Source organism: Ursus maritimus, unplaced genomic scaffold (assembly GCF_017311325.1).
Source record: "Ursus maritimus isolate PB19 unplaced genomic scaffold, ASM1731132v1 scaffold_3, whole genome shotgun sequence".
Taxonomy (NCBI): Eukaryota; Metazoa; Chordata; class Mammalia; order Carnivora; family Ursidae; genus Ursus; species Ursus maritimus.
In genome coordinates, this window is record NW_024425563.1 from 93,578,666 (window position 1) to 93,650,075 (window position 71,410).

General features: G+C 43.7%; 2 protein-coding genes across 6 annotated transcripts in view; one reads left to right on the top strand and one right to left on the bottom strand.

Moving 5' to 3' along the window:
* Positions 1-3,177: 3,177 nt before the first annotated feature.
* Positions 3,178-45,631, top strand: STK17A (serine/threonine kinase 17a). The gene is made up of 7 exons (XM_040644430.1): positions 3,178-3,543; positions 14,943-15,155; positions 28,564-28,708; positions 39,775-39,901; positions 42,888-42,936; positions 43,024-43,203; positions 43,999-45,631. The coding sequence occupies exons 1-7, from the start codon at positions 3,338-3,340 to the stop codon at positions 44,321-44,323; spliced, it is 1,245 nt and encodes a 414-aa protein (XP_040500364.1). The 5' UTR covers positions 3,178-3,337; the 3' UTR covers positions 44,324-45,631.
* A 15,124-nt stretch (positions 45,632-60,755) lies between these two features.
* Positions 60,756-71,410, bottom strand: part of LOC103674581 (cytochrome c oxidase assembly factor 1 homolog) — an 84,310-nt gene continuing 73,655 nt past the window's right edge. For 2 of the 5 annotated variants that reach the window (XM_008703495.2, XM_040644432.1), the window contains 4 exons: positions 68,358-68,457; positions 66,141-66,289; positions 62,047-62,123; positions 60,756-61,119 (listed from right to left, as the gene is read on the bottom strand). In XM_008703495.2, the coding sequence (XP_008701717.1) occupies positions 61,020-61,119; positions 62,047-62,123; positions 66,141-66,289; positions 68,358-68,442 (411 nt within the window). In that variant the 5' untranslated portion in view covers positions 68,443-68,457 and the 3' untranslated portion in view covers positions 60,756-61,019. Of the gene's footprint in view, positions 61,120-62,046; positions 62,124-66,140; positions 66,290-68,357; positions 68,831-70,561; positions 70,614-71,410 lie in introns of those variants that run through there. The other 3 variants (XM_008703496.2, XM_008703493.2, XM_040644431.1) reach the window with 3 other exon arrangements.

Sequence of the window (71,410 nt, forward strand, 5' to 3'; positions counted from 1 at the left end):
CAATCCCATCACCATGTCCCTAGTCTGAGCCACAGTAATTGCATGTCTGTGTGATTGTCACAGTCTCCTAGCCAGCCTTCCTATATCCAGTTCACAACGCTACAGTCTATGCTCGATGATGCAACCAAATAATCATAAAACACGTGTTAAATCATGTCACTCTTCAGTTTAAATCCTTCCATGGTTTCCCGTCAGTTTTTTTTTAAGATTTTATTTATTTATTTATTTATTTATTTATTTATTTATTTATTTAACAGAGAGAGAGAGCATGAGTGGGGGAAGGAGCAAAGGGAGAGGGACAAGCAGACCCTGTGCTGAGCGTGGAGCCAGATGTGGGGTTTGATCTCGGGGGCTTCATCTCATGACCCTGAGAATATGCCCTGAGCTGAAACCAAGAGTCAGATGCTCAACCGACTGTGCCCCAACCTAGAAATAAATTTAACCAATGAAGTGAAAGATCTATATGCTGAAAATTATGAGACATTGATGAAAGAAATTGAAGATAACACAAATAAATGAAAAGACATACCATACTCATAGGCTGGAAGAATTAGTATTATTTAAATGCTGATACTACTCAAAGCAATCTACAGATGCAATGCAATCCCTACCAAAATACCAATAGTATTTTTCACAGAACTCGAACAAATAATCTTAACATTTGTGTGGAACTGCCAAAGACCTAGAATAGCAAAGCAATCTTGACAAAGAACAAAGTCGGAGGTATCATGCTTCCAGATAAAACTACACCACAAAGCTACAGTAATCAATACAGCATGTTACTTGCACAAAAATAGACACATAGATCAATAGAACAGAATAGGGAGTCCAGAAATAAACCCATGCTTATATGGCCAATTTATAACAAAGGAGGCAAGAACATACAATGTGGAAAAGATAGTATCTTTAAAAAGTGATTTGGGAGGGGCACCTGGGTGGCTCCTCTGGTTAAGTAATTGCCTCTGGCTCAGGTCATGAGCCCAGGGTCCTGGAATCAAGCCCCACATTAAGCTCTCTGCTCAGTGGGGAGCCTGCTTCTCCCTCTCCCTCTGCCTGTCACTCTGCCTGCTTGTTCTCTCTCTCTCTCTCTCTCTGTCAAATAAATAAATTAAATCTTTAAAAAAATAAAATAAAAGTGGTTTGGGAAAACTGGGCAGCTACATGCAAAAGAATGAAACTGGACCGCATTCTTATACCATATTCAAAAATCAACTCAAAGAGGATTAAAAACTTAAATGTAAACCTGAAACCATAAAAATCCTAAAAGAAAACACAGGCAGTAAGCTCTTTATAACTCTCAATATTTTTTGGATATGCCTCCTCAGGCAAGGGCAAAAAAATCCAAAAGAAACAAATGGGTCTACTTCAAACTAAAAAATTTTTACATAGTGAAGGAAATCATCAATAAAACAAAATTTAACCTATCAAATGGGAGAAGATACTTGCAAATTATATACCTGATAAGGGGTTGACATCCAAAATATATAAAGAACTCATACAACTCAATAACAAAAAACAAACAACCCAATTAAAAAAAAATACGGGCAGATGACCTGAATAGACATTTTTCCAAACAAAACACAGATGGTCAACAGACATATGAAAAGGTGCTCAACATCACTAACCAGCAGTGAAATGCAAGTCAAAACAATAATGAGATACCCACCCCACACATGTTAGAATGGCTATTACCAAAAAGACAAGAAATAACAAGTGTTGGTGAGGGTGTGCACTGTGGGTGGGAATGTAAATTCATGCAGCCACTGTGGAAAACAGTATGCGAGTTCCTCAAAAAATTAAAAACAGAACTACCATATGCTCTGGAAATTCCACTTCTGCATACTTATCTGAAGAAAACAAAAACGCTAATTCAAAAAGATATATGTAGCCCTAAGTTTGTAGTGGCATTATTTATAATACCCAAGATATGAAAGCAACCTAAGTGTCCACTGATAGATGATAGATGCATGGATAAAGAAGGTTCAGTGTATGTATATGGAATATTAGTCAGCCCTAAAAAAGAATGAAATCTAGCCATTTTCAATAACATGGATGGATCTAGAGGTTATTATGTTAAGTGAAATAGGTCAGAGAAAGACAAATACCATATAATTTCACTTATATATGGAATCTCAAAAAAACCCCCACATAAATAGCCTTATAGATACAGAGAACAAACAGGTGGTTACAGAGGGGAGGCACGTAGGGGAAGGGCAAAATAGGTGTAGTGGATTAAGAGGCACTAAGTTCTAGTTATAAAATAAATAAGTCATGAGGATGTAATGCACAACATAGGGAATATAGTGAATTGTACTGTAATAACTTTGGATAGTGATAGATGGCAACCAGACCTATGGCGCTGATCATTTCATGATGTATAAAAATATCTTACTATCTTGTACACCTGAAACTAATACAATACTGTGTATCAATTATAATTCAATTTTAAAAAGACCAGATGAGGGGGTGGAGGGAGAAGGTATGTGAGAAATCTCTGTACCTTTCACGTAGTTTTGCTGTAAACCTAAAAATTCTCTAAAATAAAAGTCTATTTTTTAAAAAACAATCTAATATTTAAAAAAAAAAACCAGACCAGACGAGAGCACCGTGTTAAATAGGGAGAAGACTACAGACGTATAATACTGCCTATTGCATAGGGCTAGAGTGAGGGGTTAATAGTTACCCAACTTCTGCTTCCACAGTTCCTCCCAGTGCGCGAAGGAACCAGGTGCCCTGGTCAGCTTCCTCGTGGTGTACAGCCGCTGGGATCAGAGTCTCACCGCCCCCTCCCCGCACACCCAACGTAAAGCTCCAGCTGGCAACTCTTGCGCCTTTCACTGACGGAGGGATCAAGTTTTGGAGCACTCAGACGCTCAACAGGTGTGCAACTGGTCGAGGTCGGGAGCCCTCCCATCTGAAGGGTAGTGCTGCTTCCCCCCAGGCCGGGGCGTCCCCCCAGGCTGCACTCTCTCTCTCTCGACTGCAGAGGGAGCGCGTGAGGTACCCTGCACTCCCGACGCCAAGCGAGCCCGCGAGGGGGCGAGACTAGGGGCGGGGCGGGGTTCTGCCAGGGGGCGGGGCGGGACGTGGGGCGGGACGTGGGGCGGGACGTGGGGCGGGACGTGGGGCGGGACGTGGGGCGGGACGTGGGGCGGGACGTGGGGCGGGACGTGGGGCGGGACTCCGGGAGTCAGCGAGCCGCAGTTTAAGCGCGCCGAGGGGGAGAGCGGGTTCCTGGAGGCTCGCGGACCCGTGCGGGGCAGCTGCAGGTGGGACCGTTACCCGCCGGCAGCTGGGAGCGAGCGGGGCGGCCGGAAAGGAAGCGTGCCCGTCCACCATGATTCCCCTGGAGAAGCCTGGCAGCCGCGGCTCCCCTTCGGCCGCCGCCTCAGGGTCGGGCCGGGCCGGCAGGAGTCTGGGCGCGCCGCGCCGTCCGCCGCCCGCACCCCAGGCCCTCGGGCTGCTGACGGAGATCCGCACCGCCGTGCGCACCGAGCCCTTCCAGGACGGCTACAGCCTGAGCCCAGGCCGAGAGCTGGGCAGGTGAGTGGGGCGGGGACCGGAGGCGGCTAAGTGGAGGAGGCGGGCGGGAGCGGTGGGGGTGGTGGTGCCGGGGCCGATAGCGCGCTGTGACTTGGCACAAACTTGGGTGCGGGCGGCGATCGGGGCGGTCGAGTCGCACCAGCCAGCCGTCCGCGCGCCAAGGCTTGTCCCCAGAGCCGGGGAGGCGCTCCCCGGCGTGTGGCTTTCACTTGGAAGCGGGTGTGAGAAAGTCTCCAGCCGCGGGTTCCCGAGACCAGCAGCCCTACCTCTACGCAGGCCCTTTCAGCATCTGAGGTGTTCCACACGGCAGGGTAAAGGGGGCGTGTGAGCCACGGGGCTTGTATTTCCCCGAACTAGTGAGTCGGAAGGAAACCCCGGAGCTGTAGAGTCAGCTGTGGTTTTGCCCTTCAACTCGTGTGTGTTCTCTGTCTCCTTATGTGGCTGTAAGAAAGGCTAACATCAGGCGTGACAGCTTCCTTTGCACCAGTGCTCTGTGAGCTTCTCCGCCTTGGGCCGACGTCATTTCGGTTTCTCGGTTTTGTGCGATTTTAGTTCTAAAATACTGTGGTCTCTGTGGCTTAAGTTCGGACTGGTTTTATTCATAGGCACTTGGCCCTTGCCTCGCGCTTTCTACTCCGCTCTAAGCTGGCCCTTGTCTTCTCCTCCCCACGCCACTCTTCATTTGGTATCTTTGTAAAATTGTAAAAAGCAAAGGCTGTTTGGATACTTTACACTTTGTATGTTGAAGAGGGGTGATATAGAGTGATAGGGTTTGGGGACTGACTCCCTTTTTCCTTACAGTTTGGAGAAGTTGTCAAAAGCACCCGTTTTGGAGTAAGACCTGAGCTCCTATCGCCGGCCTGCTTGCTATGTGTGCCTTCGAGTGGGTGACTTAGACGCCCCAGCCTCATGTTTCTCACGCATAAAATCAGAATGATGACAGTACCTACCTACCTCATGGGGGTGTTGTGCAGATGACAGGCATCTCTGTAAAGCACATGCTACAGGTCCTGGCACATAGCATTCAGTAAACGTTAGCTGTTGTTGCAGACATTTGTTATCGTTGCAAAATCGCACCATGTTGTAATGGGGAAAGGGCCTGACAACCATAACCGCCTTCATCTGGGGTCTTGGAAAAGGAGGGCCTTGTAACAATTGGTTACAAACAATATTAAAAATGCTCTATTTTACATATATTAAGCTGGCTTTTAGAAATAGGGGTTGGTTTTTTGTTGTGGTTGTTGATTTTTTGGAGGGGAATCTACCTTAAACATGTCATATTTATTCCAAATGTTAACAGAAGGAAAAATACCTTTCAGAACAAGATAGACTTCACTATGGTGGGCACTAATTAACTGCATCTGTACACACTTTATATCTGACAAAGGAGGCCTAGAGAGCTACTAACTCAGCTAGGTATTCTAGTTCATCGAAATTCCAGACATTCTGAAGTAGCCCTGATCCCCTGAAAAGGGAAAACTTAGACTTTCTCTTATTTGGTTGTCTGGCTTCATTCCACAAAAGGAAAACTGGTATTACAAAGCCGAAATATCTTCAGGTGGCAAGCACTGTCCTGTATCGTTTATATTTTATAATAAATGATTTAATCTGAAAAAATTGATTTGCACCCTACCAGGTGTTGTTACTAATTCCTCCAGGAATGTTCTTTTCAATTCTTGCTTTAATCTGTATTATAAAATTCATTTGCCTGTAAGTATTTTTCTCTTTTACATATATACTACATATATTTATATGCTTACATAAATTTTACAAAAATAATAACTCCTGAAGGAGCAGAACAATGCAGTTAGATAGCTACTTGATATAAGAGCCTAAAACTGATAAAAAAAATTAATGTATTTGTTTCTTTTTGGTTCTTTTTTTTTTTTTTTGTCACGAGAAGTTTAATGCAGTAGTGAAGAACATGGGCTTTGGAGTCAGACAGTCTGTGGTTGAATCTTAGCTCGTTACTTACTAGTTCTGTGTACTTAAGTAACTTACCTAACCATTTATTGCCCCACAGTTGTGGAGAGAATTAAATAGAGCACATCTATAGCATTATTAAGGCTGTGCCTCTTCTTGGGGGGGAGCACTCAATACATGTAATTCATTGTGTAACAATAAATGTTCTTTTACATGTAACCAGAAAGCAAAAATAAGAAAACCTGCACAACCTTATGCTTCTGTCTGTGGCAAAAGTGATGAAATCTCATTGCAAAACACACAGGAACTGTTTAGAACTGTCAGGAAGCAAAAGTTCTATTTTGTGTTATTAGCAGTCTTTGTTTAAGGTTTATAAATTTTGCCGTATATAATGGTTCTGGCATAATTGTTTATTCATAATCTTTTCTGTAATAAGAAAGTTGTCTTTTTTTCCAACTATGAACTGTGGTTGCATTTCTGATATAACTAATCGATCTCATTCTGATACAGAAATTACAAAATTACCTGTTACATTTTAATGTAGTAGGAAAAACAGAAGATCTATTTGTTATATTCTAAGGCCTTTCATTTAGTCAAAAATGTTGAAGAGGTGTGAAGAGCTAACTGTTCAAACAAAAAAAACTGTGTTCTTTAAAAAGTTACCATTATTTTAGCTTACAGAAAATTAAAGCTTTCAGTGAAATGGTTGAAGAGAATTTTTGAAGCGGTCAATTTTGGTTCTCTAGTAACGACAGGATGTGATGTTGATTATTTTTTAGAAATGTCGTGTCATAGTCTTTCATGTCTCCAGCAGAGTCTATAACAACCTAAATGTGGTAAATATATGACATAAAATTTTCTTTGGTTGCATGAAGCTTGACTTATTATTCGTAAAGGTTGTTACCTTTCTTTAAGTCAGGATATGTGCCAGTGTAAACCACATTAATGATTAAAGGTACAGGAGACATGACCTTGGGTTCTGAGAATTTTTTCATAATGTTGATTTCCCTTGAATTTGAAAGTACAGGAACAAAAACACGTTTCTAGAAATTTAAAGTAATACAGTTTCACATTGAATGATTTTCCTTACATGTGTTTTCATTATCTAGTCCTCCACTTTAACATTTTTTTGCTGCATTTATAAATTTTATCTTAAGAAAAAAAAGGATTTTTAAAGCCAGAAGAATATCTTTTGTTTACTAAATTATTACATGCTGATAGTTGAATTTCCCTATGAGACAAAAAATATGAATTCTGTGCTGAATGAGTATTTCATAAATACCTTACAGTTATACAGGTGCTTTCACATGTATTATCTTATTTAATTCTCCTTACATGTGTGTTTGGGAAGTCCCATTTTCTTTTTTTCTTTTTTTTTTTTTTTTTTTTTTTTTTTTTTAATATTTTATTTATGTACTGAGAGAAAGAGCATAAGCAGGGGGAGCTGCAGAGGGAGAGGGAGAAGCAGGCTCCCTGCCAATCAGGGGGCCGGACATGAGGCACAATCCCAGGAATCTGGGATCCTGACCTGAGCCTAAGGCAGATGCTTAACTGACTGAGCCCCCCAGGTGCCCCCAGAAAGCCCCATTTTCAATGAGAAAACCAAGGCAGAGGTTGATTGAGTCTTACGAAAGACTGCTGAGCTGGAACTCTTTGAAATCCCTTCTATTATATAAGTCAGATGTTTCTCAAAGAATAATCTGCAGTCTGGCTTGTAGGTGAAGCAATTTCTCATAGTTTTTACGAGAGGACATGAGTTCTATGTTGGGACAAACCCTACGAAGCCTCTGTGTCATAGTTCCCTCTTCAGTTGCGCCTCATGGTACACAGGGATGTTGTGTCGCTTTCCCTCCAGAGCAGTTGAGAGTAACAGAAACAAGGAAGGAAGGATTTTTATCAGAACACAAGAGAGTGTTCAAGCTGAAGGAGGGCAGGTGTATTTCAGAACCGTGTGTTCTTTACCTAGATTCAAGGCTGTAGATAATGGCTTTAGGTTTTTGTACTTTACAACTACTTGAGCGTGTGTCATGAATCGTAATTCATAATTTCTTTAGAAATTAAGACCCTTCTGGGGCATGTGGCTGTCTTAGTCAGTTGAGCTGTTGACTCTTGATTTCTGTTCAGGTCATGATCTCAGGGTCCTGGGGTCCAGCCCTGCATAGGGCGCCATGCTCAGTGGGGAGTCGCTTGAGGATTCTCTCTCCCTCTGTCTACCTCCCTACCCCCCCCACCCTCTCTCTCTTTTTTTTCTCAAATAAATAAACCTAAAAAAAAAATAGAAATTAAGACCCTTGGTAAGTAATATTGTCCATGTAGAAATTGCCTTGTTTTAGGATGGGTATTATTTAAGACTTCTTGGCCACTAGTGATTAGTTTGAAGAGTATTTACCAACAGTTGTGTGTAATCTGATATTTTTGGATGGATTAGAAAAAAATTGGCTATGTTTGTGGTTCAGCAACAGGGTTAGTTAGGAAGTTCTAAGGCAGATTACTTCATTGAGTCAACTGTTTTGATTTTGAAAAGTTGGGACTTAATGTTAAAATTAAAATCTTAATTTAAAATATACATAAACTTGGTGTGTCTGGATGGCTCATTCAGTTAAGTGTCTGCCTTGGGCCCAAGTCACAATCCCAGGGTCCTGGGATGGAGCCCTACATCAGGCTCTCCACTCAACGGGGAGTCTGCGTCACCCTCTGCCCCTCCCCCCATTTGTGCGCGCACACACACATACGCACACACTCTCGAAATAAATCTTTAAAAAAATAAAATACAGGGGTGCCTGGGTGGCACAGCAGTTAAGCGTCTGCCTTCAGCTCAGGGCGTGATCCCGGCGTGATGGGATCGAGCCCCACAACAGGCTTCTCCGCTGGGAGCCTGCTTCTTCCTCTCCCACTCCCCCTGCTTGTGTTCCCTCTCTCGCTGGCTGTCTCTATCTCTGTCGAATAAATAAATAAAATCTTTAAAAAAAAATAAAATACAATCGCTTCTCCACCTTTTGGCTAAGATCAAGTATAAAAAATAAAATACATAAACTTAAGGATTTAATGAATTTCAGCCTCTTTATAAAGCTTTATGTAACAAAAATTTATAAAATCGGATTATGGAAGCAAGTGCATTAGAAAGCTAAGTAGCTATAGTTACTGATTCACCTGTTCTGGTAAAGAAGAAAGAACTACATTTATTGAGGGAAATTTTGCATCAAGTAGAGAATTCAAGTTAGACCACCTTCAAAACCCCTCTGTTCTCGGATTCTTTTTTTGCAAATTACTATCATTATCGTAGATCTAAAGTTCGTGCCCCAAACGATAAAAATAGCTACTGACTACTGATTATTTGCTGAATGCTCTACACTGCAGAGATGTAATTTTGTTTAGCCTTTACTATCTTCTTGCAGAGTTAAGTGCCATCAACCTAATCTTACAGATGAGGAATTCAGGCTCAGAAAGGTTGGGTAAATTGCCTAAGATTATCCAGTTACTAGCCAGAATTTAAAATAGTCTGTCTTTTAAAGCCCTGCCTGTTCTTGCCACTCATGCTGATAACTGATCTGATGGACTCACTGATTTTCATACTTAGGGTCAGCAGATATTTTGGGTTTTGCTGTTTTCCTTTCAGAGGTAAGGAAGACAGGTAGAGTCTGTTCTAGGTCTTTCTTGAATGGAGCTTCTTACATTTAATAGTACTCTAGTGCTATTAAAATAGGTAAATGTGGGGCGCCTGGGTGGCACAGCAGTTAAGCGTCTGCCTTCGGCTCAGGGCGTGATCCCAGCGTTGTGGGATCGAGCCCCACATCAGGCTCCTCCGCTATGAGCTTGCTTCTTCCTCTCCCACTCCCCCTGCTTGTGTTCCCTCTCTCGCTGGCTGTCTCTCTCTCTGTCAAATAAATAAATAAAATCTTTAAAAAAAAATAGGTAAATGTTATATATTAAGCACATAAGGCACTTTGCTAGGATCTGGCATTTATTGTCAGATGTAACAAATCAGTTACTACTCCCTTTATCAACAAGGTGACATGTCACATGGGAAAATTTTATGGGGAAAATAACATTTGAGCTGAGCCTTAAGGAATGGGTGGAATTTCAGTAGTAGTGATGAAAGATACTCCTCCAGCCTTGGCAATAAAACAAATAAGCACAGTGGCAGAAAAATTCAGTGAAAGAGGGAATAGCAAGTAGTCCGATGTGGTTAAAATATTAAACTTCATGAGATTAAGTTGCCATAGAACTTTTATTTAATAAAATAACAGGAACAGTTGTATACACTCAGGGTGCTTATCTGATATCCTGTTTGAGCACCTGCCGTGTGCAGGGCACTATGGAGATACAAAGATGAAGGATAAGTGAGGTCTAGCTGGGAGCTCATAGCCTAGCTAGGGAGACAGGCACAGTACAACAAATTGTACTATGTCAGACCAATTTAAATAACATGATACATGTATAAGCCCATCCAAACCTGTTACCATTCTTAAATCAGTCTGTCAGTTGATGGTAAATGTGGATTTATCCAGTACTCGGGTAGAAATCTACAAGTCATCCTCTGCTTCCACTTTTCCCTTTTCCCCTCATCTCTGCCTGCAATTCCATCTGCCTAGGAATGCTAATGAAACTTGGCTCTCTTTTATTTTGTTTTTAATTTTTTTTCTTTTAAGATTTACTTATTTGTCAGAGAGAGTGCGCAGGAGAGAGCAAAAGCAGGGGGAGAGGCAGGCAGAGGGAGCAGGCTCCCCACTGAGCCTGATGCGGGACTCAATCCCAGGACTCCGACTCAATCCCAGCACTGTGGGATCATGACCTGACCTGAAGGCAGACGCTTAAAGTTCTGAACCACCCAGGCGGCCCGAACCTTGACCCTCTTTTAAATGCATTGTCTTTTCCTAGCCTCTACGCTGCTGTTTTAGCTGAGACCCACTACCTTGAATTATTTTATTGTTTTCCCTAGTTTCTAGTTGACATTTTGCAATATACTCTTCATAACACTATCAGAATTATCTTTTAAAAGCAATGATTTAAAAAATTCTAACAAGTAGCCATTTTTACCCTGAGAAAGCCCAAACTCCTTAGCATACTTCTTAAAGATGCTCACCACACCTTCCTAAGCTTTACCAGTTAGGCCTTGGCAACGCGAAGATGACTAAAACCTAGTCTTTGTTGTTGGGAGGCTTAGACTGGTGGGTCTAAGTCCTTCCTCTTATTACTTGTTGATGGATCTTTACTTTCCCACCACTCTGCAATGTATTATCATTGAGTAGTTCTGAAATATATTGATTTTTTATATCCCCCCCCAAAACTGTTTAAGACAAACCTGAGTTGTCAGTTTAGTGTGTAATAGTAATAGTAAACCATAGATTTTTGTCAGATGGATGAAGAACTCAGAAAATTATAGTAACTGTAGTCTAGGAAGAATTTTGGCTAAATCAATAAAGAAAGTAGAAGTGAAACAAACATTTTATGCTCTTCAAACCTCAGCAGCCTCAAATCTGTATATTAACTGTGGCCACTAGTGTCAGAAGAAACCTTTATTTTATGCTTTTGCCTAAGTAACCTAAAATTCAGGGTTTCGGTACAATCATGATTTTTACCATGAAGCTGTGGCAAAACAAGCATGTTGGAATCCTTGTGGGATGTGGAATTTAGACACCGTGATGGTGTAATTCTTCATGTGTTCACTAGGACTCACGCCGAATCTCACATTTCTGTGTACTGGGTCGCTCTACAGAAAGAACAGTTTCAGAAATATCTTTTTATCTCCTTTGGACTCTTCCTTGAGTCACGTCAAGGGTACCCCTCCCATCACACCAGTCATGTAGAGATGAAGACAACACAGGTTTCCTCAAAACCAGCATGATCTGCTGTGCTTGCTGTCAGTCTCAGGATCAGAATGACGGGAGAGTTTCTTCAGTGTGGGATGATGCAGGGGTGGGCAAACTGCTGCTGGCCGCCTATTCTTGTCAGGCTTATGGGCTGTATAGAATGATTTTTACATTTTTAAATGGTTGAAATAATCAGAAGAGTCATGTTTAATAACATGGAAATTATATGAAACTCACATTTCAGTGTCCATAAAGTTGTTTTTTGTTTTTTTTTTTAAAAACCATTCTTTTACCTTTTGTCTGTGCTTTCGTTTTACGATAGCAGACTTGCTTAATGGCAACAGAGACCAGCAAGACCAAAAATATTTGCTATCTGCCCCTCTACAGAAAAGTTTGCTGGCTCCCAACATAACGCGTGACACGGTGGAAAGAAAAGAATAAACCTGAAATTGTGAGGAGTGCTTCCACAAAAACAAAGGCTGTGTCAGGAGTAGTCACAGGTGTGGGTGGAGAGCCATGGGAGCTGTGCTGGTGACCCTAAGAAATGGTTGTATGGCCCCAGATGCTGGATTAAGTGTGGGTCTCTTTCCTGTACTTGCCCCTGGTTCCTGAATTTAGCAGTAGCTTTTCTGTAACAAAGGCTCCCAGAGTTTGTAGGTTTGCAATGTATATGAGTCCCTTTTCCCTTTTGAGTCATCTGTCTCCCCATCTGTGCAAAAATACGCATTCAGGCCAGATATTAAGTAGTATTTTACTTACTGCAGAGTACCATATTGCCTGGAATGTTAAGTGTGTGAACAGTAAATGTTTGTGTGTTTGATGGGGGAATATTTTGAAAGCAGTTCAACGGAGTCATTTCTGATTTACCAGGAACATGCTTGCTGTCAATTATATATGTTGGTTATTTTTTCATAAATGAAACTTTCTCTTTTTTTTCTCTTCTTTTGAAACTTCTGACATATTAATGATTTGATTCTTTTATATCTTTTTTAAAGATTTTATTTATTTGGGAGAGAGAGAGCAAGCACGAGTGGGGGGCAGAAGGAGAGGAAACAGCAGACTCCCCACTGAGCAGGGAGCCCAATGTGGGGCTTGATCCCAAGACCTTGAGATCATGACCTGAGCTGAAGGCAGATGCTTAACCGACTGAGCCCCCCAGTCGCCCCTGATTCTTTTAATATCTATGAGTTTTTTTCTCAAAAGAACCCAATGGTCCTTAGGAACCTTTTAAAACTTGATGGAGATGTTAGTGTAACGATTTTGTGGGGTAAAATAAAAGACGTTAATCTGTGATGAATAGGTTTATGATTTAATCCCTTAAGAATCTATAGAAGTCGTTCACATTTTGTAAACAAAACTTTGATCTGAACAAGGATGCAGTTAGGTAGATTGCTACTTATGTGAGCAACTGTGTTCACCGATATGCCTGAGGATATATCCTTTAACATTTTTATTAGTGGTGGTTACAAAAGTATAGAGCGCATGAAAAATATATTTGTGGTTAACAGTAGTTAGGAAGGAAGAATTAGTACTCAAAATTACATCAGTAGTCTAGAAAGCTGGGTCTGAACCTAGAAATTAGAATTTACATGAAAGCCTTGACTTTAATTTTTTTAAACATTTTAAAAATTGGGGCACCTGGGTGACTCAGTTGGTTAAGCGTGCAACTCTTGGTTTCCACTCAGGTCGTGGTCTCAGGATGGTGGGATTGAACACCAAGTAGCGCTCCACGCTCTGTGTGGAGCCTGCTTAGGATTCTCTCTCTCTCTCTCCCTCTGCCCTTTCCCTGCACACTCACTCTCTCTCTCTCTCTCTCTCTCTCAAGTAAGTCTTTAAACAAAAAACCATGTTTTAAAAATATACTATGAGGACACTGGCTTGAAAAAATTCAAAAGGAAAAAGATCTAGGTGGTTTATTTACCAGCTCGATATGAAATATGAAAAACCGGTCAGGTGTTGTTTTTTTTTTTAAAGCAAATATTAGGTTGTATTGTACCAACATCAACAGAATAATCATGATGTAACCCTTCGACTTGAGCATACTTGGGGGAGTTGCGGCAGATTTGGTTGGCACATTTTATCCGCAGTCCTGATGAGCCATAATAATGAGAAAGTCTTAAAAACCTTCATGGGGGTGAGGAATGATTCAAAATTGGAAAAAGGAGGGGCGCCTGGGTGGCTCAGTCGGTTAAGCCTCTGCCTTTGGCTCAGGCCATGATCCCAGGGTCCTGGGATTGAGCTCCCTGCTCAGAGGGGTGTCTGCTTCTCCCTCCGCCCGCTTGTACTCTTTCTCTCCCCCTCTTGCTCTCAAATAAATAAAATCTTAAAAAAAAAAAGATTGGAAAAGGGAGTGGCATTTAACAGATCTTTAGAATCTGTCACTACCCGATAGATCGGTATTTGGAAGAGAAAGCTCTTTCTGTACTGCTGCTCATAAAGGCCAGACTTAACAGCCCTTCACTTCAGGCTTGGAATGAAAATCTTATTAAAATAATATGCACCCAGGAGTGGAAGAGACTACCTCACAGTTTGAAAGAAGACACTGACATTGGCATTTGGCATTAGGTAGAGGGGAAAAAAAAACTGATTTCTAAGCTGCCTTCCAACTTAAAGATTGGCTATTTTTGGGTGATGACTATCACAAATTAATGATTTGTTTGATTAATAGTATTTTATTTAGCACTTATTATGTGGCAAGTCCCATGTTAAGCAATTGATCTGTATTATACACTTGAGTTCTCACACAACCCTGTGAAGTGGATTCTGGTGTGTCCTCTTTTACAGTAAGGAAGATGAGATTTAAAAAGGTTAAATGAATTGCCCAAGGAGGCGCAGAACTATTTGTGGGATTCAAACCCACATCTGATTCCAGAGCTCATAGCCTTAATTTTCTTAGTTTGTTATACCGATTCCCCTGTGACTTGCTTATTAGTTTAGTAACAAGTGATAATGTAATGTATCAAAATAATGCTTGTTGTATCTGTCTTTATAGGAAAACTAGACATTTCCAGCTAATGCTGTAGTTGAAATACATAAATGAGATCCCTAACTTTTATAGTTTTTTTTTTTTTTTTTTAAGATTTTATTTATTGGACAGAGAGAGAGACACAGCTAGAGAGGGAACACAAGCAGGGGGAGTAGGAGAAGGAGAAGCAGGCTTCCTGCTGAGCAGGGAGCCCGATGCGGGGCTCGATCCCAGGACCCTGGCATCATGACCTGAGCCGAAGGCAGACACTTAACGACTGAGCCACCCAGGCGCCCCCCTAACCTTTATAGTCTTAAAAGGTGATACAGTATTAGAGTCAATTCAATTCTTTTAGGAATTCTGATAACCAGTTTCTGTTAATAAGTCAAATGCCTTTTTTCAAGATTTGAATCATTCTTATGTATAAATGTGTAAAAAAAAAATTCTTTATGTATAACTGCAAAAAATACTGACTTTAATATTTGGTTATTCTCTGTTTAGAAGGAATTTTGCAGGTTTGCCAGTTAAATTTTATTTGATTACAGATGTACCTATTAAATTCCTAAGTGGTAGTGCTGCATTTGTGATTGAATGTGGTCTAAATTTGAATATCCACTGATGAATATTTGGAAATTTTATTAAAATTTACCATTTCTAGAAAGTTGTCAAGTTTAACAGTGAGTGTTTTTGTTTAATTCTAGGGGGAAATTTGCAGTGGTGAGGAAATGTATAAAGAAAGATTCTGGAAAAGAATTTGCAGCAAAGTTCATGAGAAAAAGAAGAAAAGGTCAAGATTGTCGGATGGAAATAATTCATGAGATTGCAGTTCTCGAACTAGCACAAGACAATCCTTGGGTCATTAATTTACATGAAGTCTATGAAACTCCATCAGAAATGATCTTGGTTCTGGAATAGTAAGTATTGTTTTCCTTAGATAGAGTTTGTGTGACAGTCCACACTTTGTAGGCTGCTAGTCATCTGTGATATGCGTTGCAGCCTGGCTCTGGAAATCTGACGATTTTCCAGAACTTTTTCATGTGTTTCTCTTGTTAATTTGGAAAATACCAAATTAATAAGGATTTGCATGTATATTAGATTTTTTATTTTCATTCTTTAATGAAATTCTTCTGATGGTAAAGTTCTCTTATGTTCTTATTAGAGGCATTCTACAGAAAGTAAATAATACCAAGGTAATATTAAAATAAGAGACATTTTACAATCCCTTCCCTGTTCATATAGTCTGAGTTAACAACCTCCTTTCTCTCAGAGACAATTGTTTTGATTCATACCATGTTTTCATTTGAGTAAGTAGGGACTGTATAGGAGACAGCTTTGGAAAATGAACATTTTTTTCTTCTTAAGAAATCCTGTTTTCCTCTCTGCTTCTCTGACCAAAGGAAATGATTGGTAGATTGGAATACATTGGAAGTCTTCACTACAACAAGAAACACAAAATGAAAAGACAAGCTCAGGGAGAATAGTTTTATCTGTTCACCCAAAATGCTTAAAATTTCTTTACTATGTAAGTAGATATTACAAATTACACAAAAACATGAATCTCCCAGTTTAGAAACAATGGACAAAGAATATGTTAAACAGGGACGCCTGGGTGGCACAGCGGTTAGGCGCCTGCCTTCGGCTCAGGGCGTGATCCCCGCGTTACGGGATCGAGCCCCACATCAGTCTCCTCCGCTATGAGCCTGCTTCTTCCTCTCCCGCTCCCCCTGCTTGTGTTCCCTCTCTCGCTGGCTGTCTCTATCTCTGTCAAATAAATAAATAAAATCTTTAAAAAAAAAAAAAAGAATATGTTAAACAAAATTTCAACCAAGTGAAGTTGAAGATCTAATCAGCTTTATTAAGTGATTCTAGCAAGCGGAGGGCAGCTCCCAGGGGTTGTACAAAATGGACAGTTTTTCTAGGAAGGAGGGTGTGGCAAGAAGTTATTAGCAAAAGAAAAGAAAGGATTGTTTCAGGCAAGATCACCTTCCCTTATGGGACGGGCAGGGGGTCTTATTAGGTGGATTAGCTCATCTTCTTTGGGGAGGACAGATAGGGCCCATGCGAGATTCCTCACTGATGCTGGTCAGATATTTTCTGACTGACTGGTTAAGACTTACACTTCTGGAGAAGGTTGAAACTGCAATTAGATTAGGTATTAAGCCCCAGTTTGGTGATTTGGTTTAAGTGACACCATTTTGGGCCTGTGCTTTTCTTTTTAACAGATATGAAGAGAAATTCCACATAGACATACATATATATAAATGCCCTGTATGTACACGAAAAATATATGATTTTCATAATGTAAATTTAAAAATAAGTTTTCAATTTCCCCTTAGAAGAGTAGCAAAGATCATAAAGAAAAAGTGGTATTCGTGGATTGAACCATCTGATTTATACTACAGGTGGGACTATTAATTGGTGCACCTTTTCTGGAGGACACACTGGAGTTATGTATCAAAAACTTTAAAAAAAAAAAAACAAAAAACCACTCTTTAATCCAGCAATTTCACTTACATATTTTTTCACAAGGAAATAATCAGGCAGTTGGGCAAAGATGTGTTTGAAAATATTCAGTGAAATGTTTTCTTTTTAATGAAACAAAAAAGAAATAACCTAATTGTTTAGAAGAAAGGGGTTAGTTGGTTAAAGAAGTGATAATGTCACAAAGTGAATTACTGTGCAGTTATTTAAAAAGCTAAGGTGGATATAAATCTTTCGACATAGTCTTTTTAAAATGTTGTTAAAAGAAAAAGTTTAAAAATGTGTGTAGTATTGTTTTTTAAAAATTTAAAAGTTTGTAGAAAGCAAATTCTGGATGGCTAAAATAGTGGCTCCGTCTTGATAATGTAATTCAAGAGCACTGTGCTCATAAATTTTAATTCCATAACTTCACTTATCGGAATCCCTTCTAAAGAAATTATAAAATGTGAACGATGAGAAGAACAAAAAGTGTTTCCCGCGGGGTATTTTTAATTATAATAGTAAAAATACTAAATGATGGCTGATTAACAAACATAATGTCTGTGAATCGTTTCCAAATAAAGTTGTTTTCTAACTTAAAAAAAAGTTGGTTTAAGAAAGCTCCTATGTAAATCCCCAGCCTACGTAGGTTTTTGGTTTCCAGTTTGTTTTGGAGAGGATTAAGGCAGAATTGGAAGTTGATCTAGAAAAGACTTTGTGAGGTATTATTGTCTGCCCAGATCTCGTTCCTCTCCTGTTCTCACCAAACCTGCTCTTCAGCCTTTAGTCCCGGGCTCTTCTCGGGTCTTCCAGTCTTTCAGCCAGTTCCTGACTTTTTGCTGTCCTGTGATTGATTCCCTTTTCTTCTTCGGTAGTTGTTTCAGCTCATCTCTGGCCAGCCCCTCCCATTCTTTCCTTCTTCCTCCTAGTCTTCCCCTGCACCTGCTTTTGCTGGTTTGAAACCCCAGCCTGTGCGCGTCCTGCGCACCCAGGGGCAGATCTATGGAGTCTCCCACCTGCTTGTTCCAAGTGTGAAGAGTCCGCAGATGGGCTTTTGCTGTCATTGGGTAATTCTTTACCTAATTTCTCATTCTTTTAATGGATTCCCCCCACCCCGCCACCTTCCGCCACCAGGATCTACTCGGAACCTGTAACACACTTAGTACATCACCTGCTTTCGTCTTTTCTCAGATACTGAGCCCTTGCTCCCCTTTCTGGAGAAATAAAGGCCGGTAGGCACACTCCCTCTGCATCCCTCACCCCTTCCCTTCTGTTCCAAGTTTCCACTGCTTAACTCTGAGCCTATGATCGTAACTTGTGCTCTTTAATTCTCTTCGTTCCTTGGCTAGGGCCGCTGGTTTGTTTTTAAATCAGTTCACTGGCCGCTCTCAGCCCTTCAGCCCCTCTTCCAGTTCTCTTCCCTTGTCTGCCAGTGTTGTGGCTCTCTCACCCTCAGATTCCTTTTCCTCAGCTTTGACTGTCTTTAAACCATAGTCCTGGCTCTCCTCTCCTTCTAGTCCGTGGTGTTCTTCAGCGATCCCCATCGGCACACGCTTCCTTCCGCCGCACCAGCTCTTCCCAAACCCGGTTCGCCAAAATCCATCTCCTCTTTTTAGTGTTGGCTTCTTACTCTCTGTAAACACTGTATCATACTTTCTTTCTTGAAATGATGTTCTTTCTTGGCTTTCATGGTCCTCTTTTTTTTTTTTTTTTTTAAGCCTCGCTCAGCCTTTTACCCTGCTTCTACTGTATGAATACAGGCGCTCCCCATAGTTCGTTAGTGTTGTTCTTGTCATACATTTATATTCTGTACATTTACTCCCAATGATAACAATCCATGTTTGTGGCTTCAGCTACTATTTACATGTGATTATTGCCAAATCTTTGTCTCCAACCTTGGACTTTCTTTTTTTTTTTTTATTTTAATGATTTTTTATTATATTATGTTAGTCACCATACAGTACATCCCCGGTTTCCGATGTAAGGCTCGATGATTCATTAGTTGTGTATAACACCCAGTGCACCATGCAATACGTGCCCTCCTTACTACCCATCACCGGCCTATCCCATTCCCCCATCCCCTCCCCTCTGAGGTCCTCAGTTTGTTTCTCATAGTCCATAGTCTCTCATGTTTCATTCCCCCTTCTGATTACCCCCCCTTTCTTTATCCCTTTCTTCCCCTACCGATCTTCCTAGTTCTTATGTTCCATAGATGAGAGAAATCATATGATAGTTGTCTTTCTCTGCTTGACTTATTTCACTTAGCATTATCTCCTCCAGTGCCGTCCATGTTGTAGCAAATGTTGAGAACTCGTTCTTTCTGATAGCTGAGTAATATTCCATTGTATATATGGACCACAACTTCTTAATCCAGTCATCTGTTGAAGGGCATCTCGGCTCCTTCCACGATTTAGCTATTGTGGACATTGCTGCTATGAACATTGGGGTGCATATGGCCCTTCTCTTCACTACGTCTGTATCTTTGGGGTGAATACCCAGTAGTGCAATGGCTGGATCATAGGGTAGCTCAATTTTTAACTTTTTAAGGGACCTCCACGCTGTTTTCCAGAGTGGCTGTACCAACTTGCATTCCCACCAACAATGTAGGAGGGATCCCCTTTCTCCACATCCTCTCCAACAATTGTTGTTTCTTGCCTTGTCTATTTTTGCCATTCTAACTGGCGTAAGGTGGTATCTCAGTGTGGTTTTGATTTGAATTTCCTTGATGGCTAATCCAACCTTGGACTTTCTAAGTTCCAACTGCCTACTGCCTATCTCTGTATCCAACCACACATCAGTTCAGGATCAATTGTGCACTCCTGCATTGCCCTGATAATGCCTGTTTTTCATTTGTTCCCCCTTTCCGTTGTTACCCCCATTTTTTTCATAGCTCAGCCTAGAAACCTTGATACTATCCTTGTTTCCCTTATCTCCTTTAAAAGCTCATATATAATAAATTACCAGGTCTTCCACTTAAGCCTCACCCCTGCGTCCCTTTTTTCTTAGTACTTGCCGTTTCTCCTCTGTATTGGGTCCTCATTGTCTCTCCCAGGGACTCTCGGTAGTTTCGTGGCTGATCACCCTGGCTTCAATTCTAGGACGTGCCGCAGGCTTCTGTTAGGTAACTAAGACACAGATGTGGTGATATTATTCCCTTGCTTAGAAATCTTTGGTGGCTTCTCTTGATTCGGTGATCATGGTTTTAGAACCACACATCAATATGATTTGGCTAAAAATGTTTGTGTTCTACTTTTTGTTTGAAGGCAAAGTCTTAGAAATACACTTTTAGATATTGAGATATCAAAGCTCTTGGTCACATCAGGATTGTTGTTACGGAGCTAGGCAGGTTTATGGCCACTGTGTCCCTAATGCATTTCCCATACAAGTACAGCCATATGACTAGGTGCTGATAGGTGCTGGTGGTTTAAACGTAAAAACAGCGCAGCCTCTCCCCTCCAGGGGCTGCAGGTGTAGTGAAGGAAATACAAATGATTGCGGCAAGGTGGTGTTTTACTAGAAATGCTTGCTAGTTGCTGTGGGAACACAAAGCATAATGGTTGTGTTAAGAATTTACTGTGTGCCAGGCACTATGCTGAGCCTTTCAGCCAGCTTTATATAAATTACATGCTTTATAACCACGATTTGTTTCATTTTTAAAATTTTTTCCAGCTTTATTGAGGTAGAGTTGACATAAAACATTCGGTAAGCTCGAGGTGTAGAATGTGCTGATTTGATGTGCTAATGTATTGTGTAATGATTACCACCATGGCATTAGCTAACACCTGCCTCAAGTCCTATCGTGAGTTACCTTTCGTGTGCGTGTATGTGTGGGAAGAATGTTGAAGATTTACTCTCTTAGCAACTTTCAAGTATATAATATAGTATTATTAACCATGCACTATGCTGTACATTAAATCTTCAGAACTTACTCATCTTGTAACTGGCAGTTGTACCCTTTGACCACTATCTCTCCTTTTCCCCCACCTCCCCACCCCCTGGTAACCACCATGCTAGTCTCTGTTTCTAGGAGCTTTGCCTCTGTAGATTCCACATATAAGCGGACTGTATTTGTATGGGTGAGTAATATTCCAGTATATGTACAACACATCTTCTTTGTTGTCCATTCTCCCATTCATCCGTTCGTGGACGCTTAGGGGTTTTCATATCTTGGCTATTGTGATCAATGCTGCAGTGAACATGGGAATGTAAATCTTTTTGAGATTCTGTTTTCATTTCTTTTGTATGTATATCCAGAAGTGGGATTTCTAGATCATATGGAAATTTTATTCTTAATTCTTTGATGAACTCCATATTGTTTTCTTTTTCTTTTCTTTTTTTTTTTCTTTTTTTTTTTTAGATTTTATTTATTTGAGGGGTGCCTGGGTGGCTCAGTCATTGAGCATCTGCCTTCAGCTCAGGTCATGATCCCAGGGTCCTGGGATCAAGCCCCGCATCGGGCTCCCTGCTCCGCTGGGAGCCTGCTTCTTCACTCCCCCTGCTTGTGTTCCCTCTCTCGCTGGCTGTCTCTGTCAAATAAATAAATAAAATCTTAAAAAAAAAAAGATTTTATTTATTTGACAGAGAGAGATAGAGAGCACAAGAAGCAGGGGGAGCAATAGAAGGAGAGGGAGAAGCAGGTTCCCCGCGGAGCAGGGAGCCCAATGCGGGGCTCGATCCCAGGACCCTGGGATCATGACCAGAGCCGAAGGCTGACTCTTAACCATCTGAGCCACCCAGGCGCTCCCATACTGTTTACCATAGTGGCTGCACCAGTTTACATTCACACTAGCAGTGCCCACGGAGTCCCTTTTGTCCACATCTTTGCCAACACTTGTCTCTTTTTGATGACAGCCATCCTAACAGGTATGAGATGATACCCAATAGTGATTTTGATTTGCCTTTTCCTGATGATTAGTGATGTTGAGAACGGTTTCATGCACTTGTTGGCCATTTGTATGTCTTCTTTGGAAAAATGGTTTGTTTAGTTTCTCAACCCATTTTTTAATCAGATTGGTTGTACAAGTTCTTTATATACTTTGGATATTAAGCCCTTATCAGATAGATGATTTGCAGATATTTTCTCCTATCCCATAGGTTGCTTTCCATTTTGTTGATGGTTTCCTTTGCTGAGCAGAAACTTTTTAATTTGATGTATCCCCACTTGTTTATTTTTGCTTTTGCTGTCAAACCAAGAAAATTGCCAAGACCTATGTCAAGGAGCGTATAGCTTATGATTTCTTCTAGGAGTTTTACAGTTCAGGTCTTACATTCAAATCTTTAATCTATTTTGAGTTGACTTTTGTGCATGATGTAAGATATGGGTCCTTTCCCCATTTTATGTTCTTGGCTCCTTTTTCATAAATTAATTGACCATCTGTGCATAGTTTTATTTCTGGGCTTTCTGTTTCTGTTCCATTGATCTGTCTGTTTTTATGCCAATACCATACTGTTTTTATTGCTATGGCTTCGATACACACACACACACACACACACACACACACACACACACACAGTTTTTTCCACAAGAAATTTTTTGTCATTGCAGTACAACTGGTATATAACATTATGTAAGCTTCAGATATACAACATAATTTGACATCTGCGTGTCCTACAAAGTGATCAGCACTAAAGGTCGAGTTACCATCCATCTCCGTATAATTGGCCCCCTTCACCCATTTTGCCCACCTCTCTCCCCTCTGGTTACCACCAGTATGTTCTCTATATCTATGAATTTTGTTTTGTTAGTTCATCTGTTTTGGTTTTTTTAGATTCCACAGATGAGTGAAATTATATGGTATTTGTCATTTCACTTAGCATAATACCTTCCAGGTCCATCTGTGTTGTCACAAATGGCAAGATTTCATTCTTTTTAATGGTTGAGTAGCACTTTGTAATTTATTTTGAAATCGGAAATATATTTTGAAATCCAGATTTGTTGTTTCTCAAGATTGCCTTTGTTATTCAGGGTCTTTTGTGGTTCCATGCAAATTTTAGGATTGTTTTTTCTGTGTCTCTGAAAAATGACATTGGAATTTTGATACGAATCGTGTTGGATCTGTAGATTACTTTGAATCGTATGGACTGTTCAACAGTATTAATTCTTCCAACCCATGAGCATGGTATAGCTTCCCATTTACTTGTGTCTTCTTTGATTTCTTTCATCAGTGTTTTATAGTTTTCATTGTATAGATCTTTCACTTTCTTGGTTAAATTTATTCCTAAGTATTTTATTCTTTCTGATGCCATTGAAAATGGGATTATTTTCTTAAATTCTCTTTCTGAAAGTTCATTGTTAGTGTATAAAAACACACTGATTTTGGTATATTGCTTTTGTATCCTGCAACTTCACTGAATTTGTTTATTTGTAAATTTTAGAACAAGATTTTATATGAGAAAAAATTTCAGAGGAGTAATCAACCTGAGGTCACACTGCAAATAGCAGAGCCGAGATTCAGCCTGGGAGGGTGTGATTCCAAAGCTTTTAGCCATGAGTTGTGCTGCTTTATGCTGCCTGGAGGGACGGAGTGCTTCTGGAGAAAGAGACATTTAGCGTTATACACTAACCCCTCATTGCCTTACCTAGGATATTTCAGATTGTTCTCACTTCATCTCCTGTTTCTCTGACTTCTGCCTCCTCTCCTGCTAGTCCTTTTCCAAGCTCACCGTGCATTTCAGACAACTCTCTTTTCTCAGCACTTAAAGATATCATTGCATTGTCATCTGCCTTGTGTTGTTTATGGTGAGAAGTCTGCATTGATTCTTGGTTCCCTTATAAATGTCGTGTCTTTTAAAGGACAGTAATTCAGTAATTTGAGCATAATGTGCCTTGGTTTTCTTTGTGTTTTTCCTGCTCCGGGTTTACTTTGAGCTACTTGGTTGCATCTTTGGGGTTACGGTTTTTATCAGATTTAGGAATTTTTCAGCCAATTATTTAAAAAAATATTTGTCTGCCCCCACCACTCTTCTCTTGTTCCTGCAATTACAATCTGTTAAACTGCTTGATATTGTCACTCAGGTCCCTGGGGTCCTATTGTCTTTCTTCCCCTCTCTAAAGATTAAATTGCTAGGTCTTAAAATTCTATTGCTACGTCTTAAAATTCACTGATTCTTGTGCAGTGCTATAAAGCCCATCCAGTGCAGTTTTCATTTTAGATACTTTATTATTTATCTCTAGAAGTTCCATTTGGTCCTTTTTTATACTCATCATCTCTGTCTTGTTATGTTCATATTTTACTTTAAATCCTTGAGTATATTTATCTGCCAGTTCCATTATCTCTGTTATTTCTGGGTCTGTTTTTATTGTTTTCCTGTAAGTTGTGGATTGTAATTTGTGGCATTTTCAGATGTCTAGTAATTTTTGGAATGATGCCATACATTAAGATTGGCACAGTGTTGAGTGGATTTTATGATCTTCCATTAAAGAATGATGATGTTCATTTTGGCAGGCAGTTAAATTACTTGTGAATCAGCTTTGTTGGGGTAGTTCAAAGGCTACTTAATCTTACTACTAATGTATGGCCCTTCTGGGGTGGTGGGGGGGCACGGTGAGGGGGGGCTGCTGACTGCCTTAGCGGTTCACATGATTTTTCTACTTCAACTGGACAAAATTCAAATATCTTATTCTGCTCTCTGTGAATGCTAGGAATTGTTCAGCTTCTAATTTTCCAGCAGTTCTTTGCTTGACCTTACAGAGTTTCACCTTATGCTTGCCCCTATTAATATTTTGTCTGAGACTTCAGGATACAGCTAAGCAGATGTCTGGCGATCTTCCTCTGTGTAGGTCTCTCCTCTGGAAATCCCACTTCATTACCTTTGTCAGAGTCCTGGTCTGTGTCTTCAGTTTAGCAAGGCTGCCATATTCTGCCTGGGCTTCTCCTCCACCCTGTAACACACGGTCCATAAGTTTCTTCCAAGTAGGAAGACAGAGACAGTAGGGCTCAACTTGTTTGCGTCCCTCTTCTTAGGGATCATGGTCCGAACTGCCTGTGTTCTCATGTCTGAAAATAGTTGGCTCGTATACTTTGCTCATTTTCTAGTTGTTTATGGCTGGAGGGTAAGTTCTGTGCCATTTGGCTGAAAGGGGGAGTAGGTACTTAACCCTTAGTGAGTCATATCATGTATTTCTGACACCACCATGCCCTTTTACATGTGTTCACTATGCCTGGCATGTGCTCTTAACCATTTCGTCTAGTGGATTCCTATTCCTTCTACAAGTCTTAGAATACATGTCATTTTTCTAAGCTTTTTTTCTCCTTTCCGGTGAATTGCTCAGTTCCTGACTTATCAAATCACTTGATATGTAGTTTAACACCCATATATATTTATGCATATGTATTCTTTAAAATGTGTCTCATCTTTCTCTCTCCCACTTAGTACCTGAAGTTATAAGCCCTATTTATTTATTTATTTATTTATTTATTTATTTATTTATTTTAAAGATTTTATTTATTTATGTGTCAGAGAGAGTGCGAGAGCATGCACAAGCAGGGGGAGTGGCAGGCAGAGGGAGAAGCAGGCTCCCCACTGAGCAAGGAGCCCAGTGCGGGACCCTGGGATCATGACCTGAGCCACCCAGGCGTCCCCATACTTATTTATAACTTATCTTTGTATCCATAGCATATTGCAGAGGACCTAACATATTTGATTGGTATTTGTTAATTTGGGGGGGAGGGAGGGAAGATCTGAACTGAGCCTTGAAGCTGGTAGAAATGGATATGCTAGTTTCAATAGAAGAAGGAATGTTTGGTGTTAGAGGTTGGGGGCTAGGATCTAGCCAAGGTGCAGGCAGCCAGGGAAACACAGTTGCTCTTAGCCCGCAAACATCATGTACATGGCTCTGCGTAATGTTGATCAAAAGATACTTACCCTGGGGCACCTCACGACTGGTGCCTCAGTCGTTAGACGTCTGCCTTTGGCTCGGCATGATCCCTGAGTCCTGGGATCGAGCCCCACATCAGGCTCCTCTGCTATGAGCCTGCTTCTCCCTCTCCCACTCCCCCTGCTTGTGTTCCCTCTCTCGCTGGCTGTCTCTCTCTCTGTCAAATAAATAAATAAAATCTTAAAAAAAAAAGGAAAAAGATACTTATCCCTTAACTTTCTAAGGGCCACTAGAACATTGAAACGAAAAGTTCTTAATAGGTTTTATAAAAATAGTTTCTGCGTAAAATTTTTTGTGAAAAGTTCTTGAATTAATGTTTTTGTAAAAAAAAAACTTTTGATAAAAATTATGTGTAATTCAAAATAAAGTTACTCAGTTTCTGGGTAATTTTTAAGTAGTGGAAAATAAGCACTATTAAAGCAAATATACTGTAACATAACCATGGAAGTTCTCCTGTAGTTAAAATATGGGGCACAGCAAAACTTGTAGTGTTTCTCTGGTTTCTATGTGAAGGACGATACTTCATGTGAAGTGGTTGGTAATATTCTTATATTTCGTGTTAACCATACTTAACAGATGCTTTTCAATGTTGCAGATTGTTCTTCAGTATAATTTTGTTTAGTTCCATTCGTTACTATGACGGTTAATGGGGTCAAGCTTACATTTAAGCAGATGTAAAGTGGGATGATCGCACATCGTATCAGAGGGTCTGCGGGTCTGGCTGGTCACTGAAGCCTAGCCCGTACAGCTTCCTTAGTAGTCTGCTTTTGAAATACATCCTTGAAATTTTTCAGAAAACTGTAGTCTTGTAATTCATATTCTCTGCTTACGTAAACTACTTAAATTGTTGGGAAAGCAAAGGAAACCCTTGTGTTGAAGCTAGAATGGGTACACCTTAGAGTGGAAAGAAGTAATAATAAATTGCTCTTAAAGTTTAGGTAAAGAAATCTTTTCACTTATGTAAATTGACCTTTATTGAATTTTATTGTGAATGGTCGTAATGAGCTGAGAGACTCACGGGACGATACATTGTGATTGGGAAACTTTTTCAACCTAAATACAGTTCTTTGTTTTAGTGGAGGAACACGGACAGTTCTGAGTTGTAACTGGCCAAATCGTAGTGTGTCCTTGCGGAGGGCCCTGTGTTACGTCATGGTGTATCTCTAGCTGCTTGGGACTGAGTTGACCCAGCTCATACTGACTTTTGCTTTCGGTCATCAGATCCGTATTAACAGTATATGGTACTGCCAGGCTGCAATTAATTTACTCTGTAACTATGTCATGAATGTCCACCGTTTCTTTTCTTATGACTTGTATATTACTTTAACCGTGCCTGAATATGTGATGAGCATTTTACAATTAAATACATAAAAATGGTTTTAATGCTTTCATATTTGTTTTTTTAATACTCTGATCAAAATATAATAAAAAATCAGTTGCATAGGTTTAGCCAAAATGAAAACCTTAGCCAACGAATTATTTGCTTTCACTTTCATCACCTGCAACTGTTCAGCTAAACTTAAATATGTTCATATCTAATTTTGGTGACAAATTGTCTTTCCTTATATGGGCAGCATTTGGAAATAGATTGCTTTAACAGAAAAGGAAAAAGAAAGAAACTATCATGCTGGAAGGAAATTAATAAGCAGCTCTGGTCTGACAGCAGCGTGGTGTTTGGGTTCTATATTTCATGTCAGTTTTGTAGCAACTTTATGAAAGCAACCGGTCTTTTTTTTTTTTTTAACACATAAAGGAAATTTTGAGATCTGCCAAAGAAAAATAAAAATGTTTAAATGTTGATAATTTTTTTTCTCTTAATGGCAAAATTATTTGGAAGAAAACAAACAAACTAAGATGCTTTGCCCAGAGGCTGGAAGAAAGTTGAAATCACTGTTGCATTATTGGTGAGGATGGGCTCTTCCTATTAAAGTTTTAAAGGCACGTTCCCTTCATTCCAGCTGTTTCGTTCTGGGTATCTACAGCAATAGCTCTTGGCACATGAGCAAACATGTGAGAAACTGTGATGTGCCTTCTCATCGCAACAGTGTTTAAAATTGTGAATAATTAGAAAGAAAGTAAACGTCCTTCAGAGGGTTATGGTTTATCTATTCACAGGGATATAAGAGTTCAAAATTATGAGGTAGGTAGATAAATATAAAACCATCAAGGAAAGATTCTTAAGACATGTTTAAGTAAGAAAAAGAGAACAACATCAGTAGAATGTGTCCTATTTACCATTTATGTTTTTTTAAAACTCCATGCAACTACTATTTTTGTATACATTTAGTAAGTATATATTTTCATACATGTGTGTATATATAATTTTTTAAAATCTGGAAGGATATAGTACACCAAAGGGAGAACAGCACTTAACCTCTCGATGTGGCTCTAGCTAGGATTGGAGAAGGGGTCTTAAATTAATTGGAGGGTATTTGCTTTATTTTCATAATTTGTATTTTTTATAAAAATATTTCTCTGTATTTTGTAATCAAAAATTCTTGAGACATTTTCACTTGAGGGGCGCCTGGGTGGCTCAGTCAGTTAAGAGTCTGCCTTCGGCTCAGGTCATAATCCCAGCGTCCTGGGATCGAGCCCCACATCGGGCTCCCTGCTCCGCGGGAAGCCTGCTTCTCCCTCTCCCGCTCCCCCTGCTCGTGTTCTCTCTCTCTCTCTCACTAACTCTGTCTCTCAAATAAATAAATAAAATCTTAAAAAAAGAGTGTTAATATATTTTACTGTTTAATTCTTGAAGTAAACTGATGCTTTTATTTAGCTTTGGAAATGTTAATCTTAGCTCGTATTAGAAGCCTCACATTTTTATTTAAAAAAGAAAATGGATTTGGGCAAGTAGACAGAAGTTTACACACACTCAAATTATAGTTTATCTAAATAAAGATCCTTAATGTGTAAAATATTAAGAACAAAAAAGGCTAAATAAATGAGTCCTTTTCCTGTGTAATTAGTGTGCTTCTTTCCTTCCCTAGCGCTGCTGGGGGTGAAATCTTTGACCAGTGTGTTGCAGACAGAGAAGAAGCCTTTAAAGAAAAAGATGTTCAAAGGCTCATGAGGCAGATATTAGAAGGTGTCCGCTTTTTACATGCTCACGATGTAGTCCATCTTGATTTGAAGGTAAGCTCTGAATTACTTTATAATTTTGAAATTGCTGGAGAATGACAATCCAGGTGTAAAAGTATTACCAGTGAGTGATTTATTCAAATATTTATCAAGTTTGTGTGTTTTATTAGGTAATAAGGAAATAAAGGTTGAGTCTATTCTTATCCTCTAGCCAGTTAGTTTTAACAAGGAGGTAATGCACATGTGTGTACATAGAAAGGTAACTACATTGCCCCAAAAAATGGAGCTTAGAGGATATTGGTAGGATAGGGGAACTCTTCCCGATAAGAGACAGGGTTTGAGCTAGACCTTAAAAAAATAATTAGGATTTAGATAGAGAAAATATAGGAAAAAATATAGGAAAATGTAGAAAACAGAAGATAAAATTGTATCACAAGAGTTGGGAAAACTTGTTGGGCAAACATAAATGAGATAGCGTCACTGGAATTGAGAGATGAAATAGGAGGTATTGACAACGGAGAAAAGGCCAGATTCCAGGGGTTTCAAATGTCATGAAGAGGTAGATGGCTTTTTAGCAGGAATATCTGAAAACAGTGTTGTAGAAAATTAGGCAGCAGTAAATAGAACTAAAGAGATTCGAGGCAGGTAGATAACATAATTTAAAATGATCAAAGAGGGCAGGGGAGGAGGGAGGACAGCATACACAAAGGGCAGCACATCAGTTAGGATGCTTTCAAGTAATCAAAAAGCCAGCTAAAAGTCGGGAAAGCAAAAAAGGAAATTTTTTTGGCTAAGGAGTCCTGGTATAATTCTAACTTAAGATATGACACTATTCATTAATTCAGATATGACGAGTAGTTGGTTTTTCTTCAGTCCCCAGCTCTGCCTTCTCAAAATGGTAATAAGACGGGAAGTTAGATGCTGCCATTTTAGCCTTCACAATTGTCCAAAGACGCAGCAGGAAAGAGCCAGGTTCTACTCATGAGCTCTTTCAGAGGTCCTGAGAGTCACTCTCCCCAAACCAACTTAGATTGGTCCGGAACTAATAAGCTTGCGGGGAGGGGAGTGGGGGTCGGAATGCTGCAGGGTTTTGACTGGCCAGGCCACCATTACCAGGGTCGTTTGCTCTAACCTGGAGGGGTAAATTCCTTCTCCCATCCCAATGTTTATCTGGACCAAGAGTGGGGAAGGGTTGGATTCTCAGACCGGTTCTGTTTCTGAAAAAACGGAGGGTGGTGGGTGCTCAGGAGACAGACAGTCCACTACGAGCATCCTTAGCATCTTCCTTCAGGCGTCTGGGGTGGAAGAGTCTGAGATCCCTGTTGATGGTTGCTTCCATGTCAAGTCCAGGTGTGGCTGTGGGGAAATGAAACGTTGCCCAAGGAGCACACCAGTGACTCCAGTTCTGTATCAGCCAGAGGAGATAGGGTTAAGAAGGAAGGTAACCTGGGGAGACTGAACCCCTGGACCCAAAAAAGGCTTTCCTATCCTGGACTCTGCAACCTCCTGTTACTCATCATCTGCTGATGTATCGTGACTTCTGCTGTAGTTCGCCTTTAGCGGAAAGGAGGTGCTCGTGGCGGTGGTTCTCCAACTGTAACAAGGGATCAGGACCACCAGGAAAGGCTCGTTAAAGCAAATTGCTAGGCCCCAGTTCCAGAGTTTCTGATTCAGGGTAGGGCCATGGGATACGGATACTGTGGGTCCAGGCGCCATTTTGAGAACTGCTGCTGTGGGGCACGCTGGGACCCGATAGATAGTACAGTATCAAGAGCGGTGTTTAATCTTCACTGCATGAAGGAAGAGTGCACAGTGTGTACTCTGGAGGTTGACTTCTAAAGTAAACTTGATAAAATTCCATCTGAAATAAGGTGCAAGGGCAATAGATATCCCTTCAAATACTGGTTTCCTACAGAAAAATACAGGGGAAAGAAAATGATTTGGAAACTTCCTTGTTCTTTTCTGAAAAATGCCAATTTAAATTCATTCTGTAAACATATTTTTCTCAAGGATATTAATTTTTTAGTACCGTGGCTAAAATGCATGGTGATAACACCGTGGACTGTGGTAGTTACGGTGGCGTTTTTGGAAGGCGGGTGTGGACATGCGTGTACCCGCATGGAGTCCCAGGGCGTGTAAGCGGAAGTGGCCCTAGAGATCACCTAGGTAGAACCCTCATAGCATGCGTGAGGGAACTGGGCCTTTGTTTTTTCCCTTCAGTCTGTCATATACTTAAAAATTCAGAGATCCTTGCTGCAAGAAATACCCCCCATGCCTCCCTCGGAACATGTAGCCGGAAGAGATGGTCTCCGCAGTCCCGACTTCAGTGGACGCAGACTTTAAGGAGCCTCAGTTAGTGTCAGCCATGCAGAAGAATTGCCACAAATAACGTTTGTACTCAGGTCTTTTTTCATGTTTGGTTTGATACACTTAGCTTTGGAAAGTCATGTTTTTTATGATGTTGTGCTAGTTTTATGATGTAAAAAGGACTTCCAGGAATGAACCCCAATTTAAATAACATCGCACCTATAGGAAGTATGCTTTCGATTAATGACAGCTCCACCTTCAACTGTTATTCAGGGACTAATTAAGTAGCAGGTCGGACAGGTTGCCGACACTGTGTGTCATGGGTCTTTGATGTTACTTGAAAGCAGCCGAAGGTGAAAATTAAGTTCTTGAATACCAGGTTTAACTATGTATTTACTCAAGGAAATTATATCCCTTTCTCCCCAATACACTCCGTATAAATCATATTCCTTTCTCCCCAGTCCACTTGGGGTAGAATTCTTTCTGGATTTAATAGAGGCTTTGATGATGGGCCTTTGATGTTGGAACCTGGACTCTTCATGTTTCCGAGGCCCAGAGGAACTAGACTAGGTGGCACGGTGGGTTCTCAGCCGTCCCCCTGCCTCACAGTGGTCACAGGGGCAATGAGATGTGTCCCTGCGTGAACCACTGATGGGGGACGGTCGGAGATAGAGTTGGTGTGACGGCTGTGTAGACGGGAATAGGTCCTCTCCAGCTGACTTTCTGTGACCTCTGGGAGTCTGGACAGAGGGTCTGCTCTCCCACACCTTTTAAGGGCCATCTGCCCAGTGACAATTTATGCTTATAGTGTTGACTCTGAGTCTCCATAAGAGCTGGAAAGCTACAAAGCTAAATATGTTTTCTGCAGTTTTAATTCTGTGCAAATTGATAATCCCCATGTCTAGGGTAACTTTGAGCTAGGAGACTGCTTATTCTCCATTATGGTTAGAATGGGAAATTCTTGTCCCAGAGACAAGAAGTAGTTAGGAGTTAGAATAACTATTGTAGTTGCTCCTGTGAAAGAGATAATTGTCACAATGGGAAATATGCTACTTGGCTTCAGGTCAGAGCCCAGATGGGCAGTTTGCCCAAAGACTGATTCACTGATGACCCTCAGCCAGATGTCTGAGATTGCACATGGCAGATGCTTGGAGGGGTGGCAGATGCAGATCTTGGACTGCTTATAGGACTGCAGAGATAGAAAAGACACTAAACTGTGATGAAGGGAAAGCCCATTCATTTCATGTAAATCACGGCCGGATTGACGAATCTGAGAAACAACAACTCTTCCAAAGTCAGGACAAAGCTAAAAGCCTCAAAATAATCTCAACTAGTGAATTAGTCATTGGCATAGTGGCCTGCTTTTCCTTCAGTCAGGGGACGGACTCGACCAGAAAGAATACAAAGAAATCCAGTCTTTTTTTTTTTTTTTAAAGATTTTATTTATTTATTTGACAGAGACAGCCAGCGAGAGAGGGAACACAAGCAGGGGGAGTGGGAGAGGAGGAAGCAGGCTCATAGCGGAGGAGCCTGATGTGGGGCTCGATCCCAGAACGCCGGGATCACGCCCTGAGCCGAAGGCAGGCGCTTAACGACTGAGCCACCCAGGCGACCCACAAAGAAATCCAGTCTTAAAACCCAGTGCTCTTGCGTTTGAATGGTCTTCGTTGGTTAGGTCTTTCAGCAGTTCTGTACGAGGTATTCAGTGATGAGCTCGTCCGCCCTGGTACACGTACATGATGAGAAGCCGAGGAGCAGACCAGGAGCTAGACGCGGGAACCTTCCCTTTGAGATTTAAGTTGGTCACTGACGGTTTGAGCATCAGTGTATTTACTTGAAAGAGGGGTAACATCCCTAAACAGTCCCCCAAACTGATTTAGACAGTAGTATGAATCTATTTGTACCATGACCTGGGTGTTAATAAATAAAAAGTCAACTTGAATTTTCATTGCTGGATGAAAATGTTCCTTAAAATTTTGCTCATGGTACCTTAAGGCTAATTAAGCAGGTTAGCGTCAACTTGACAGTGATCTTATCCAGAGGTGATTGTTCAGTAACTGTTAAGTGGGCTGTATACAAAGATGAAGGTACCGAGATAAATGAAAGGATTCCCCCACGAAGCAGAGAAATAAGATTTTACAAAGATCTCCCTACTGCCTTTGTCTGTTTGAGAACAGTGTGTGTGTCTCCTGTTTCTTCCACTGTCATTGCCTCTCCGGTGACCTTCTTGTTTTCTCTTACCACCTGGGATTCATGCATCTTAAACAGAATTAGGTGTCATGAGCCACAGCTTCTTTATGGTGAACTGGATTCCCTAGAAAGGAGGTCTAACTGTAACGCTAATGGACTTCTCTTTGTGTTCAGCACGGATGTTTCACTTCCTGGAAGTGGGTATATTTCACCATCAAAGACTGACAGATTATAGTCCTGTAATTGTACTTAATGTTTTATTTAGAAGAGTAAGCTCTATTTTTATAATGTATCTGTGGTCAAACCAGGCACAGTTGGCAGAAACCATGTAACAGACATTAACTGTGAAATTCCATGAAAGAGCTCTGATTGTGAGACGCGTTTTTTCCTAGCAATCCTTCTGTCAACTGTTTAATGTCTCTCACTTTGGTAGATGATGGATGCATGTGACAGGGCCTGGATTTCAAACATAGTAGTGTTTTAATAATTTGATCACATTAATTTAGAATTTACTGTATTACCACCATACCAACTAGTTTTTACATGATTACTAAAGAAAGCATTTCCCAGGGAATGTAAAGTGTAAACAAAATGTAAGGGAAAAACATTTCAGCTATTTTAAGGGAACAAATGGTATTTAAGAACATTTACAGACTGCGTACGTTTTAGTCATCACAGACGGCCGTTACGATGTGGTGAAGATTTCCCCTTAGCAGTATTTCTCTTGGAATTTTTTATGTACTGGGAAGGGCAAAACATGTTCAGTAATGAATGTATATAACAGAGGCAACTTCTCTGACCGAATTTGCCGGCATAATGACATTTTATTTTACTACAGTATTTCATTAATGTAATAACACTACAGTTGCCTTGAGAACTCTTGCGACTGACTCATAATCCTGGGTTTTTTCCTGAAGAAATAGCCAGAAGCTAATTAGCAAAGAGAATATAGCTTGATAATGAAGTTTGTTTATACACATAACCAAAACCTCTCGTCGTTTTATCCCGGAAAAGAGAAACTGATTCTAACACTTATCAGTTGCGCATTTTCAGCCCTCTCGTCCGCGGCGGGAGGGGTGCCTCATGTGGCCTGGATTAATTTATAACAGCTCAGCTTTGCGTCTGCCGCCCAAACTGCTGGAGGGACAGCAATTTGTGGTTTTTGTCTTTCTGTTCAGTTTTAAGTTTTTACTGTAGCCAAAACTTCCTATGATTAAGAAGACAGTTTGTTGTACGAACTTACAGATTACGCTGGGCCACAGGGTCGTGGTTTCCAGTATAGACAGAAAGTCGGAGTGTTTATGGTGAGCTACGCCGTCCCGTAACCGCAGGGTGGTAATAAATGAGGACATTAGGCAAGCGATGTGAAGAATTCCCTGAACATTTATTGGGGTATCACTTGAATTTTTTTTTATTATTAAAGGAGTTTATAGCCGCACTGTTCAATCCGGTAACACTGGCCATTTGTGGCTGTTGAGCGCCTGAGAGCAGAAATGTGCTCAAAGTGTGAACTCCATGCCAGGTTTCAAGCACTTAGTATGGGGGGGGGGAGTAAAATAGCTCAATAATTTTACATATTACATGTTGAAGAGATAACATTTTAGACATATTGAATTAAATATTAGCATTAATTTCACCTGTTTCGTTTTACTTTCTATAATACGTCTGCGACGTGCATGACCTCTGCCTAGGACAGCCCTGGTTTAGAGGACACCCACAGATAATTCAGCCAGAATGACCTGGAATGTCAAGATCAGTTAGCCTTTCAACTTCGTTTTCAACCTATTATAATCTAGGTTTTTCTCCCACGGTTTTGCCAAAAATGACTTCTTCAGAAGTCTTTCCGAGGCTGTTTATTTGCTGTATTCAGTGGCCTTTTCTCGGTCCTCATGCTTCCCCATGTCCTGTTGGACCCCCTCGTTCCCGCCTTTCTTACTGCAACATGGTGCCTGGGCTCCGTTTCTGAGCGCCCGGGTCACTCTGGTGGCCTGCCGTTGGGGTAGGTAGCCGCCAGCGCTCGTCCTCGCCACTTCTGTCCTTGCCGTGTGCTCTTGCTCTCGTTCACTGCCATGGTTTTAGTCTTGCCTCCGTGTCCTTGTCCAGAGCAGTGACCTGGGCCTTATGTTCTCCCCAGACTGGATCTCCAACTGTCCCGGGTGGTTCCGCAGGCACCTCCGACTCTGGGCTGAGAATCCAGACTGAACCATTGTCCCTTCTTGCTGACCTGACTGTGTTAGTGGATCATATAAGCACCTTATTCTTCCTGCTCCTACACAGCGTCGGTCACACTGGGCTGTGGGTTTTGCCACGGTCATGTGTCAAGTTGTTTCTGGGTTTTGTTTGTTTTTTGGTTTTTTATTCCTCCTGTCTTCCTCACTCTGTCTCTCTCTCTCCCTTGGGTAGAGGCACGTTCTTCAAAGACATATTCTTGTATTTCATAATCCCCTGCACCCATCATGCTGTGTATTAGCTCACCTGTATATACTTTGGCATGTGGCCTTTTCTTTCCCTGGAGTGTCCTCCTGCCCTCCCCTCCGATCTGCCTTTTGCCAGTTCTTCCAGAATGGCTCACAAAGCCCTCTGATTCCTGTCCCTCCACCCCCATTTGCTTACCAGTCTTGTGCCTGCCACACTTGTCCCTTCCACCACACTCGTCCCTTCCACCACGCTCGTCCCTGCCACCACGCTCGTCCCTTCCACCTTTGTGCTGTCCTCGTTTGCAGTTCCTCCACTAGTAGCTTGTCCTTGCTGCTGGTGGAGTCTTTCCTCTCCCTGGATTGCTCCCTGCCCACCGCAGCCCCAAACTATTCTGCCGTGACTGGCTCCTTCTTAGCTGAAATCCTGCCTTCTCAGAGACACCTTCCCTGACTACGCTGAACAGAACACGTGTGTGCGCACAGACACACACCCAGCAGACACTCTCTCCCCCATTTCCCTGCTCCGAGTTCTCCTTAGTGCTTAAAACCCACCCAAGGTGTTCTTACTTATTTGTACTTGTTTGTCCCCATTGGAATGGAAGATTCCAAAAGAACATGGGATTTATGTCTCATTTTCTGTTATTTTCCCAGTAGGCAGTCAGTAAATTCTTTTTGCATAAGCGACAAAATCCTGTTTCTCCTCCAAGGTCGGCTCGCTCATCTCCTGTGCAATTCTCCGGAGGCTGCCTTATTATAACCCTCTTATTTATTGATCGCCCGAGCGCTGTGTCCGCAGCGGCACTGGAAGTGCACGGCAGAGGAGTCGAGCCTGACGGGGACGTCCCCGTTGCCCCTTCTGCTGGTGAACTCTGTCACTAGAGACTTGTTACTACTCCTGTCTACAGTGCCTCTGTCCTGACACAAAATAGACACCGTTTAAATTCTTTTTTATAGTTAGTCATGCCTCCCCCTTTCATTCAAGCAGCAGCTCACGTGTGCCTCGTGTGCGTGGCCCTGATCCCGCTGCGGTCCCAGCGCCCAGTACCATGTGACTCCTGCAGCCCCAGAGTCTTCCTTCTCTGTTTCTGAACCCAGACTCCGATCAGTCTACGAGCATGTGATCGTAGAGAAGGGCAGGGTGGACGGTGGGCTTGACAGCAGCCCTTTGAAAAGAGAGGAGCCGCCCAGCCCTCACCTCCCTGTCTCCTCCTGCAGCCCCTCGCTGTTGGACAGTGTGAGAATCTTCTTCACTGCCCTCCCAGGCCTCCTCAGCAAGCTGGCACTAGGCAAAGAACACGAAAAAAGTATACAGAGATACTGTTGTGAGGGAAAGCGTGGCAAGTAGAAGAGACCGAATGGTGTCCGCTGACAGTCTCCACTGTCGTCGAGTCAAGGGGAACGGGTTTATGCGGAGTCTGGAGAGCCAGGCAGGTGCTCGAACCAGCGGGGGTGTGTATGCCACGTTCCGGAGTTTGGAAGTGGAGACTAATGGGAAGCTACTGAAGGGTTTAGGTGGGGGCGTGACAGATGAGACCTGTATAGTGCAAGAGATCCGTCTGTCTACGGTGTGGGCAAAATGGATCCTAGCAAACCGTGTAGAGCCGTTGCAGTCGAGCACAAAATTGATGGCGCCTTGCATGAGCGTTCTATGGTTGGAGAGAAGCAAAGTCTCGAAGTGCTTACATTTCCGCTTTAAACTCCGTAGGATGTAGTGAAACGTTAGCTAAACAAGGAGAAAGCGGGGAGAGGAATGGCCAACGTGATGCTTCGTGTTTCCTTCTCCCTTGCCGGGGGAGAGTGGCAGTCCCTGAGGTGACAGTCATCGGCATATGGGGAATCTGATTTGGGAGGGCAGATAGTCTGGTTTGGGCACGTTGAGTCTGAGGTCGCTGTGAGACATCAAAGGGGCGAGATTAGGTAAGCAGGGGGTTGCAGAGGTCCGAGCCGGAGATGGAAAGCGGTGACTCACACGGTACGGGTGCTGATTAAGGCCTGGGTGCAGACGCCCCCGGCAGGTGAAGAGCAGAGCGCCTCCAGATCGGGCCGTGAGAAACCCGTTTCACGGGCCCGTTGGAGGAAGATGAACCAACGAAGGAGACAGAAGCAGCAGCCAGAGAGTTAGGAGGAAAGCCAGGATAGTGTTTTGTTGTGGGAGCCAAGAGAAGAGTGTGTAGACAAGGCAGGGGTGGGAGCAGTGTCGGGCCCCGCTGAGGCGGTGATCCAGGACGCGTGGAACTCGGGCAGTGGGTCGTAGTGACCTAGTGACCTGCGGGAGAGGAACGAGGAGACGGAAGGCGGACGGAGTGGTCGGATATGCGCAGAACGAAAGGAAATGTTAACGTTCATTACGAACGTCTGGAGAACCACAGTGTGACACAGGGGACAGGAAAACACAGTCCACCGAACAGCGGCCTGAGTCTGTCCTGCAGCGACACTGTGGAGCAGAGGGGGCAGCAGACCCTCCCTGGAGGGCCGGAGGGGCGGCCCAGACGCTTTCGGAGGAACCCGCGCTTTGTTGAGACTGCGTGCACGGAGTGAAGGATGAAACTACATTTGCCAGGTGGAGGAGGGGAGAGGGCTCCCTGAGCAGAGGGAATACGGAAGGCAGAGGCGTGAGACGTGGGCGTGCACGTCTTGTCGAGGGATCACAGCTTGCTGAATTTGGAACACAGATTGCCTGCGGGACGGTGGCAGGAGGGTAGTCGTGAAGAGGAGGCAGAAGCCAGATCGTGAAACACTGGGGGTGCTGTAGTGAGGTATTTACACTTTGTTGGTACCAGTGGTTCTCCATTTATCTTTGGAAATGTTCTTAATGGCAGAAGACTGTAAGTGCAGCCCCCTTCTGAAGCAACATCAACTTTTCTTTCAAATGTCATTTTATTTTAAAAATCGAAATGAATTTTGTATTCTAGTGCGTAGTGTATGTTTGACTTTTTATGGAAAAGTGTCTTAGGTTATTTGGGTAAAAAAAAAAAATGACTCCAGGAATATGAACCTTATGGATTCTCTGGCCTTGGGTAGCTCTCTCTTGCCTGTCGTCAAATACATTCCATTTGGGAGTGTGTCCGTCAGTGTCCGTTGGTGCGGACTAGCAGCCGGTATCACGATCAGACTTACATTATGGCAAGATCATCGTGCGGTGAAGGATGGGGTGAAGGTGGGGGACACTAGAGGCAGGAGGGGAGTGGTCCAGGTAAGAAATAATGAAAGCCCAAACTTGAAGCAGTGGGGGTGTTGAGATTTAGGACATAGCAGTGCCGTGCTAGTGACTTCGCGAGGGTGAGACGTGGTTGAAAATGAAGGAGACAGAGTGCTTCCGCGTGATTCCGCCCACCCAGTGCCCGAGCTGGGCACTGACATTGGGAGTATAGAAGGAGAGGCAGAGGTTTGCTGGGGTTGAAGCAAGAGCCCTTGCCTGAGCTGTGTACGGAACTGACGGCCTTGCTCAGTAGTGCGAGTTGAAGGTGTGGCCCGTTTCCGCCAAAGGAAAAGACCTGATGTTCGTGGGATCTGTGAGTCAGCGAAGGGCTTAGGGTAGAGGTCATCAGCACGTAAGCGGCGGTCGAAGCTTCCATAGTAGAGATAGTAGAGGGCCAGCCAGTGAGAGATCTGGGGCAACACCAATATTTAAAAGGGGGGAAAAAGGAAAAAATCCTGAGAAAATGGGGAGAGAGCTGTCGGGGAGGAGAATACCCGAGAGCGCGTACGAGGGTGGCTGCCGGGCCAGAGGGTGCAGCAACTGGTGCGTGAAAAATGGTGCCTGGAAAGACACTCAGGAGATGTGGTGGGCGTTTGATTATTAAAGATTTTGCGATCTTAGAACAGCTAGATCTGGGAGAGGCGGCAAAATCCAGCTTCCACCTCGTTGAGAAGTGACTGCAAGTGTGCAAGACCGTGCTTTCCAGAAGCTGGGCTCTGAGGGGAGAGCAGGGGGTGAGTGTGTTGGCCCGAAAGAAACGCAGCGTCTCAGAGGGTATGTCTTATGAGTGGCTTGGTTCTGTTTTGAGGACAGGGTCGCGGCACATTTGTGCTGAGCGGGAGGCGGTATGAGGGCAGACACCGTAGGAGGCCTGTTGCCTTGCACGTCGTAAATATGTCGTAAAAATACTTGTTTAATGAATGACTGCTTACTGTGACATTTGTCAGTCTCAGTCTCACGGGCAAGCTGTATGTTTTATGGGTTGCTCTTTCTGTATTATTCTTTAGCCTCAGAATATTCTTCTGACAAGTGAATCTCCACTGGGTGACATTAAGATAGTTGATTTCGGTCTTTCGAGAATAATGAAGAACAGTGAAGAGCTCCGAGAAATTATGGGTACTCCGGAATATGTGGGTAAGTACCCCCCAGAGTGGGTTATGTGCCGGGCCTGGGGTCAGGCATCATCTTCTTGAGGGAACTCACATGTGGCGTGACGAACAGTGGGGCCAGCCATCTGCTGTGTTAAAATTCTACCATCAGAGAGTCCTTCTTTTGTAGACAAATTTAAAAATGGTGAACATTAAAGAGTACGGTCCCAGACTGATGACCCCTTTCCTGAAGCGAATCAAGAGAATTTGAAGGGATTGCTTCCTAAAGGAATCAAAGCGGATGTTCTTAACAAAGTGTAGGATATCAGGTCATCTGAAGGTGGGAGGCTATATAACAAGTAAGGACCTTTGAAGAACTTTAAATTCATAATCAACAGTGTTAAAGTAATCGCAAGCCCTGTGGAACCGAGGGCGTTCTGTGGGATTAATGCAAGGTCAGAGCTGCTGGCAGAAAGAAAAAGGCGTTAAGCCTTGAAGGCGCTAGGAAAAGAGCAGGAAGTGATGAACCATGGCTTTTAGGTTTGGTACAAAAATAAGTAAACTGTGAGTTTTTTGATAGACTGGAAGAAAAATAGGATGCAAAAGGGTTTGTGGCCTGAATGAGGTTTATAAAAAAAGATATTCATAAGCACAGGAAGGCAGTGAAATAATCTAAAGGTTGTGACCAAGAGTTTACGATATTAACATCTGAAATTTCAGAGAAGACACAGTTCTTCGTAATTATTAGGCCTGACATGTCGCCGTGGAAGGGCAGCGCTTTAGACCTGTAGGTCCCGAGGCGTGGATGCCAGGCCGCGTGGGTCACAGACACGAGTGGGGAAGCCGTCGGGGGTGGCGGCAGGCGGGTGAGGGAAGTGGTTTGTGTCCACTGACAGCAGCCGCAGGCAGTAGAGAAGGCTGTGGCCTGGGCCTGAGGGGGGAAGCATATTTACCTGAGGTCAGAGGCGTGAGGTGGACAGACGGGCTGTCTGCCGTCGAGGGGGCCTCGGGCAGCCTAGGCCTCCTTTCAGAGCGGACGGGAAGGGGTCGTTCTCAAAGGAGGGGAGGAGCGTGGGACTTTGTTTCCAAGGGAAAGTCAATTCCAGAGGACAGACGGGGTTGAAGAAAACAAAGCTGTTTGGCAATGATTGTACAAAATAGAACTCAAAGCTTTAAAATAAGTCCTACGATTTGAAACAGATCCTTAATTAGGTAATAAAAGATACCACCGGCAGAAAAACCACGTTCAGAATGTTGATGTGTTCTTTGCGGGCTCGAATACTTAAATTTCAGTGTGCGTCTTGACCACTAAGTGAGGTTTAGGGATGTGGCTTCTCGGGGCTTCCTCTGGGAAAGCAGCCGCCCAGACCCTGTAGCCAGTCGGGAGCATGTAAACCGGCGGGAAGGCGGCCTGAGGGCTGCGAGTTGAGACCTGGTAGTAGTCACTGCCCCGAAGTTCTGTTAGGGTTCATGTAGTGCTTTCTGTGCTTTGGGTAAATTCTCAGTTTTCTACTAAGCACTTTTTTTTCCCTCCAAAAAACAGAACTATCTTTACTATAGAAATAATTCCCAATCCAAGAAAACTAAAAATAATTCAGAACTATATAATAGGGAAAAACGAGGGGGCCTCTCCTGTCTTTCTCTCCTGCGCTTTGAGAGGTGAGTGGAAGCCTCCCAGCTGGTTGTCCTCTGCCCGGCGGTGCACGGGAGCTCAGTCCCCAAATCTCTCGAGACTCCCACTCGTCTGGCCCTAGAACGGGGCTGTGATCCTCCCCCTTACTGGAGTCGCTCCATCAAGCGCTTATACCCGTGTTCAGCTTACAGTAAACCAGTAAACACAAGGAGAGCTGCGGTTATTTCCTGCCCTCTCCTCCCAGCAGCTTTTACTCTTTGGTCTCTTCTTTTGCTTTTCCCCTCCAGTAATTTGGATGCTATGCATTTCATTTTCAATTTCCTAGTAGTTTCTTTTAACTTTAAGATTCATAACCTCCGTTTCACGACTCAGTATCAGAAACTGAAGTTGAGGAAGTTAGCCTACGCAACCTTCTCTCCCAACCTTTGCTTCCTCCCTCATATTGTGTGTGTGTGTGTGTGTTTCCCCAACCAGTGATGAGTATGTGACTTGAGTGTTTTGGTTTTTCCTACGATTAGAACATCTTCATTCCCTTATTTTTTTTTAATTGTAATTACCACAGTTGTTTAGTCTTTGATCTGATTTTAAGTGAATTCACGACTTGATTGCCTGTCTTTTCTTCCTATTCACGGACTTTTGAAAAAAATCATCTTTTGGTTGACTGGATTGTATCAATGAGTAAGAATGAGTAAGTTTTCCTTTCAAGGAGGATTTTCATGAATTTCTCCTGAGTCCTTGCACATTTGAGAGTGTCTTTTTGTGTGACGGCGTTTTAGTTAAATGTCATCGAAGCACGCTGTTTCTCAGGACGCTGCGGAGGCGACTTTGGGGTCTTTGTGTGTGGTGCGTGTCATCTGCGAATGCCCAGGTTTTTCTTTAACCCTGTTGACTGACTTTCTGTCAGTGGGTGGACGTTTTAAAAGCCCCCCTCCCCCGGCTGCAGCATGGAGAACAGATCGGGGAGGCGGAATGAGTGGAGGTCAGGAGCAGCAGGTGCCGCGGACCAGGATGAGGGGCGCTGGGGAAGCAGAGTCTTGGATGGCACTGAGAAGGATGGACAAGCAGGAACTTGTTCGAGAGGATGCTTGATCATAGAGGGTATGGGAAGAGGAGGGGGTCAGGGTTGTCCGTTTCCATTATAGTACTTGTGCATTCGGATATTTTAAAAATATTAAGACCCAACAGTGGAGGGTGCTGGTGGGAAAATAAGTTAATTACATCTAGTTAGACTGTACAGGAATTCATATTAATTTACATAATGTTATTTCATGTTAGCCCAAATCTTGATGGTGTCTTAGAGTTTCTGATGAGTATTAAAAAAAAATTTTTTTTTTAATTTCAAAGAGCAAATTAGGAATTTTTTTCACACAACTAAATGTTTTCTTATTTCTGACACTAGCTCCCGAAATTCTTAGTTACGATCCTATCAGCATGGCAACGGATATGTGGTAAGAGTTATTTATGAAAAATTAATCAAATTGGTTTCAAGAAATGAATATGATACTAATTTTTCTTACATTTTCATTCTGATTCAGGAGCATTGGAGTGTTAACATACGTCATGCTCACAGGGCTGTCACCTTTCTTAGGTGATAATAAGCAAGAAACATTCCTAAACATCTCTCGGATGAGTTTAAGTTATTCTGAGGAAGAATTTGATGTTGTGTCTGAGTCAGCTATTGACTTCATCAAGACACTTTTAGTTAAAAAACCTGAGTAAGTATGAGTTAATATTGATCTTTGTTAATTTTTGAGTGATCTGCTCTGAACAAAAGCAGGTTAAACTGAAAACACCAAAATGAAGGCAGGAAAATGTAGACATTCAACTAGACGAAGCCTTGAACTTATCATATCTGTTGAAAGAAAATGTCAAAACTGAGAACGTTACTAGAAAACGCGAGCTGCACCTCAGTGTAACAGATATTGTCTATCCGTTCTTGGTCTTCCAAAAGGGCTTTTCCGAGATCTCGGACTTAAAGTATTTTTCAACATGGTGGGAATGGCATTTGCACACAAATGCCAAAACTTCTAGGCTTATTCAGGAATCACAGTACGATTCTTGTCAACTCCTCATACTTCCCCAAATATAATACAATAACTATACCTTATGCTCTAATTTATTTAAGATTTTATTTCTTAAGTAATCTCTACACCCAATATGGGGCTCAAACTCAACCCTGAGGTCGAGTCGCGTGCTCCACCGGCCAAGCCCGCCAGGCGCCCCCCAGTGTGCTCTGATTTATAATTGAAGTTTTATTTTTTATTTTGTTTTGAAGATTGTATTTATTTATTTGAGAAAGAGAGAGAACAAGTCGAGGGCAGAGGCAGAGGGAGAGGGAGAAGCAGGCTCCCCGCTGAGCAGGTAGCCCAATGCGGGGCTCGATCCCAGGACCCTGAGGTCATAACCTGAGCTGAAGGCAGATGCTTCACTGACTGAGCCACCCAGGCACCCCTATAAGTGAAGTTTTTAAGCTATCTTGTCTGGAGTGTGAAATATGTTTCTTTTTACAGAGATCGAGCCACAGCCGAAGAATGTCTAAAACATCCGTGGTTGACGGAGAGCAGTATTCAGGATCCTTCTTTCAAGGTGAAAGGGGCATTAGAAGAAGCAAATGCACTCCAAGAAGGTGATTCTGTGCCTGAAATTCATTCAGATGCTCAGAAACCTGAAACCGAGCAATCAGTTGTAGCAGAAGAGTTAATTGTATTTACTTCGTATACTTTAGGACAATGCAGACAGTCTGAAAAAGAGAAAATGGAGCAAAAGGCCATTCCCAAACGATTTAAATTTGAGGAACCTTTGCTACAAGAAATTCCAGGAGAATTTATCTACTGAGCAGTACTTCCCTTTAGAACTTTAAGATTTCTACATTGAGAACATTATTATTATTTATGGACTTCTGGCCAAATGGTACATGTCCTGAAAGTGGATAAACCAGGGATCACTGATAGAAAGTCAAATAACTTTGTCAAGCTTGTGGAGTTAGGCATATCAAGACAGATTTGTAAAGTTGCCAACCAGGAGTTTTAACGGGTAAAGTTATCTGTGCCAATGTTATTTTTTAAGAAGGGAGATGTTTGAACCTTTTACTTCTAAATCTTGTTTCTCCAGAATGAGAATTCGTTTTGCAAAGGTATCTGTATTTACTTTCTTTAAAAACCAAGTAAAAGTGCCAAATTAACATCTTTGTACATGTATTTTGCGTTGTATCTGTATCTGCATATATGTATGTTGATATCTTTGCTAAAATTGATACTTTTTCACATAAGATTTTTTGGGGGGAATAAGCTTTTTAATTAGGTATCTTCCAAATTTTGAGTCCTAGAATAACATCCACTTGAGTTTGATAATGTCTTATTTTTATATTTTACTACTGCTTTATGTTGACTTGATTTGACTTCTGTGGTCTTTGCTTTGCCTAATGCTTGTAACCTATCAGTGAAAAGCCCTGGCTAATTTGTTTTTCTTCAGTGTCACTAATAAGAGTGGTGTTGATTTTTCACCTCAAACTATTCTGGTTTTAAGGTCAAGGTTAAGTAATCCTGTAACATGAACCCAGTGCTGACTTAAGGTCAAGGTTAAGTAATCCTGTAACATGAAACCCATGCTGACTTCTCCACGTGGCCCTCACCACACCTTACTTGTCTGCTCTCTCTCAGGAGAAGGCACCCCTGCCATCTTCTCTCACGTTTGTCCCCTAACTTCGGTCACTTGCAAGTGTCGGGTGATCTGATCAACACGGTCGTTGCTTTGGTCAGTGAAAAGACACTATTTTATTGTTTTTGGTAATCAGACCCCCCAGGGAGGGGTAAGAGATGAAGCGTGTTGTCCGAGCCAGGGAGCCGCTGCTTCTGCGGGTCTCCTTAGTCCTCAGACTACACTAGGACACGTGCTAAAACCCCAAAATATTCATCAACTTTATTTTGTTCACAAAACATTTGACACTGGATACTTTGTCATCAGGGAAGAAGCCATGTTCCCAGAAGACTGCCAAGAGTATACGCGACAGAATTTAACTGGGTTAGGATCGAACATTTCCATTGTACTAGGCCCCACAGTGAGCAGTCCATTCCTGTGAAAATGGAAACGTGCACGTGTACGCCTGTAACTTACAGCAACTAAAGCTCCTTCTCACACCAAAAAGTCCGAGTGGCGTCCTTATTGATCTTTATAGGCCCAGGGCGTTAAGATACTTGCGAATACGCGTGGTTTCTCGCGGTGGACGGTGTCCTGCGCTCCCTCCGGCGAGCAACTGCCACCGGTCCCTTCAGTCCGCGCCTCGGCGGCTCGCGGCGCGCCCCCCCTGCGCGAGTTCTCACATGTCCAAGTCCCGAAAGCGGCTGCACCTGACCCCCCGGTCCGCGGTCGGCCCCCACCCTGCCTCACGGGGTCGGAGCCCTGCCGGTGCTCGGACGTCGTCACGTGAAAGCGGCCAGCCGGTCCCCACCATCGGCCGCCCTGCGCCTCACTAAGTCGGCCGCGTTTTCACAGTTGCTTGGAAACGAAGCATTTCTCACCGAGCTGAAGAGGGAGGAGGAGGACGCCGCGGCAGGGGCAGGGCTCTGCGAGCGCCCACGGCCACGCCGGTGAGCTCGGGTAGGTCCTGGGAGAGCTAAAACCAAGTCTGGGCACATCTTTGGGCTCTGACAAAAACAGGAGGGAGGCGAGGGAGAAAATAGAGTGACGCGTTTTAATACTTGATAGACGTGTCCAGTTTTAAAATCAGAATCACCGCGGTAACATTCGGATTGTTTTGCGAGCCATTTTAGATTACATTCAAAATAAATATATGTAATGTAGTTGCTGTACTTGTTTAAAAAAACAAAAAAAAACAGCCTGTTGTCTCAGCTGGCCGCTCTGCCGCTTGCAGCGCGCTGCGCGTCTTCAGGGGCCTTTGTAAGCACCTGTAAGAAGGTATCCCGACGTTCTGTGACTTCTCTGGTAGACATGGAGCGTGAAGAGCCTCCACAGAATTGGGCCAGATCTTTCCGTGAATGACTTCCAGCTAGCTCTCTACTTCCCTAATGCTGTTAAGTTTTTTCTTTTAACAAGGTTACAAAGAACCAAACCAGTATTATTGAATGTGTCCATAGAATTTATAAGTCCATTTTTAATCATAATAAAATTCGACACTGTCCTATTTTAGCTCGATGAGACGTTCATGACATACGCAAAATGTAGAAGCGGTTTTAGGCAATTGTGAAATTGTGTTTTAACGTTTGGCTGTTTTCACACGAAAAGTAGGAGGCAACGCCACACTCTTGTCATAGAGCAGGCTCAGGGGCTGATTCGGAGACGCCACAGACTGCTCAACGTCTGCACCTGAGCTCAGGGTGGAAGAAAACGTAATAGAGACAAAGTGAAGGTCGCTTAGAGAATGTTGGACAAGCGGTGAGTGACAGGCCTAGGGACGGAGGGCGTGGCGTGTAGCTCGGCCGGGGAAGCCGAAAGTGGGCTCGATCTTGATCTTGACACCAGTGGAGATCGTTTACCGAAGGGGCAAAGGTCAACAGCCAGGGTAGTAACAGACTCATCCTAAATTCATCGTAAACTCACACACGCTTGTAAGAATTGAAATTGGATTGATGAAACTAAAAATGGGCGCAATTGTTCAAGGTCATTTAACACCGAGCACTCTCACTTAGTTGCAGAATTTAAAAACTAGGTTAAAGCCTTCATCTTCACCTCAGGAGCCTTGATTTCCAGCTACGGTTTTGGTGCGGGAGGCGGGCGTGTAATCCGCAGATGGGGAAGCGCGCAGCTCATGTCACGCCGGACGCCGTCCCGCGGGTGCAAGCGCCCGTAACCGGCCGTTAGAGTCGCCTGTCCTCACGTTCCCACGGATGGCGACTGCGACAGGCGTCTCTGGCGTCCGGCTTTCCCACAGCGTGAGCTTCCTGAGACCCATCCACGTCGGGGCCTCGTGGCTCGTTGGTGCCTTTTCCCTGCAGGGCTGGACGGCCCGCCGCACAGCGTGTCCGAGGCTCTGTCCGCGGAGCCCTGGGCTGTTTCGGGTGCTGGCTGTAGGAACAGAGCTGCTTGACGTACTCTTGTCCAAGAACTTCTGTGGCCGCGTTGTCATCTCCATGAGCAGCGTGCTGGGCCGTAGGGCAGGTGTGTATTTACCTTTGTAGGAAACCCCGCCGGTCTTCCGTCCGTGCCCGCAGGGGTGCCACGTGCGGCCGCGCGGTCTTGCGCTCCCTCCTCGTAGCCATCCGCCGGGGCGCGCGGGCCCCTGGTGACTAACGAGGGCCACTACTGCGTGTGCTTGTGGAACCCTTCTTTCGGCCTGTTTGTCTCCTTTCTAATTGGATAGTGAGTTGTGACAGTCCTTTTATACTCTGGATTAAAGTCCTTTGTCAGATTTATGTATTAAATGTCCCCCCACTCCCCCCCCTCATCTGTTCCCTCCCTAGTGCCTTTTGAGAAGGTACTTTTCATTTTGGAGTCCAATTTATCAGTTTTTGCTTTCTGTTACCTTCTTTAAGAAGTCCTTACCTACCCCAAGCCATGAAGATCTTTCTTTTTTTTAACCTTAGAGTTTTAGGTTTTAGGCTTAGGTCTGCGATCCACTTTGAATTACTCCTTTCCCCGTTGAATTATTTTGCTGTCCTTATGTAGTCATTTCTCTGGATCTACTTCCAGACATTTCTGTTCCATTCACCTGTTTGCTTATGCGTTTGTCAGAGCTTTGCCTTGTGCCATAAAATAGGACTTCCGATTCCTTCTTTTTCAAGATTGTTGTGTATTCTAGGTCCTTTGCATTTCCAAGTAAAATTTAGAGTTGATCTGGCCTTTTTTTTTTTTTAAGATTTTATTTATTTATTTGAGAGAGGGCATGCACAGAGGGAGAGGGAGAAGAAGCAGACTTCCCACTGAGCAGGGAGCCCGACGCGGGGCTCAATCCCAGGACCCTGAGATCATGACCTGAGCCGAAGGCAGATGCTTAACTGACTGAGCCCCCGGGCACCTGGCCTGGCAATTTCGACCAGAATTGCTCCCTTAAAAAGCCTCATGGGATTTTGACTTGAGATTTCTTAAATTTGTAGATGAATTTGACATTTTAACAAAGTCATCTATAGTGTTTCCATTTATTTCCTTTTAATTCTTCTCAGCACTGTTTTATATATTGTAATGGAATCTCACACACCCTGTTGACCTTACCCTTGTCTTTGTTGCTTGATGCTGCTGTTTCGGATACTCTGTTTTCTCAGAAGAGGGGAGGTTGGTACTTCATCTTCCAGTGGTCATTTTCAGCTCATTGCGCTTAGTCAGACCAATGTTACAAGTTACTTAAACAATGAATCTTTTTTTTTTTTTTTTTGAAAAGAGATGAGGTAATGGGATGTCAGGAAGAATGGGATTTGCCCAAAATGTTACAGCCACAGGCAGAACAAAGGCTAGAATCACTGAGCTTTCCTGCTGCTAGTGAAGGGCTTTTACCTCAGTGGATTCGACCTTTGGCTACATTTTAAGTTCATGTCCATAAAAAAATTTTTTTATGTAAGGATAGTTTTTACATAAGGATACTCTTAATTTCAATACACTGTGATGGGTTTTCACTCAGTATCTCTTTAAAATAACCAGCTTTATAATAAATTGTGACAGAAATGTACCTAGTAGAAAATGAATGAAGATCTTTGGGAAGAGATCGGTTTAACCCTCTGAGAGCTGGAAATTATTCAGGAGGGAGGATTAGCACCTCAGCCCGGCCCCTTTCAAAGCAGCACGTTCAATGTCCTTATCCTACACCTTTAAAAGCTTTTTATTTTGAAAGTTACATATTTTCAGGTGTCACTGAACCAACATGAGTTCACTCCGTGGTGACTCAGAAACTGTCCCAGGTTGAGTTGTCACACAAAGAAACCTTTACTTGCAGCAACTGAGGGGATCACGGGGAATGGCTTCCAAAGCCATGACTTCCGCAAGAGAGGGTGATGGGTTCTTTCGGTCCAGGGTTAGAATGAGTATTTAGATGGGAAACCTTGTCACCCCATGGAGAGGCAGACATGGGTCCTGCATGTGCCTTAAGGAAACATGCCCTACACATATGTTGTATGTTATGTAAATGAGGCTGAGTCTTCTCCTTGGAAGATTTTAGTATTATAATGAGGTAAAGGTAATAGTCCATTCCAGAGGTCACTCCACGGTCCATCTGCACAGGAGCGAATCTGGTTTAGCTCAAAGAGTCTGGGTGGTCGGGGCAGGTTGGAGATTATGTCCGGGCAGCCCCCATCACCTGGGGGGGTGCTTTTGGGTGTCATTTGCCTGAGTTAGGGGAAAGCTGGAAAGAACTTAGGAAAAGATGTAGGGCAAAGGTTAGTGAGTACAAGCTGGTGGGCCGTGAAGGCCAGGTCTTGGGGTCTAGCTGGGGGCACGGGGAGTTGCAAAGACAGTACAGTGTATCTTAGGTAACTATTATATAGTAACAAAACCAGGAAGTCGCCACTAGTACGTGTGTCTGGTTCTGTGCCATCTTCCCACGTGCAGACTCCTGTAGCCACCATCACAATTCAGACACAGAACTGTGGCGGGGCGCCTGGGGGCTCAGGTCATGATCCCAGGGTCCTGTTATGAAGCCCCTGCTCAGCTATGAGTCTGCTTCTCCCTCTCCCGCTGCCCTTCCCCCCTGCTCATGCTCACACACTCTCTCATGCTGTCTCCCTCTCTCAAATAAATAAATAAAATCTTAAAAAAAAAATACAGAACTGTTTTACCACAAAGATCAGTGAGGTCAACATGTTTCCAGTTTGAGGAAAGTATTACATCAGACAATGTTATACACTTTATTTCTGACATCAAACAATTCAGAAAATTCAGGAGCAGGAAAATCTATTATTTTTACCCATATTTTTGCTCTTTTCATTGTTCCTCCTTGATGTTCCAAGACTCTTTTTTTTTTCTTTTTTTAAATCTCGTTTCTGTTTTAAGAACTAACTTTAGTCCTTTCAGAGTAGGTCTATTCAAGCCACAATCTTAGTCTGCCATAGTGTGAGGATGTCTTCATTCCCCTTTATTCCTGAAGGATAATTTCACCAGATGTATTTGGAATCGACAGTTCTTAAAGCACTTGAAAAATTTTGCTCATAGTTCACTGGCCTCCATGGTTTCCAAGGAGAAATCTATGATCTGAATTACCTTTCCCTTACGGGTAAGGTGGTGTTTCTGTGTTGCCGTTTTCAAGCCTTTTTGTCTTTAGTTTTCAGAAGATTGTCTTTTCATAGATTTCTTTGGGTTTATGCTGTTTGGAGTTCACTTTGCTTCTTGAATATATAGGTTTATGCCTTTTGCCAATTTAGAAACTTTTCAGCCATTTTTCTTTTTTTAATATTTCTGTACCTCCACCTTCTCTCCTCTTTCTGGGACTCTGATGACATGAATGTTAGATCTTTTTGTTAGAGACCCACAGGTACTTTTGGGCTGTTGTCTCTATTCATATTGGGTCATTTCCATTTTATCTTTGAGTCCCTGATTCTTTCTTTTCCTCTCCACTCTGCTGTTCAGCCCATCCAGTGAGATTTTTATTTTTCCGTTCTCAAATTTCCATTCGATTCTTCTGTTTCTTTGCTGAGACCATTTTCATGCTTCAAGCATGTTCATAATTTTTCTTTGAAGGTTTTTAAAAATGTTTTGATAGCTGCTTTAATATCCTTGCTGGTAATTCCAACATCTGTGTCATGTCCGTGTTGGTATCTGTTGTCTTTTCCCATTCAGGTTGAGATTTTCCTCGTTCTTGGTATGACTGTGACTTTTCGTGCTGGACATCGGGGGTGAGACTCTGGATCTTATTTAAATCTTCGGTTTTAGCAGGCCTTCTCCGGTACCACACAGGTGGGCAAACTGGGGGTCCTTCTATTGCCTCACGACGTGAAGGGTCAGGCTCAGCATTCAGCCTCCTCTGACACCAGGCAGAGGACAGGGTACCTCATTACTGCTTCCTCCTGCAGAACATGGGCTCCATTAATACCAAGGCCTTATTCCTTTTGGAGGGGGGTGAAAGTGTAGGCTCCCCATGTGGCCTCCACTGACACCATGGGGCAGGAGTGAAAGCCCCAGCGCCCCCCTAGATCTTCTATGCCACCCCAACAGGGGACTGGGCTGGGGAGACCACACTACAGCCAAGCAAGGGAGGAAGTCTAGGCTCTCCACACGGTCCTTGCGGACGGGGTGGCACTGAGGCCATGGTTTTTCCATGGTGTTTGGCAATTGGTGTATAAAAGTTCTTTGCCTTTATAGGTTGCCTTTTCTGGTCCTTTGGCTTAAGAGCTGGCTTCTGGCTTCTGTTGTCTGCTCCCATTGGTATTTCTGGGCTGCTCATTCTATGCACACCCTGAGATATGTAGGCAAAAGCAAACAATCCACCCCCCCCCCACCAAACAACAACAACAACAAACCTCAGGGAACTCACTGCTGTGTTATTTCCAAGGTCCTCGGCCAATCTGCATTCTTCTCTTCATCTTTCAGAATTGTCTTATTTTTATTTTATATGTGTCCAGGGCTCTTAGCTGTACTTATTGGGAAGAATCCCAAGGAGAAGCATATCTACTCCATCTTAGCCCTCCTGCTTTGTTTTGAATAATGAATTTTCTGAAAATGTCCCTAAAAGTGGCTTTGTCTACACTGAGTCTATAAAATGGACGCAGTATTTGAGTATCGTGGAACACAGACGAGCCTTTATAGCCTCCTGTTGAGTTCAGCACCCGCTGAGGACACACGGTGTAGTCACGTCCCGTACACCATAAGTGCAGTGTGCAGTACTAACAGGAGTAAAGGAGTCGTCAAAGTGCTGACGTTTGCGGGACAGATATCCTGGAATGACATACCTCAAATCCAGATGACAGTAAAATCAAGGTTTTAAAAATCTCTAAAGTTTTCAAGTGACACAAGACGATCTTTGGCTAAAATTTACGATGATGGTTATAATACTGTAATTATTTCTTTCTCTTGGCAAAATTTTCAATAGTGGTCTTTACTTGGGAAATACAGAGCCCACCAGATACTAAAGTCGATGTCAGGACCAGGACTAGGAATCAGTCTTGTCTACTCAACTATTCTTGCCCCCGGCAAGAGCAACTTTCTCATAAAGCCGTAATTCCCGAAGCACCATCAGTAGAGTAGCCGGTTCACATCGCTTGTGATTAGTCTGTGCTCATCGTGCCACCACCATGCTCTTGCCGTCAACATCTGCATTTGCAAACTGGGAGGATCTGGGCGGTGGTTTACTAGTAGAGTCAGTACGGAGGCAAAGAAAGATGCTACCTGGGCTATAAAAACTAAATCAGTGGGGACCACACGAACGAGACAGAATTAGCAAAAAGTGCATTAAACGTATTCTAGAAAAGAGCACATTATTTTTTTCCCAGTTGGATGGCAATGGACAAACCTGGCATTTTCCTTCTTTCTGCTTAATATTACAAAGTGAAAACTTCATGAATACCTTTCAGGGAAGCCACTCAAGTTTCTAGTTTCACGTGGGGAATGGTTTAGATGACAAGTAATATAACTTTTATGCCAACCAATACAGCAACAGAAGGGAAATACAGTGATTTAACTTTTTAAAAATGCTTTCTTGCAAAAACAACAAAATGCTTTTTTGCTGGTTAAAAACAAAAAACAAACAAACGAAAAACAAAACCAACACAAGATTCTAACAACCATCCTACAAGACTTTTCCACCAGCCCCAGGTGAGGTCTTAAACAACTAGCGCTTTCCGAACGGGTCTCTGAGCGAGGCCCCTAGACAGCTTCGGAACACGCGTCCTGACTACTGAACCCTTCACACGCCCCCAAAGCTTTCGGCTTTTGCTCCATTTTCTCCACGGTGAATTGTGTTTCTAGATAAAGAAACCCAACACAATAGGACCCTCTTTAATGTTAAAATTTCAATAAAGTATTTCACTATACTTCGCTTCAAGTTCCTTTTCTAGGGACTGAGAGAAGTTTTTACAGTTTTCACTTTGTCTTGCTTATCCCATGTGTTTAAATAGAACACTGTCGTTCCCTTTGAGATGCTCACAGCCTTTAAGATATCTTTTCAGAGTGGTATAATTCTTAGATGTTTCCTTTTAAAGTATCCTTGATTATGTTGTTTCTTTCTTATCTCCACTTAAATCATCCCACTGAAATTGGGACCTAAAAAACTGCCCTATATTAGAAATCTGCCCCCCCCCCGGCTTGATAAGGGATTCTTTGGTAAACAGGGTAGACTTTTGGGACAGTAGTTTGGATTTAGTATACTAGAAATGGTTAATATTGAAAGCCTTCTTCGAGCTGTTGAGTAAATCTTGCTGATCTAATGTCTCGACTATTTTGTATAAACACCATATTAAAGCAAATCCCTGCCCTAATTTCTACCTTGACTTAGATGAAATCACTTGCTTTACGAGAAAAGTAGGGGGGGAACAGGCCATGTGGATATTGGGGAGAAGGGAGGTGTTTTGCCTGAGATGTTATGATACCTAAATTTATCACTTACTTTGAAAACTCATGGTTTATGGTAAGAATTCATGAAAGACCATAAAGAGTTTTAGTGGCCTTAATATTCAGGAAAGGAGACTACCCCTGAACAAACACTGACATACTGCTTAACATAAAGATTGACAATTTCAAAAATTCACAAAAATAGAAAAAAACAGTAAAATCAGTCCCTGTGTACTCATCCACGAATAACATTCACCAATCACGATTTTATAATCTGGATTCATTGATGTGTGGGGTATTTGAAAGCAAATCTCAAGCACCCAAAATAAATTGATGTGAAAAAAATCAATACGAGGCTTTCTCTGGGGTCAGAGCAGGAGCAGGAAACGGACCAGAGGGGAGCCCAAGGGAATCTTCCTGGGGGACGGAAAACGATCACTATTTCATAGAATATGGATGACATGAGGGCAAGCACTTGTACAAATACATGGATTTGTACACTTTAAGATTGTGCATCTCACCGTTTGTAAAATTTACTGGTGTAAATGTAAAAAAAAAAAAAGTGAAACTCAGTAGGGGTTTTTTGCTTTTTCGAGTTAGCAATTCTGGAACTCCCTGTCGTATGCTCTACACTTGAGCAAATTCGTAAATTTACCAGGATGATGAGAGCCCAGTTTCTTTCTGGGGGAGATGGAAGTTACAGATGTGGAGAGAAGTCTCGGGTGTGTGTGTGTGTGTGTGTGTGTGTGTGAATAAAATAGGCGCTATGCACGTGTGCTAGCCCACCGAAGGTAGTTTAAGGTTTCTTGGGGTCTCCTCTCGCCATGACAGGATAGCCCACCAAGAATGCGGAGTCAGAACTGTCTTAGCGTCACCTGAAATACTTCTTCACGACAGGTTCATTTGTGTCAATACCGTACAATTTATTTTAAATTTTTTTTCCTTTGTGATTTAATTTTATTTTTAAATTATATAAAAACAAAGCTAAACGGCATGATTTCAAAGTCAAAACTACAAAAAAAGGTACATTCGGGTAAGTATAGTTTCCATCCTTGTTCCCTACCTGTCCCCTCGCCATTTGTCTGCTTTCCCTAAGGCAGTTATTATTCCGTTGTTTCTTTTCTTTTTTTTTTTTTAAAGATTTTATTTATTTATTCGACAGAGATAGAGACAGCCAGCGAGAGAGGGAACACAGCAGGGGGAGTGGGAGAGGAAGAAGCAGGCTCATAGCGGAGGAGCCTGATGTGGGGCTCGATCCCATAACACTGGGATCACGCCCTGAGCCGAAGGCAGACGCTTAACCGCTGGGCCACCCAGGCGCCCCTATTCCATTGTTTCTTAAAGTAGAAGCTAAGTATACATAAACGTACATTTACAATACGCATACGCATATATACTCAATTACGGGAAAGTATCCAAGGTTTCAAAGTTTGTTGATAGTTTGGTTACATATGGTCATATTTGTCTCTAGTTTTTGCTACTACAGATAGTGTTCACTAAATAATAGTACGTACATGGCATCTTGTATTTTTGCCAGCTTCTTTTTAGCATACAGTCTCAGAAACTGGATTGGTGGGTCGAATGGTAAAGGTACATAACATTTTTCTAGATGCTGTCAAGCTCCCCTCTACAGCTGTCTCGCTGTGTTCCCACCAGCAATCTAAGAGAGCCTGTTTCCTCGCAGCCTTTCAAGAAAGGAGGTTCTCAAACTTGGGGATTATTGCCAATTTGCTCGAAGAAAAATAGTATCATTAGTTTTAATTTGCATTCTTTTTAAGAATGAGGTTGAGCCTTTTTTATTTTTAAATATGTTTAAAATTCACTTGCATTTCTTTTCTGTGAATTCATTAGTCTCTTTTGCTCATTTTTCTACTGGGTTACTGTTTTTCTCTACTTTTGCTCTTTACAAATTAGGGATATTAACTTCTGTGACTTAAATTGTAAATATTGGGGCACACAGTGGCTCAGTTGGTTGAGTGACTGCTGGTTTCCCCTCAGGGCATGTGGGGTCCTGGGATGGAGCCCTGCAGGATGGAGCCTGGCTTGGGCTCTGCACTTGCCAGGGAATCTGCCTGAGATCCTCGCTCCTTCTCCTTCTGCCCCTCCCCACCCCCCACTCTCCCCCTCTCAAATAAATAAGTCTTTTTAAAAAAAGTAAATATTTGCCCCAGTTTATCATTTGCTTTTCGCTCTGTTATTTCTAGAGATGCAGAAATTTGTTTTTATATAGTCAAGTTCATTAATTTCCCTTATCACTTACAGATGGTGACTCGTGGTTGGAAGTTTCCCTACTTCCAGGTTTTAAGAGTTACCTATACTTTTGCTAGTGTCTAGATGGTTTCATTTTTACACGTAGATCTTTGATCTAATTGGAATTTGTATGTGAACAACGGATCTGATGTTATCTTTTCGCACAGAGCTTACAGGTTATCTTTTGCATATGGCTATCAGCTATCGTCATTTTTCTGATGTCTTCCACTCCTCCCGACTTAGGCGCTCTCATCATAACCAGGTTTCCCTGTGCGCTGGGACACGCTTCGGCATTCTCTATGCTGGGTCGCTGTGTCATCCCTTCACATGTCACTACTGCAGGATTCCATTTCTGAGTATGTTTTAATGTCTGACAAGACAAGCCCTCCCTCCCTGCTCCTGCTCTGTAGGCATTTTCTGGCTCCCTTTGTTTATTCTTCCAAATGAGTTTACAGCTAATTAGCTTATCTAACTTTAAACAATCCCTGTAATTTTTATGGGTAACACATTAAATTTAACTCCGGGAGGACTGGCGTCTTTCTGATGAAGAACCTTGCTCTCCGTGAACGTGGTAGGTCTTTCCATTTGTCCGGTTCTACTCTTGTCTCTGTCAGAAGTGTTCCGGTACTTCTCGTGTAAGTTTGGCAGATTTCTTGCTAAGTTTTTTCCTAAATAATTTGTGTTTTGCTACTCTAGATAGGGCCTGATCTCCATTATTTCTCTAACTGGTTACTATCTGTGTACGTGAAGATTGTTTCTCTATATTCATCTTCTATCTCCACTAAATACTCTGATTTTCCACAGAGTCTTCTGGATTTGGCAGATAAATAATCATATCATCTACATAAACAGCACCTGCTTTACTCTTCCCAGTTTTTAGGCCTCTTGCTTTTTTCATTTATTTCTTGCCTGACTACACTGGCTACAACACGATGTTAAATGATGGTGGATACAGTGTGTGCTTACCTTGTTTCTGACTTGAATGGAAGAGCCTCTGGTGGTTTTCCAGTTGAGGAAGATTCTAACTTTGGGGAATCCACGTATGTGCACACACGCCCCTCTTGCGAGAGGAACTGTCGATTCTCATTTAACTGTTTTTACTAGGTCAGTGCCTTTCCGTATCTATAAAAGCATCATAATTTTCCTCCTTAGCTCTATCAATGTATTGAACCACTTTGCATTCCTGAAATAAATCTCTCTTAGTCAATGTTAACAATTACAATAGGCTAGATTAAGCTGAAGTAAAAATGGCCCCTGATTTAGGGGCTTACCGTGATTTCTCGTTCAAGCTACATGTCCCATCGTGTGTCAGCTGTAAGCTCTGTTACATATCATCTTCATTCCAGAACCTAAGTCCCCCGAGCAGCTACTATCTAGAACATTCCTGATTTTAGGGAAGACAGAAAAGAGGCCACAGTGAACCAAGGGCTGGCGTTCAGAAGTCCTGCCTATCACTTCCGCTCACAAATTCATCGGCCAGAACAAGTCACAGGGTGACGCCTAAGTTCAAGGCGGGGACATGCAATCTTCCCACAGAGGAGGGCACTGCCGAGGGACGGCCACCACAGGACTTTGTGCAAAATAACACAACACACCACTTACTACAGGTCACTGGATTCAGTTTGCTAAAATTCGGAATTTTGCAACAACATTCATGGGAGAGACTGGTCCATAGTTTCTCACTTTATAAAACTAACTTGGAAGTAAATACTTTCATTAAGACTGCAAGGTGACCGACACGAACTCGGTAGCTAAGGAAGGATAATTTCTGCCCCAAAGGCGTATCACTCAGTGACAGGGACATGTAATAGGCTGTATGTGATCTGCGAGACATGCCTGTGTCCGACAGGCCTGCGCTTCCGTCTCCGCTTTGCCACCCTGGACTGCAAAATGCCACAGCTGTTCTGTGCGCGTTCCTGACAGTACTTTCAACTGAACGGCTCAGCCGAAGTCGGCCCAAAGACAAGCCTGGGCTGTGAGCAGCTTACTAAGGAGGTGAGAATCCTGTGGGTGGGGACTGGAGGTTTTCCCAACATCCTTCCGCCGCCTCCTTGACCCCCGCGGTCACCAGGCGTCCTGTGTGGACCAGCAGCTTTGCCCAAGCAGCCCAACGAGCAGTGTAAACACGGCCTCACTGGTAAGGCAGGTGCCTGCTCAGTATTTAGTCATATTTTTCATACAAACTGAAAACACCAAACAGTCAAGTGGCCTAAGGCTGGTTGCCTTCAGAAACCCCTCGAGCTGAGGCCTCTCGAGCATTACCTTGACCTTTCCACTATGCCAGAGACCAGAGCCCCACCATCTGTCAAGTTCTGGCTGTTTCATGTATGTGTAATTAATTCAGTTTCATCTTTGCTGTAAGCAACTTTACCAAAACCAGGAGTAATAAAACCTTGTCTTATCAGGTATTATTAAATCTCCAGACTGCGGGATGGTTGAAGGGAAGAGAGGTCCGAGGAAGCCAATTCTAGAAAAATGGCATAAATGACAATAAGATGTGGGATTTATTGATAGTCCTATCGGCCCTGTCATGACACACTCATCACAGTCTCTTAAACCTTCAGTAACTGTAGACTCCTGTGCTTACCCCAGAATCTACGATGGCCACAAGCCACGTGCAAAATGCTAACGCTGGCACATGCTATGGCCAACTCACTTTCCAGGGCTTTCTTTTACTATGTCTTCAGCTAACCTATACCCTGGCCAACCTGGATATCTTCGTTCTGGGGCATAGCTCACATTTCTCCTGTTGAGGCCTTTTCTTGTGTGGCTCTTTCCACTTGTCTGGAATCTCAGCTCTCAAGGCCCATCGGAGCACCGCTCCTAGATCTCCTCCTGAACAGGAACTCACCCTGCTACACCATGTTAGCACCACTGCTCGCAACTCTGTCGGCACAGTCTCCTAATACTCTGTAACTCTCCAGTCCCTCCCCAGCCACTCAGCATGCCAGCTGGGAAGCAACCTGCAGGGGAGAGAGTGGGCCACGTCTTGCGGAGGAGAGGCACACGGGAGTCCTACTACTGTTCGTTGGCTGTGATTTCTGATTTGTTGGCTGTGCTCTCTCTTCCACGGTTTTTATAATTCTTAAAATTCTAGTGAGTCCCCTTCTCCAGTCCCTGGGCTGTCCTGTCGATTACAGGGTGTATGCAAGGGGCACTTGCTCAAACTGCTTATGGGGAAGAGGTGCTTTTTCCTCTGATGACAATGTGGATGACAAGATGTCCTCAGGGTAGTTCATGGGAGTCAATGGCTGAGTCACAGTGATGACTGGATACACAGGAAGCAGTGGGCTGCAAACACACGTCATTGCTATGCTCAAACAAGAAAGCCAAGGGCTGCCTACTGCAATGACCCAAGTTCCGGCCTGTTCACAATCCTACAAGAAGGTAATCAGCACATACATGGAAGTAAACGTAACTGGAAAAAGCACCCAAAATGGTGACTTCCAAAGAGAAATCAAGGATCTTTTCATGGTATTTCCTGTCAGATTAGAAAGTCTCTTAATTAATTCAAGCTCTACGGAAACAAAAACTGTCACTTGCTTTGACTTCAGAACAGATGGCCCACCCAGGCCCTGGTTTTCTACGATTTGGCAACAGCATGAAAAATAACCAGCAAAGGAAGTAAAAGTTAAAGAACAATCAGATATGAAGCAATATATAAACCGACACATACACAACAAACAGTGTGTAACTTTTAAAGAATAAAGCAGCACAAAACTGTGTATACGACGTTACCATTTACTTGAAAAGACTGTGCAGACTGTCCTGTTTCTCAATAAACACAGGGCAAAAGTGCTCTCAGGGAAAAAGACTCGCTTTTCACTCTAAAATCTATTCGAAGAACGTACTTTTTAAAGAAACAAGCTCCAGAATAGAAAGAACTTGCAACGATTAAAGGCCTCACGCTCTACCAGCATGTTTAAGCTCAATATTTTCTGAAAGGCTTCCCTCCAACGAATATTAAGAATGTAGGAAAAGAGCTCATGAATGTCCTTTATTGTAGGCAATTAGAACCACATTAAGCCTAATAACACTGAGGGGGTGAAACTGGCCTTTGCAAAGCAAAGGTATCAGATTTCTGGTTTTCATCAGCTCCGGTGTTCAGAGGGAAGGAAGATCTTCGACCTCCTAATACTGTTCCCTTATGAAACAGGTGAAAACGAAAGGCGAGCTTCTCGAATATGGGGTTGTTTGTAAAACGGAGGGATAAGGACCTGTTAGCTTTAAACTACCATTCCTGAGTGAGTTTTGCATATGCTATGTACACATATAAATATTTTAAGCTTCCAAAATGTCTGGATTAAAGCAGTTATTTTGCAAATCTTCCATCAGGCAGACAGTTGGTGACTAAAACAGAAATAAGAAGATAAAACAACAGCAGTGAAGCAAAAAAAAATATTCCAAAGGGATTGAGAATGTTCACAAGCTACTTAGCAACATGAATTCAGGGGAGGGCATTCTAATGTTACAACTGAAGACCTCTTCAGGGCTAGTTAAGTGTTGGTCTTCTCACTGATGGAACTGAAAACCGTGGGGAGGTGGGGGGAGAGGAAAAAGGAAAGATGAGAGCTGGCAAAAATTAACAAACATCTTCTTGATACTGATTCCTTTTATTCCGTACTTTGTTTTTAGACAGTGAATTTTCAAATAGATTCTTATAAATCTATAGTAAAATTTTCATTTCCGATTAAATAAAAAAACCCACAATAGTCGCGGTCAAATTAGAATTATACCAAAATTACCATAGGCCGGCACGTACAATCCCCCCTGTGGCTGGACACCTGGCTCGCAGCCCCGGAGGGCACACGGTGACGACGTAAGGCCGAGTCTGGAGAAAGCGGAGTCTTTTTGATCATCTTTACTCCGTTTTTACTTCATGCTCAGTGTTCCCACTGACCTTGAACAGAGGAATCTGCTGACCGTCCTCAAGCTTTAAGAAGACTTCCTGAAGGCGCCACCTGAGAGAAACCAAAAGAACTGTCTCTCTACTCACGTTCACCAAGGCTAAAGACATGGTCAGGGGGGAAAAAAAGGAAGACAGGAAAAAAAAAAAAAAAAGCAGTTGTTTTTTGAATAATGTCTTAAAAGTTTTAACCACTACTGTATATTGGGGCTCTGTTGACATCACGTTTTACCATTGTATTACGGGTTCCCATCGTTTAACCAGCATCACCGTCAAGGCAAGTTGAACAAAGAGTGAATGACAGGTGAATGGAAGGGGCACCAGGAAAGAGACGAAGCAGCTTATTCCCCATTTCCTAATTCACAGCAACCTTCAATTCTTGGCTGGACCTCAGCCAGCTCCTTCATTAAGCCCAGGCTCGGGGGTCAGTGAGCCCAGGGGGAACCAGGTGGGGGCTGCCTGAGGGCTGCCTGCTCCTTTTGTCCTGGAGAATTAAAACACATCTTGGCTAAACAGCAAGCATCTCTGAGAGAGGCTTCCCGAGGGGGAAGCGAGTGAATGTAGCTATTGGCAACCAGACAAGAAAAGCCAATTAATGGGGTGGAGATCTTATATAAAGAATGTGATGAATAATTCTGGAACAGGAACCCATGACTGTATTCATCTGTAACGACCGAGGCAGTGGTGTCAGAAGCTGTAACACAGCATCAACTACCGTAGATCTAGACCACGGTAACTGTAAAGTCCTTCACGGTCAGCAATACGAGGAGAGGACAATTCAGTAGATTGTACTGGATAAAATGTCTGTACGGACCTAAGAGCCAACACACTGGCGTGGTGTCCAGGCTGTGAAACTTTTCAAGCTTCGAAAAACAAACCCCTCTTACTGCACTCATTTCACTACAGATGAAAATGGGAATCGGGATTGTTTCCATCAGAAAGTTCTCCCGCTGCCCCATTCCCACCCACCTTCCCACAATACCTCTGAAAGGGGGCGTCTCTGGATGAGCTGACATGGAGATGGCCCTCTGCCTTGGGTCCAGAGACAGGAATCTTCAACTGGGGGGTTAAAAATGTGAGACACGATTGCAATCACTGTGGTCCTCTAACGAGATGAAAGCTTGATGTTTTCGGAGTGAACCCTAAGAAGTCCAATGATCATTCATAGAACTGGTGGTTTTCTAACTGAGCCTCACTGCAGAATTGACCTGATTTTCCTTCTGGCTCCATCCAAATGTCCTGCCCCTCTTTGGACGGTTTGGTGAGGTCAACGGCAGTCCTCCTAGTTGGCAAAGGGACCTTATGTGCAAACTCAATGCTCTGAGTACTGACACTGATATTCAAAAAGCCACCATTACAAAAGAACGAACTGCAGGAACGTGCGACAACACGAGATCAAAGACAAGCCAAGTGAGAGACCTTACCCGAAACTATATAATGCATGATTTCATGGTCCAGAACAGGATAAACCATGTTGGAAAAAAGTACCAGAAAACGGACAGTCTCTAGAGGGGCTGAGGCATGTGAGAGGACCAGGTAGGAAGAGCATGCGGGACTCCGAGGCGACGTGAACAGCCAACATCGGACGGGGGCTTGAGCTGGACAGGTGTATGCATGTGTTAAAACTCATCAGATAAGAGAGTCAGATTTGTACCTTTCCCTGAATGCAAGTTTTACCTCAAAAAAAAAAAAAAAAAAAAGGAAAGAACCATAAACAAATATTAAACTCTGGTTAATGATATGTTGCTTATGTGTTTAAAGCAAGTGCATGGATGCTGGAAAATAATGTGCTCGCGGACGGAGATATGACTACACGAACAGATACGGGGTAAAGCAAGTCGAGTACAACATTATAGTTGACCCTTGAACACGATTTCAAAATCTGCACCTAACTTTTGACTTCCCCAAAACTTAACTACTGATGCCCACTGCTGACGGGAAGCCTGACTGATGGCAGAAAGTCGATGAACACATACTTCGTGCGTTACATGTATGCGACGCTGGATTCTAACGAGAAAGTAAGCTAGAGAATAAAATGGTAAGAGAACCATAAGGAAGAGCAAACGCTGTCCTGTAATGGAAAAAACTCCGTGTGTTCAGTGGGCCCACGCAGTTCAAAGCAGTGTCATTCAAGGGTCAACTCTCATCGTAGAATCCAGGGAGCAGTTACACGGATGCCACAGTGTAAATTCTTTTATCTTTTCTGTAAGTCTGTAACTTTCATAATAAAAGAGGGGGAAAATCCACAGTTTAAAAGGAGGAGCTATGACCAGCAAACGTTTTGGTTCGTTCTTTGACTTCTCCTGAGCTGAGAGATGGCATATCTCCCCCGCCCCACACTGCCACCAAGAGAAAGAACTGCCTGGTGTAGACACACAACCTTTGTGTTTTTTCTCCCTCTTTCAGTGACTGAAACCCACTCTACAGAAGACATGGGTTTTGGAATGGTGGCTGCACACCACACGTGAATAAGCAGTCACCTAGTCACGCTAAGACAGCGCATCAGGGTCCCCCTTTAGCAACAGAGCCACAGCTTTTCTCGGGATGACAAAATTAAGCAACAGGGGCGCCTGGGGAGCTCAGTCGTTAAGCGTCTGCCTTCAGCTCAGGTCATGATCGCAGGGTCCTGGGACCGAGTCCTGCATCGGGCTCCCTGCTCAGCAGGGAGCCTGCTTCTCCCTCTGCTCTCTGCTGCTCCCCCTGCTTATGCTCTCTCTCTGTCTCTCTGTCAAATAAATAAATAAAATCTTTAAAAAACAAAAAAAGGAAAAGAGAAGAAAAAGGTCTTAAAAAATAAAAATAAAATAAAATAAAATAAAATAAAATGAAGCAACAGAGCCCTGCATCTCTGCACTGAGCAGCTAAAAGAAAACAAAAGAAGCAGGACTATGAAGACCAGCGAACGTCAGGGTCAACGTCTGCACTTGAGAGAGCCAAGTCAGCGGGTGCAGAGGCGCCCTGCACACCGGTCTCTTCACCGGCCAGGCCTTGCCGAAGAGCACAGCTGAACATCTGCTAAACCAAAATGCTGGGAGTTACTATTCCGCACATACATTTGGGGAAAAAAATCCTTTGGTGTGACGACTACGTCACGAGCCACTGACCCTTCTTACGTCTGGACAAAATCAATGCACCACGAATGGGGGCCGTGGGACGAAGCGGCACGTGCTGCATACGGGCTTCCTTAGAACAGCTGCTTCGGAGGGAAGCAAGCAAAGAATGCCGAGAAGATGTCACGCACGCTCCGCACACGGAGGAGCGAGAGCCGCTGTGACAGGTGGCTCTGGGGCGGCCGACCTGGAACCCGTCACGGTGGAGCCACGGCGTCGGACACGCAGCCGACCCGAACCCAGCACCACGGCCAGCACCGCCGCGGCTCCGCGAGGGCCCTGGGCTGCACGAAGCCCGGCAGGAAGTCCTCTCGGCACCTCTCGGGCGGTGCCAGATCCCGGGCCCAGGCGAAAGCCGGACCCGACCAGAGGAGCTGCCCCAGCGCGACCACCACAGTGCCCAGCGCTCACGAGGGCACCAGACCACAGAACCGACGCTGCACCCCTGCCCTCGGCAAAGGCGCCCGCAGCCCCCTAAGCGTCAGAGCCGGGCCCCGCGCTCTGTGCTGGAGACACCGTGAGCGGCCGGACCCCATCCGTGGCCTTCCACGTTCTTGTGCTTGCGGGGACCCGGCCAATGCGGACACACGCAGGAGCCATACCACGTGGTGTGAAAGACCTGACGCCATGTGGCACCCAATGGGCACCCGCGATCTGTCTGCCCCTTCCCTTTTCTCCTCCTGGGCTCCTCCTCTCACTTAGTGGTACTGCCACCTTTCCACTCATCCACGTCAGACGCTAAAGCATGACATCTGACCCACCCCCCTCCTGACAGAACCAAGCCACAGCTCTGGTTCGGGCTCTCACCACTGCACACCTGCATGGCCACACTGCCTTCCTAAAGGCAGTCCCCTGTGCCGGGTCCTTGGGTATTGTCAATCAGCACGAATTTACCTTCTTTTAAAGCTAGACCAACTATTTTTATCAAAATCTTGAGCATGAATGGCTTTTGGAAGAAAAAAATCCTAATGAAACTATTCCCATTAAAAAATTAACAAAAACAACAATAACAAAAAATTTTTAAATAACTCACATCAGAGTATCTCACTCTTATCCTTAAAGTCCTTCATGGCTTCTGCTGGCCCCGGAATCAGGTGTGCACACGTCACACGATGACATCACAGCCCTGTAGCCCAGCCCATCCGACCTGCCCGCGCCTCCCCTGGCAGCCTGAACCCCCCCCCCACCCGAGTTCACACCGGCAGGGAGCACAGCCACAGGGAGCACAGCCACAGGGAGCACGGCCACGGGCCTTCACGTTTCTGCTGCTCCTTAGCCTGGCGCGCCTCTGCACAACGACAGCCCAGCTCGCTAACTGCTCCCTCCTGGGCCACGACCACAGCGTCTGCTTCATCCCGTCTGACTTGGAAGTTTTAAACTACAGTCCCCGAAGGCCTTCTGCATGTCTGTATGCCCCACACAGCTTAGAATCATTCTTCTAACTTGACGTGTACTCAAAACCTATTTGTTAAACAGAAGAGTAAGTGCATTTCCTACTCAGGCGAGTTTATCAGCTGAACCAGAAAAGACAAGACATAACTGAGAGAACGGACCGGCATTCCACGGAAGCAATGCAAGTCAAAGAGAATCGAAACTACAGTTTCCAGAGTCGCTCACACTTGAACGAGCCTTGACTGGCTGCAGAGGTCCTTCAAGTTCAAAGCTGAAACTGTGGCACATACCATGGTCGCTTCCCTACAACCCGCAGTTCAAGACGGGGACCCAAGCCAGAACACGCCTTCCCTGCCACGCTGATTCCTCAGAAAGGAGGACGAATAGATGAGAGTAAAGTCATCCATATCGCTTTATGGAAGGTGCTCGGTGATACCTAGCTGCGGCTTTCCTTAGTGAATTTTCTCATCCTGAATCCTTATTCCAGCTTCTCTAAGACTCTCCCCAATGACGGCAGCCCTCTCCCTGGCTTCAACAGGCACCCAGACTGCAGTCTGCAAGGGGAGCACGTTACCTGGGCGTTGACGATGTCCACGAAGTTGGCCCTGTCGATGAGGTGGAGACAGTGGACGTTGAGAGGAGCGCCCAGAGCTTCCAGGGCCTCGGGGTGGCTGTGCAGCTGCTCCAATGCCAGCTGATAATAGGACGTCTTGGTAAAAGCTTCTAAAGGGGAAAGACAGTTCTTACGTTTATTTTTCTTTTTGAAACTAGGTCAGGTAGACTCTCTGTAGAAAGTTAGAGGATACGATTCATGTATAGCATGGGAACAGAAACAAATGTGAAATTTCTGGATGGAAAAACAGGTAGGGAGCATTTACTCTAAGCTCCCCATTTTAGAGAAAGTCAGTCAGTATCTGCGGGATTGTGGCAGATAAACTTAAGCAAGGGACTTGATCTTTCTGTGCCTCCATTTCTCCTTCTCTCATCTCCTGCCTCATGCATTGCCTCGTTTCTTCATCTAAGGGGTTGGCTTGGATATTCTCTAGCTTTCCTTTCAGTCCTAAAGTGCTAGGACTCCATGACTTGCTCGAAGTGACACAGCTCGTCTGCGGCAGAGCTGGGACCAAAATCGAGGACTCCGGACTTCTAAACACTGCTCCCTCCACTAAGATGAAGGTCCTGATAAAGCAGCACAAAATCAGACAGACCACAACTTCAACAACAACAAAGCCCTTGGGCCAAGAAACAGAGACTGAAAATGCTCATTTTTCAAGGTTTATAGATTTAGGGCAACACTTCCTGTAGGTAAAGCTTTTAAACTTCTCTCAGTCTCAGGTACACTTTCTGGCCCAAAGGCTACTAGTAACTCCAGGAAGCATCTCCCTGAAGTTGTAAGGTAGACGGGTTGCCCTCGGGAGAGAGCAAAGATAGAGAGAGCAAAGGTAGGCTTCCCAAGGAGGGCTTTCAGTCTGGCAACAAGAAAGAGCGTCCCTCCTCTAGGCCCAATCCCAGGAATGGAAGGGAAAGACAGCCTAAGCCTGGAGGTACCGGGGAGAATGCTCCCCCTGGGCTGCTTCCCAAGAGTGGGTGAGCAGGGGACTGCAGGTGTGACCAGGTGCCAGCCAAGACAGGAAAAGGAGAAGCAGAAGCTGGGTCCGGAGTTCCACGGTCAGACACTGTTCTCAGTATTTCACGTATCTTACAATTCTCAGGATCTCACAGGTTGTAAGATGCATTGTACGACAACCTCATGCCCCGGCACTGATATTATCCCTCATCACACAGGTGACTGAGGTGAGGAGGGCCCCCCACAAGGCCGCACAGCAGCACCGAGCTTCAGCTGTGTCTACCGGACGACCCCAGCCTCGTAAAAGGGGGAAAGGCCGGCAGTCCTCTGACCCGTAAAATGCATCCATCCCTGCTGTGTCCTGTCCCCATCCCTGAGGCAGAGGGGAGAGGAGCCTGAGGTATTCCGGGCTGAATTGTCCCTGGCAGCACTCATCGCAGGCCACCTCAAGACTCAGAGCCTTGCGGGCCAACTCTGAGGGAAGGTGGAGAAGGACGTACGCAGAGGACACCGAGCTCTCTCTGCCTGTCTGCTGGCAGGCAGTGAAAACGGCACAGAGGCAGGGTGAGAAGCCAAGCTGGGCAGGCACAAAGGATCTTCCAAGAAAGTCAGTCTAGAAAAAAACTGCTGATGCTTTGCAACCAGTAGCACTGAAATGACCTTCTGCGTCTTGGCTGCCCACAGGAACTGTGGCCTGTCTTTACAAATTCAAATTTGGGTGCAGTGGGGCTGGAAGCGGCTTCTGTCAGCATTTTGCATCCTGGACTCGGCTTTTATTTTCTGCTCTCAGCGGAGTCCCTTGCTCGGGGTCCCCTCCTCGGCTAAATCAATAGCAGAGACCGGCAGGGCAAACAGGCTGACGACACTGGAGAAACAGCCAGCTTTCCCCACCTGTGAGCCATCTGGTGTTCCCCTTCCCTCTCTTCCCGTAATCTCAGAAATCTTAAGGGGTCTCGGGAGTGTGCACTGGAGTGATAGCCCATCTTGCTTTCGACAAAACTTCTGATGCAAACGAAACCTGGTCCTTTTATATGCACGTGTAGGGACCGTAGGATGCGCAGGAAACTAGAGCCAATGGGAATGGGCTCCTGGCTTCTAAAAATAGCCCTCTCCTTCTCTCGCTAATGTGCTGAAAGCATCTCAAGTACCTCCTCTGATGGAGAAGCAGGGCTGAGAGAGTGAGGAGAAAGCCGGCCGGGGCAGCCGGGTTCGCTGGATACTTACTCTGTATAAGGTAATATGTAACGGCGCAGCTCCCGCCTGCCACCACGCTCGCAGAAAAGACCAGTTTCCCCAGAGACCATGGCATTTTGCTTCCTGGAGACTTGAAAACAAAAGACAGGAAGTTATTGTTAAATTCAGGGTTAGGCCAAGGGCCTTTGCCTGCCTGGGCCCCACAGAGAAAGGAAAGCTGACGAGGAAGACGGCAAGGAGGCGAGGCCACCTTCCCTGTTTGCTTCCTTTCAGAAAGCCAGGGCTGCTTCTGGAGCCAAAGCGAAAGGGCCCTCCCGAGAGTGGCCCACATCCAGGACCCAGGCCGTGGGGGCGACGGCTGAGCACAGAGCGAGCATTCAGCCCTGCTGTGTTTCGGGGCAGAACCCAGCCTGCGTGCCAAGTCCTGCGCAGCCAGGACGCACAACCACTTTGTCTCACGCTGGCTGGTAAACAGGAAGCTTCTCGTTTTGTAGCAATGGTTGGTCTGAGGAGCCTACGAATGGGTCGGCGTGGTCACTGGTTGCTTTCTTTCATATTTTGAAAAATGTCCCACCCCCTGGATGAGGAAAATGTGGTCATGACTTTCAGGATGAACGAGCAGATGGAGAGGAGCCAGCTCAGCCAATTCGGCACACCACACCCACCCTGGCCTGGACTCCTGTCTCCTGGAGGCCTGGGTGGGGCTTGGAGCAGCCCCTGGGCCTAAGGCACCCATCAGCCTCCTTCCTTCCCAGCGGCCATTTCACCACGGCTCACACCGGGCCTGGGCCATTCTGTGAAGCTGTAAGATTCCCGGCCCTAAAACAGAGTAGAACACTGGGTTAGATCCGGGTCACCATTCAAATGCCCACAGGACCACACAAGTCACATAAATGAGAGCAGACACTGAAAAGTGAGGCGCGCATAGCCCAGCCAAGGGACAGCTTCTACCCGGCTCCAGCCGACAATGGTTATGTGGGCCAAATCTGGATGGATCTCCCAGTATTTCAAGAGGTCTTTCACGGGAAACTGTTCTAATTCTAAATGTTGACAACTAAAAAAAAAAAAAAAAAAAAAAAAAAAAAAACCCAACAAAATGCCTGTGAGTCAGATTCTTTCTGGAAGCTTCCAGTTTGCTTTGACCACACACGCTGCATTAGGGCAGCCTCACGCTGTGAGATTTAGGTAAATTCCTCTGTCTCTGTTGATATTTCTCCAAAAAGAAATGAGATTTTGGACAGAGATGGAAATCCCAGCTTATATAAAAGGAAAGATGAAAAGTGTTTATGTCCCCATTTGAAGATTTAACCTTAGATGTTACGTGCTTCTTTAGGACAAAGCTTTTGATGTGACGTAAAGGGGTCCAAGGCATTGCCGTGCAAGAGAACTGAGCATAATGCTAGTTCCTCCACCGGCTGGACCTGTGAGTCAAGGTATCCATATTTTCACCATCTCCTCCTTTACCTTCTAGAATACAGAGCGTAATAACAACAGTCTGCTTATCACTTCTGAAACGTGCAGGTACGTGAATCCATAAGAAGGCCTGTTGGAGAAAGTTCCTCATGTGGATATTCTTTCAGGGAACTGAGAACCAAACACACCCTCAGACTGGGCCAAAGTTGACCAGTTCTACACTACAATAACATTAAACCGAGATTTATGTATGGAAAGGATTTTCATCAACATATCAAATTAGGGAGGATAAAGATGTAGATCACCCTCGTATTAATTTACTTATATCCAGTTTTATTCAACTAAGAGAAGGCCACCGAAACCCCAGACACATGTCGTAGGGCTGCCGTGACAGTTTTGGCCAGTGCTGGGTAGCGTGTAAGAATATTTATCAAAGATGAGTGTCAGTCAATTATAGCAATGTGATCTGGGAAAAGCCATTTAGTCTCATAATGAAAATGGTCAGAGCATCTCCAAAAAATGCGTGAATCAGATCTTGCTTCATGTGAAGGACAGTTGAGGAGGGTGGGGCAGGGAGCGTGAATCGCGCAGAATTCCCCACAAGGCTGTAGTTTCTTAAGCTGGCAGGAGGCGTGGGGGGAAGTGTCCTGAAACAATGCAGAGAATAGCCACCCATCTCTCACGTGAAGTTACAGTCACAAGTGGACACCAGAGACCAGGAAAAACACACAACTGTTGGGGGAGCAACTCGCATCTACCGCCTAACTTGAGAACAGTCTGGTGGGTTCTAATGGGGAACACAGCCCCAGAATATTCATTACCTTGGCCACTCCACAGCACAGCTTTCTTGAAAATCATCAAAGGAAAGGTGCTCTGCAATTAGATGAGGATCTTACATTAAAGTCACTTTCCACACCCAATTCTCTCTGATTTCCAGTTTTAGCCAAGATTTATTACCAAGCCAAGCCTTGCAACATGAACGAGTTAGGTTTCAGTTTCAAAACAAGCCTTGCCTATAAAGGGCCCTGGTTTCGCCCCTTTCTCTTCTGCCATGTTAAGAAGCGACAACAAAGCCTGCTGGTTTCCTGCGTGTGTGCTACTATCTCTTGCAGCAATCAGAAAACTGGTGGGGGAGGGGCAGGACCTGCGACAGGCGTTTGACCACAGCGCGGGTAAGCCCGGGCCCAGGCAGCCGCCCACCAGAATGAGACGTTATCCACAGAAGCTGTGCACCATGAATGACAGACAGTTTCTCAGGGTTAAAAGGAAACAACAGTGCATTAAGTGCACACACAGACTTCAATAATGGTAACAGGTAACAAATCTCTCTCGCTATCAGGTGCGTGGCACCTGTATTCTAAGCACTATACATACAATACTTCATTTAATTCTCCCAATCACCACATGAAGTAGGAACTACTGTTATCATCCCCATTTTACAGATCAGGAAACTGAGGCACAGAGAGGTGAAGGAGAACTGGGATTCAGACCCAGGCAGCCTGGCCCAGGATCTGTGCTCTTAACCACCATGATACACTGACTTGAAGATGCCTGCTGATTTCGGAAATACTGAAACGTAAAAAAATAAATATGTCTCTGAATATATTCATAATGTTCAGTGCACGAAGGGCTTCTCATATATGCCTTTCCCGCTATCTTTCGTGGTAAGA

Coding starts and splice junctions, on each gene's coding strand:
- STK17A (XM_040644430.1), top strand. CDS start 3,338: ATGATTCCCCTGGAGAAGCCTGGCAGCCGCGGCTCCCCTTCGGCCGCC. Junction 42,937..43,023: donor AGCATGGCAACGGATATGTG/GTAAGAGTTATT, acceptor ATTCTGATTCAG/GAGCATTGGAGTGTTAACAT. Junction 43,204..43,998: donor CTTTTAGTTAAAAAACCTGA/GTAAGTATGAGT, acceptor TTCTTTTTACAG/AGATCGAGCCACAGCCGAAG.